General features: G+C 41.1%; 3 protein-coding genes across 4 annotated transcripts in view; all 3 read right to left on the minus strand.

Annotated features, from left to right (window-relative positions):
• Positions 1 to 14,272: 14,272 nt before the first annotated feature.
• On the minus strand, positions 14,273 to 35,988 carry LOC140346677 (scavenger receptor cysteine-rich type 1 protein M130-like). 2 transcript variants are annotated; one of them, XM_072432853.1, is made up of 19 exons: positions 35,972 to 35,988; positions 35,824 to 35,887; positions 35,704 to 35,730; positions 30,975 to 31,280; positions 29,601 to 29,879; positions 28,299 to 28,613; positions 26,658 to 26,957; positions 21,833 to 22,132; positions 20,336 to 20,650; positions 19,516 to 19,830; positions 19,086 to 19,385; positions 18,364 to 18,669; positions 16,977 to 17,282; positions 16,422 to 16,730; positions 16,037 to 16,324; positions 15,148 to 15,486; positions 14,959 to 15,066; positions 14,809 to 14,872; positions 14,273 to 14,419 (listed from the first exon to the last, which is right to left on the minus strand). In XM_072432853.1, the coding sequence occupies exons 2-19, from the start codon at positions 35,879 to 35,881 to the stop codon at positions 14,305 to 14,307; spliced, it is 4,350 nt and encodes a 1,449-aa protein (XP_072288954.1). In that variant the 5' UTR covers positions 35,882 to 35,887; positions 35,972 to 35,988; the 3' UTR covers positions 14,273 to 14,304. The 2 variants fall into 2 exon arrangements, with proteins under 2 accessions (XP_072288954.1, XP_072288953.1); XM_072432852.1 differs by having other exon boundaries at positions 14,959 to 15,069.
• A 25,123-nt stretch (positions 35,989 to 61,111) lies between these two features.
• LOC140347060 (leukocyte surface antigen CD53) lies at positions 61,112 to 66,699 on the minus strand. Its single transcript, XM_072433385.1, has 7 exons — positions 66,615 to 66,699; positions 64,819 to 65,007; positions 63,932 to 64,006; positions 63,745 to 63,855; positions 62,626 to 62,733; positions 61,789 to 61,872; positions 61,112 to 61,273 (listed from the first exon to the last, which is right to left on the minus strand). The coding sequence occupies exons 1-7, from the start codon at positions 66,675 to 66,677 to the stop codon at positions 61,205 to 61,207; spliced, it is 699 nt and encodes a 232-aa protein (XP_072289486.1). The 5' UTR covers positions 66,678 to 66,699; the 3' UTR covers positions 61,112 to 61,204.
• Positions 66,700 to 67,429: 730 nt separating this feature from the next.
• lman2lb (lectin, mannose-binding 2-like b) overlaps positions 67,430 to 72,089 on the minus strand; it is a 16,266-nt gene continuing 11,606 nt past the window's right edge. Inside the window, exon 8 of the mRNA XM_072433657.1 lies at positions 67,430 to 71,090. Within this exon, the coding sequence (XP_072289758.1) occupies positions 70,948 to 71,090 (143 nt within the window). The 3' untranslated portion in view covers positions 67,430 to 70,947. The remainder of the gene's footprint in view (positions 71,091 to 72,089) is intronic.

A 72,089-nucleotide genomic window follows, 5' to 3' on the forward strand; every position in this document is an offset into this window, starting at 1 on the left:
ACGTGTGAGGTGAACGATGGCTCTAAACGCTGCTTGAGAGTTCGACGCCGGGCTACCAGCGTATTAAAACAATAACCTCCCCCAACGACTGTCGCGGAGAGAAAACCACGCGTGAAAAAGGCTGATGTAGCATGTTTTCCTGTGTGGGAGGTTCAGTTCCCTTTTATGATGGTTGTTTTCAAATTACAGAATGTGACAATGTTGCAGGAACCAGAGTGGCTTTTGTTTATGTGGCAATTTCATAAAAAAATAATGGCAAAAACTAAAATAGTGATGACATTAAACATATACTTTTAAAATGAATCCTCTGCCATGGACCGTTCCCAGACACGGGACAACATGCAGACTCCATTCTGACAGGCCTCACATGGTCCTCTTATCGAACCTGAGACCAGCCACATGTCGCTTCTTTGAACCACACCAAATCGGCATGGTAACAACAGTCATTTTTCAAACAGATCTTCATTTAAAAGTACGGTTTGTCGCCTGGTTTGATAAAGATACAGCAAACACACCTGAAACTGGGTTGCCACAAACAAACGATGTAACCTATGTACATTGCTTTTGTAATTGAGAATAAGTCCAAATTATAATTGATACCTGTAAAATCACTATTATTTGTGTAATATTTGTATCCTGCCTTTGAAATTGAAACTGCAGGCAAGTTGACTATGAGCTTCGAGCGCGTTGCGACTTGAGTTGTTGCACTGCACCGCTCTCATTTCGATCATCAGACACACAGAGAGCGGCCCGGACCACAAATGACTGACTCTGAATTTCAATGAGCTCTATGTGCTCCGCTGGCTCCGTTGTTTATGTCCATGCAGGCAAAAATGACACTCTGGACACACATTATTTCTAATCAATGTTCCTCCATCTTTGTTTCTTGGGCCCAAGAGGCTGTAGGGAAATGAGGATTATACCAGAGTCACATTCTATATGCACGCCCCGATTATGGGCCGAGTATGGGCCCCTGGGCACAATTTGGAGCTGGGCCCCAACGTTACACAGAATATGTGCAGAATGTTTGAAGAAAACATGTGAAATTGCCTTTAATTTAGTGGTTTTCAGGCCTGGTTGTAATAAATAGTGAGAGGCTTAACTGCACATGTTTAAGATTATAGGTGAAATATTTTCCTTTCCCACACGCCTCCAACATAGCCTTTAGATCTAAATATATGAAATAAGGTAAATACACTGTACTGCAACTAAAATCTCAGTGACCCTTTTTAAAAACACATCTGATTTAAATTGTTTATTTAATCAAGTTTTGTATAAGAGACTGATCTAAAATGATGCTGAAACCATGTTAAACCATGTTACTTAAGTACAGATTTGACAACAGTATTTGTTGTAACTGGAGTACTGGACTTTTACTCGAGTACAAATATACATTCTACTTTGAAATAGTCTGTGAATGAATGAAAATGAATGAATAATATTAAAATGATTATATTGAGAAAATAATAATGATGGGCCATGCTGCATCATCGTCTCTAAGTGTTTTATGTTAATTCTGTTGACGTTATGCTTCACTCGTTTGGTTTTCGTGGAGCTTCAAATTGCATTAGAAATATTTTAGTGCCACAATAACTGGTCAGGAGGAGAAGTTTTAGCTCAGTTTATATTCTTATAACTTTTGTTTAAACATGAGTCATTTACCTTTGTGTGTACACATTTAACTCACCTTTTTAGAAACATATTCAGTTACAGTCATTTGGACACTGTTTTTGAAAAATGTCATTCAAAAATAATTTTCAATCTGTGGATCTAGTCTGAGAACTGGGATGTTTGTGACATGTTCTCTCCCGTCTCTCCCAAAGTGACCAACTTGTACCTGGAGCAGTTTGAGAAGAAGGCGCTGGTCTCCTCTTCAGGCATTGCCCCAAAGCTTTGGTCCAGCCATGTGGATAACACATGTGGATAACACATAACATCTCAGATAACACATGTGGATAACACATAACATCCCAGATAACACATGTGGATAACACATAACATCCCAGATAACACATAACATCTCAGATAACACATGTGGATAACACATAACATCCCAGATAACACATAACATCTCAGATAACACATGTGGATAACACATAACATCCCAGATAACACATAACATCCCAGATAACACATGTGGATAACACATAACATCCCAGATAACACATAACATCCCAGATAACACATGTGGATAACACATAACATCTCAGATAACACATAACATCTCAGATAACACATGTGGATAACACATAACATCCCAGATAACACATAACATCCCAGATAACACATGTGGATAACACATAACATCTCAGATAACACATGTGGATAACACATAACATCCCAGATAACACATAACATCCCAGATAACACATGTGGATAACACATAACATCCCAGATAACACATAACATCTCAGATAACACATGTGGATAACACATAACATCTCAGATAACACATGTGGATAACACATAACATCCCAGATAACACATGTGGATAACACATAACATCCCAGATAACACATGTGGATAACACATAACATCCCAGATAACACATAACATCCCAGATAACACATGTGGATAACACATAACATCCCAGATAACACATAACATCCCAGATAACACATGTGGATAACACATAACATCCCAGATAACACATAACATCCCAGATAACACATGTGGATAACACATAACATCTCAGATAACACATAACATCCCAGATAACACATGTGGGGATAACACATAACATCTCAGATAACACATAACATCCCAGATAACACATGTGGATAACACATAACATCCCAGATAACACATAACATCCCAGATAACACATGTGGATAACACATAACATCCCAGATAACACATAACATCCCAGATAACACATGTGGATAACACATAACATCTCAGATAACACATAACATCCCAGATAACACATGTGGATAACACATAACATCCCAGATAACACATAACATCCCAGATAACACATAACATCTCAGATAACACGTAACATCCCAGATAACACATGTGGATAACACATAACATCCCAGATAACACATAACATCCCAGATAACACATAACATCCCAGATAACACATAACATCTCAGATAACACATAACATCCCAGATAACACATAACATCCCAGATAACACATAACATCTCAGATAACACATGTGGATAACACATAACATCTCAGATAACACATGTGGATAACACATAACATCTCAGATAACACATGTGGATAACACATAACATCCCAGATAACACATAACAACTGCCCATGGCCAATCATGGACTCAGATCACAACAAGCTCTGCCCACTCAACCATGTTTAGCTCTTCCAGCTCCTGGACATTATGGGGGGTCGGATTGACTGGCGGGGGCGGAAGGGGGCAGGTCTGAGCACGCAGCAGAGACGACTGGCTCAACGACACACGCACCGGAACAACACCCACAACAACACCTGCAAGAGGGTAACATGCACCTGGCACAACTCACACACGCAATCACCTATCTTGAGGCATGTGCAGTGGTACCGGAGGGTACCTATTCTAAAATTAGTCAAGCTAAAGCTAAATTTCCAGAGTACCAATTGAACGTTAACGGGGAAAAATTGATTTTTTGGTGGATTCAGGGGCTACAAATTCAGTGATTAAATGTTCTGCACTAACGAAAAAACCTCGGCTGGGGGGTCGTTACACATTTTCATTATCAGCTTCTGGGGAGACAACGAAGGAGCATTTCACATCTCCTTTAACATGTTTTGATGTCGGTGGTCACTCGTTCAAACATTCATTTCTCTATTCCCCTTTGTGTCCAGTGAACTTGATAGGACGGGATCTGATGTGTCGATTAGGAATTTGCCTTATCTCCACATCAGACGGCCTGCAGGTCACAAATAACAGAGAATTGGTACATGGTTTAAATTTTCTGGCAGAGCGTACAGAGGCTCCTGAATATGACTATTTTTGGAAATTGTCCCCAAATTCCTCAATTAAGTTAATTTCATTAGCCTATGAGAAAGTGACACACAATGAGAATGTTGACTTCAAGGATGTGAGAGAATTGCAGTGCTCGTTTTGTTTGCCCACAGATGCAACAGAAATAGAATGTGATTTTGATGCTTGTTGGAATGAATGCTGTGAGGACTTTTTAAAGACTGAACATTTATTCTGGGGTAGAGACTTTTCTGTTGTCTCTGTGTCACTCCCCGATTCACTTAAAAACTTTAGCCTGTCAAACTCAAATCTGTACGTAGCATTATCAAAACCAAAGAATGTTAATTGGGGGGAGGTACAGGATTTTGTCCATCAATGTTTTATAGCGGAGGACTGGGATAGTGTTCCAAACTCTAACGTGACATTTTCACGGTCTTCGGGCGCATGGCGGGTGTGTTTACAGTCGCCTCTGCATTCCTTTCGCTGTGTTTCCACTGATAAGAGATACGCTGCTCCGGGAGCGGATTGTTTTTTATCTCAGGCTGGGGCAGAGGCGATACCGGAACTAAGAAAGGTGGGGGTTGACCTGTGGGCTAAGAGTCCAACCGATGTCGGCCTGATTCGAGGTTGTCAGCCCGTGGTGATCACCCCGAAATCTGACGCTCGCCCCTGTAGACCACAATATCCTCTGCGCCCAGAGGCGGTTGAAGGTATTACTCTGGTGTTTGAAGCCCTGAGGGAGGCGGGAGTAATAGTTCCTTGTAAATCGGGGGGGGGTACGGAGCCCCATATTTCCGGTTAAAAAACAAAGCGAACCTGGGGTACCAGAGAAATGGAGGTTTACAAACGATTTGAAAGCAGTGAACGAAGCTGTTCAACCTGTCGTTGCTGTGGTGCCAAACCCATACACTATCTTATCTCAGATTCCTCCAGAGGCAAAATATTTCGCAGTTGTGGATCTAGCTAATGCTTTTTTCTCTGTCCCCGTTCACCAGGATTCGCAGTTTTGGTTTGCTTTCGAGTCAGAATCGACTCTGGACTCTGACAAGGCTGTGTCAGGGGTTCGTGCATTCTCCAACATGGTACAATGCAGCGCTGCGAGATTCATTGGCTCCCTTGCGACTGGCACCAGGTAGCTGCCTGCTACAATATGTGGATGACATATTGTTGTGCTCGCAAACCGAGGACCAATGTAAACAAGATACGGTGACCTTACTCAAACATTTGCATGCAGAAAGCCACAAGGCCAGTCTCTCAAAATTGCAATATGTTAAAGAGGAAGTAATATTTCTGGGTCATGTGATATCTAAAAATGGCAAAAGCATTACGACGAAGCGCGTTTCAGCCATTCAGAATATTCCGAAACCAATAACTAAGAAACAATTGATGTCATTTCTAGGAATGTGTTCATATTGTCGACAGTTCATTCCAAATTATTCTGTAATCGAGTCTCCTTTAGGTGCACTAATCCATGGAAAAGGCCTTAGGACTAATGACAAACTGACATGGACAGAGGAAGCAGACAAAGCTTTCTGTGAGTTGAAAATGGCTTTACAGAAGCCTCCAACTCTGGGGTTACCTGACCCAACAAGACCTTTCACACAGACTGTTGACGAACGCAACGGCTGCATGACTTCTGTCCTCTTACAGGCGCACGGGGGCTCCCTGCGACCTGTGGCTTTTTTCTCTGCTAAGCTGGACCCCGTTGCAGCCGGCATGCCACGATGTCTACGCGCGGTGGCGGCTGCTGAAAAAGCAGTCTTGGCCTCGCGTGATCTGGTGGGCTATGCTGAGCTAACACTGCTTGTGCCACATGCTGTCTCTCTGATCCTGCTGGAACAGAAAACTTTGCATCTTTCTGCTTCCCGATGGCTCAGGTACAACACAGTTTTGCTTGAATTACCAAACGTCACAGTAAAACGATGCACACAGCTTAACCCTGCCACCCTCTTGCCCACCCCTGAAGAGGGCGAAGCTCACTGTTGCATTTCTACAATCGAACAGGTGTGCACCCCGAGACCGGATCTGAAAGAGGAACCACTTGTTAACTCTGACTTGGTTTTTTATGTAGATGGATCAGCATCTCGAGACACCAACACGGGACAGAACCGTGTTGGCTTTGCAGTATGCTCTGAGTGGGATGTGGCGGCCTCAGGCCCACTGCCCTCTCATTTCTCTGCACAGACTGCAGAATTGGTGGCTCTGACAGTCGCATGCACATTGGCGAAGGGTCAGTCCGTCACAATTTTCACAGACTCTCGCTATGCGTTTGGTGTATGCCACGACTGGGCGGGGTTGTGGCGACACAGGAACTTTTTGAAATCGGATGGTAAGCCTATTCTGAACTGCACGCAAGTTGGGGAACTCCTGACGGCGATCTTGCTCCCATCTGATATTGCCATATGCAAATGTCAAGCTCATACTAACAGAACTGACCCAATTTCACAGGGAAACAGCAGAGCGGACAAGGCAGCCAAGGCCGCATCTTATCTCTGCAGACAAGAGCAAAATGAATGTTTTGTGTCTAATAACACTTCTCTTCCAGAGTCCTTATCAGCCATGCAGGAATTCTCCACGTCAGAGGAAATCTCTGTGTGGAAGAAGGCGGGGGCTGAGAAGTGTGATGGCATTTGGGTTGGGCCTAACAAAAAAACCTGTTTACCTAAACATTTTTTCAGGCAGATGGCGCTGATCTCACATGGACGGGACCATGCATCAAAAGGGGGGATGGTGACGGCTGTGGGACAGAATTGGTTCACGAAAGGTTTTACCTTTTATGCCCAAAAAATTTGTCAATCTTGTGCTATCTGTTTAAACAATAATCCAGGTAGAGCAAGACAAATTCCACAGGCGGCACACCCACCGCTAGAAAGACCTTTTGGGCATATGCAAATGGATTTCATTGAGCTTAATCCATCAGAAGGCAAGAAATTCTGTTTAGTGTTTGTTGACATCTGGTCACGTTATGTCGAGGCGTTTCCTTGTAAACATGCCTCCAGCAACGCAGTGGTTAAAGCTCTGATTACAGAGATTGTGCCACGCTGGGGCGTTCCTGAAAAAATTTCAAGTGACAATGGCAGCCACTTTGTTGCAAAAGTGATAGAGGAGGTGGGTCAATTTCTGGGCATCGATCTCCGAAAACATACTTCTTATCACCCAGAATCTTGTGGTCTCGCGTAGAGATGTAACGGGACACTCAAAACAAAACTGACCAAAATATGTGAGCAAACTGGACTCTCCTGGGTTAAGGCACTGCCACTGGCGTTGATGTACATGAGAATGCGGGTACAGGCAAGATGTAAAATGAGTCCATTTGAAATCCTGTTTGCTCGTCCACCTAACATAGGCCTCGACCCACCTCCGCCACGAGATCTGCCCGATTCCTCCCTGTGCGACGACTCAATGCTAGCTTACTGTAAAGAATTGGATGACCTGTTGTCCTCAATTTCTGCACAGGTGAAAGCCGCTCTCCCAAAGGCAGCAGAAGCTGTCCTCCACAACTTCAAACCAGGTGACTGGATCTTGATCCGAGAGCCGAGGAGGAAAAGGTGGTGTTCCAAAAGGTGGATTGGCCCGGTCCAGGTCCTCCTCATCACTCACACCGCAGTGAAAGTCGCAGAACGGGGCACCTGGGTTCACGCATCTCACTGCCGAGCCATCTTCAGCACACCTGCGGAGATCAACGACAACGCGGGTGTCGGTCCACTCGTGGGTCGGACACAAGGGGCAACCACTGAGGACGTCGTGGGACCTTTTTGCAACGATCTCAAGTTCGAGAAAGTCGGGGTCCGAGCAGGTCGTAAACCTCGAAAGGCACCAGAGCCCACTGATCGAGTGCTCCGAGCACGGGGCACGTTGCCAAAACCCGGCGCGGTTTAAAGCTCCACGTTCTTCTGCATCGTCTGGTAATATCTACACAAATACTGTCCTCATCGTCTTCATGATTCCTGAGGCTCACCCGGCTCCTCCTGGGGGGGGGGAGTCCCCCGGAGCGTCAGAGCTCTAAATGGTATCTGACCGACAGAAAGGTCGAGCTCAACATCAGGTTGCTGAACTATAGAATAATGATTTATGCACTGGGTCTGTCAATAGTTCTGGCGTTGGGAATAATATGGTTTATCACTCTGCCTAGCTGGATGTGGCCCCACAGAGAACACAGAGTAGACCGTAACACTCGTACACTGCACTATGACGACACATCCAAGATCGAGTCTCTCACAGACACTTATAACCATTCCACCGTCTATACACTAATGGTATCGATATGCTAAATATGTAGCCGAGTCACAAGCGGAGAGATTGTTATGTATGTACACACATGCCCATGGCAACCAACTCTCCACACGTGCTCCCTCTCCCTGTGCCTAATTTATCCAACATGTTACCTGGCACTCTAATTTCTAGAGATAATGTTAAACTTCTGAGTAGGATAGTTTGGTCTGCGTGGAGAGCGGTGATTCCTCTTCTCCCACGCAAGATTAAGTTCCGACCTCAGATTCACATCAGACCTCCTAAAAATGTAAAACTAGACGCGGGTGCACTTTACTAAAAGGGAGCTGCTGTACCTACATATCTGCTAATGATGAGGATGGGGGTGCGATCCAACAGGGACTCGCAAATTTGACCAAACGCCGTTATCTCATGGAATCTGAAACTGTCACTGCCACTCACCCTTTTTCTGTGTTAGGATGGGCTCTTACTTCCTGGCGTGACGTGCTCATAAATTTTGGCATTATTGTAGGGGTAATCTTGATTCTGTTTTCTTGTGTTCTCCCATGTTTGTTCAAAGCGATTGGTAAAATGGTTTCTGCTCAATATGTGTCTGTTCAGGTTCCAGGGCCAGATAGAGACGCGTCTAAGCAAGACACAGGCTACATTAGTGATTTAGATGATGATTCAATCATCAAGGGAATGAGACCTTAAGCCAGTAACGGTATAAAAAAGACTTTAAGTTTTATTAATTTCTTTTAAACTGTTTTTAAAATCACTGATTCAAAGGGAAATTGTAATGACTTAAATTAAGACAAGAGATAGACTGAAATCTTTATTTTGATGAAATTAATCGAGCATTTTTTTTTTCCTTCCAGAAGTCGGCATCAGCCTGTCCGTCCTGAGCCCCATTCACAGGGGAATTCCTCCAGGTTTCTACTTTTATCCCAAAGTGGTTTTGTAGTTTTCTCCTACTCAGGTTTTCTACTTTTATCCCAAAGAGGTTTGGTAGTTTTTTCCTGGCCGGTGGAGGGGGTCTCGGGACGGGGGAGCTGGGGTTAACTTTATTAATATTTTTTATTAATAATTTGATTATTATTTTGATTATTATTTTATTTCTAATTTCAAGGGTTCAATTTTATTAATTAGTGTTTTTAATCATTAAATTGGTCATTTGTATTAATATATTTTTTTTTTGGGATAATTTATCTAATTATTGTTATTATTCATTTTTGTTGTGTTATTAATTATTGATTAATATTTTCTCTGATTGGTAATTGATTGATGATATGATATTAAACAGGGGTTTAAGATAATCAAAAGAGTGGTATTGTAATGGCAGAAAATGGGTCATGTCATGTCATTCTAATGTTGTTTTAGGCCATGACATGTCACGGAATTAATATCTTTGTTGTTCTCCTGTGTGCAGATGAGATAAGAATATGAGGTCCTGATTATACTGAATATCTACTGTCCGGCGCCTCTTAATCATCAATTAATGCGTCAGGACCGGATTCGGTGTGGAAATGGTCTTTGATTAAACCTCTGAAGAGATGGCTGGAACCGTCACAGACGTGATAGTCTGGTCTATCTCTTTTTGAGCTGATTTGGGTTGTGATTATGTTATGTTTGTTACCACCTATAAAAGGTGTACTTTGTAAATTGTAAAGTTAGGTAGGGACAGAACGAACTTGTTTTAGGTAGAGTGAGGGTGTTTATCCACTGTGCACGTGAATAAACTTCCACCTTTTGAGAGAGACCGAGAGACTCTGTTTCTGCTTCAAGTTATTGCCTGGTTACTCTTTACTTGATCATTGTTTACAGGAAACTGCCGTAACAATAACACATAACATCTCAGATAACACATGTGGATAACACATAACATCCCAGATAACACATAACATCCCAGATAACACATGTGGATAACACATAACATCTCAGATAACACATGTGGATAACACATAACATCCCAGATAACACATAACATCCCAGATAACACATGTGGATAACACATAACATCTCAGATAACACATAACATCTCAGATAACACATGTGGATAACACATAACATCCCAGATAACACATGTGGATAACACATAACATCCCAGATAACACATAACATCCCAGATAACACATGTGGATAACACATAACATCTCAGATAACACATAACATCTCAGATAGCACATGTGGATAACACATAACATCCCAGATAACACATGTGGATAACACATCTGTAACAATCAAGAAACAAGAGCTGGAGCCTTCTCTGATCACATCGATGCTGTGGACCCACAAATCAGGTTTACAAGAGAAGACTCTAAGGAGAACCGCTTGGCCTTTCTTGATTGTTCCACAATCAGAGGAGAGGACGGAGAGCTCCAAATAGAAATATACAGGAAATCTACACACACGGATCAGTATCTGCTCTTTGGCTCTAATCACTCACCACAGCACAAGATGGGAGTGATCAGAACTTTACAGCACAGAGTTTAAGAAGTACCCACCAGCTCAGAGGACAAGAGGAAAGAGGAAAAACATGTCTAGAATGCGCTCTCAGCTGGTGGGCTCTTGAAGTTAAAAGAGCCAAAAAACAGGACAAAAGGAAAATAGAACCAACAAGCAATGGAGTCTCTATCCTTTATGTGTCTGGACTACAAAGGACGTTTAGACAGCACACAATCCCTGTTTATTTTAAACCAGGCAACACAAGACAAAAACTGGTTCACCCTAAGGACAAGATGCTGACACAAAAACAGAGCAATGTAGTATTATTTATAAGAAAATTGTAAAGAGTGGTATATAGACAGCCACAAGAGGCTTTATGAGCACCGAAGACACTCGAGTTCAGGACCACAGAGCGCCGTGCATCATCATCTTAAAGCCACAAACCACTCTATCAAAAACAGTGAGGTGAGGATTCTAAGCAGGAGAAGAGATGGTTTGAAAGACTTCAGGAGGTCAGTTTTGTTATAAAAAGAGAATCCCTCTTTAAACAGAAAAGGAAGTTTAAAGTTTAATATATAGCAGTATTTTGAAGCCATGGGGCCAGACCAGCTCAGGCCAGTCAGAGACTAATCAGGTATGAGGGAGTTGCAGTCAGTTAACTATAGGTGTTCCATGGCCCGTTGCAGGGCAATTGTGGTAACAAAGAAGATTTCTTGAGATTCAGGTGAGACTTAAAACAGTGCAAATGAATCGTTTGCACTGTTGGGCAGGGCTTACACAGCTCAGAGAGCCACAGATTGAGAATGACTTTTGAATGAAAGTCGAAACATTAAAAACAGTGTCCAAATGTCTACAACTGAATATTTTTGTACAATGGAACCCTCCTGGACAAATGAGGGATTACACCCACTTGTTAATTCGCCTTTGTTAAATTACCTTTACCCGACGACATTCCTTTGAATAAAATCACACTTTTATTTGACCATTTTAAGATCTTGGGTTTATGAGCTCCCCAAACCCTAGCTGAGCTGGGTCATAACAGTGCACTTTGTAACTTCTCTGGTGGAGGGCCCATCGCTCACTTGTTTAGCCTGGAATGTTCCACAATAAGACTAAAAAATATTGGCATTTATTCAATCATAGGTTTTTTTCTAGCTTAAAAATAAATTCTTATATCAATTCTTATTATGAGCGGGTCGTCTCTCCATTGACTTCTAACTTGACCTGGTGGCATCACTACATGATTATATACATTTAATGCCATACTGTGGTACATTCCAGGCAAAGCAATGGCCTCTTCATACATGATGCACCTTTTACTGGGATGAGTCAGTCAAGTTATTCTTAAAGTAAATGACCAAACTCCACACTCGCTCCCTTTCTTGCTCGTTCTTCTTAAAGCGCAGATATCTGGAGTGGGTGCCGAGACAGCAGTGGTTAGACAATGACTAATGCCTCTTTCACTACAACAGTCCACGTGCACACTCGGCTCAGCGGTAACTCACCGTCTGCCCACAATCTCCAACCACACAAACCCCATGAGCGGACAGCGGCTTTGACACCTCCTGAAAACATGACGACCAGAGCAGAATACTTATCAGGGAAGGAGATTTATGAGTTGTATCCATCTTTTGGTGAATTCATGTTTGAAAAAAAAAAAAATGGCCCGTAGCCTTTACTAGACGGGACAGCTGAGCGTGAGATGGGGATGAGAGAGAAGGGAGGACATGCAATAAATTGTCAGAGTCAGGATTTAAACTCACAACAGTGCGGTCGACTGCACATGGAGCCTGACATGTGTGCTGCCGCCTTAACCACTCCACCACAGGGCAGCACTGTCATGTTGTAATGTTATGTTTGATATTTGATATATATAAGCCTAACACCAAAGTACATCTCAGACATCTCAGTGTGCCATATGAACCATCTCGGACCCTAAGGACCTCAGGGACCGGCCTCCTGCTGGTGCCCAGAGTCAAGACCAGACACGGAGAATCTACGTTCCATGGGGCAAAGGTCTTGAATAGCCTCTCCCCAAAGTGACAGGGGGCCTGTCTCCCCAAAGTGAGACAGGCCCCCACCCCACTGTGTTTAAATCCAAGCTAAAGACTGTTTTGTTCAGCCGCGCCGTAATTTTACCTGTTTTTTAATATTTTAAAATACTACATTATTTCTATTCTTTATTTTACTCTGATGTACATTGTTTTACATTTTTATTAATTGCATTGTTTTTATTTTATTTGTTTAATTGTGTTTCAAACACTGTAAAGCACTTTGAATTGCAGTTTGTATGAATTGTGCTTCATAAATAAATTTGATTTCATATTTCACTCGTCTATTCTTGTTACTATAGACACACATGTAGACCCACAAGGAAAATCCCTCCAAAATAAAACACTTGCTGTGGAGTGAGGACTGTTTCTGTTGCTGGGGCGCCAGGTTGACGTGTACCTGCAAGAGCAAACTGTCATTGTGCACATAGGCTTGACACGTCACCCATGTATGTATGACATGTATGACATTTATCCTACTTGAACTCCCTGGACTCCCCTAGAGATACTGTATCACAATGGGACTTCCTGGTTAAATAAAGGATACAAAGATGTGGGTAGTCGGGACATTAACAACTAAATATCCTCTTGCCATGTGATTGGTTTACCCTGCCCATAGAAGAAAATTACGTAGAACATAGAGCTTTAAGATTTGATGCCGCAAGAATGTAGTTTTTATTTAGTTGAAGTATTCAGTAATCTTCTTACTGAGAGGTGAAAGAGCTAACAACTACGGCAAAGAAAAACATGGAGATTGAAAACAACATTTCAGCCAAAACCCCAAAGGTGAAGAGCAGCAGAAAAAGCTGAGATCTGTCTAAAGCAGCTCCTGACACTTTACACTATCCAATAAAGGTGCATGCCACATATTCCATCCCACAGCTCAGCGTTTTCAGGGTCACAGGAACAAATGGAAATCTCTCCAAACATGGGGGACATTCACTTAATAGCCAAACCTCTCCACAGATGTGTAGCTCATGACGTCATCGAGGCAGGAATTGTGAGCCGCAGTGAACAGAGTTTGAACAGGATATAAACCGACACCAAACAGGCACCGGCGAGCTGAGCGTGTCATCAAGTGCGGCTGAACTAGGTCAGATTTGAAATTCTAAAATGTGCAAACAAATCGCACCAATTTAAGGTGATTTAAACATTTCGGGTGCCCCACTTCCCACAGTGATGTCAGCGAGGACGGTGCCATGTTTATGGGTCAAGTGGCTCAGTGGTTAGAGCATTAACCCCCCACCAACACCATGGATATGACCAGTAAATACTCATACTTTATCTTGTATATTTCTCAAAGCAAATGCAGTGGTAAATGGCTAGAGGAAAATAAAATAATGTTGGACATTTTAGCAAAAAGATAGTCACTATGTCTGCATGCACGCCAGGAAAAGCGCTCTTACTGCTGCACTTATCCTGTCGATAAAATACAGAAAGTGTACAATTCCATGTCTGGTATGAGGACCCAAACACACAAGGGCCAAGTGCGCTGTTTGCGTCTAATCATAAGTACTTTATCTTACCCAGAAGTAATTAAGCAGCGCTACTTATGTCCCGTTTCGCAGTTCCAAGGAAGTGCACGCGTCCCTGAGAATTCAAGCATACAAATATGTGCCAAAGGGTTTGTGAGTACGAGGGACGATAGATGTAAATACATTATATAAGAATTATTTAGAATACACGAGTGGCTCATGATCATGGAAGACTATTCCTGGAGGGTCTTCGATACCATCCATGTCCACGTTAACATTTGTGAAACTGCGCGGCACTGCGGCTCCGGCACTGACAGAGAGAAAGAGATAAAACAAGGTAAGGATATACAGTATGGTATATGGAAGCTATTTACTACTTTTGGCATATCATTCAAATGCTTCAAAGCTGCACATTCTCTGAGGTCCCACTGGGCTCAAATGTTGCTGACAGTGCACTCCAGAACCACGTTACATTTTGAAACTGGCCAGCAATCGAGAGATAAGCTCAGAATATCATGTGCACGTTATCATTATTGCATTTTTGAGGAATTATTGTGGCCTTATTTCCCTTGAGTCGTCTGAGGTGCTTCATACTGATCTGTCTCTAAAACAAAACTATTATTTCGTCCATGTGACTTTTCTAGGTAAATGTCACACAGAAAAAAGTACAAAACTCCACATATATTCGACAACTCGTACCTGCCGTTGCTTCCGATGTTTTGTAATGCTCCTCCAAGTCTGTTAACAAACCTAACCATGTTGTCTGAAATGTCTGAAACAAACCATTACAAAAGTATTCAACAACAACAACAATGACATTTTTCATCTTACTCTGCATCTGTCACTTACCAGTGCTCCATCTTTTCTTCCTCCATACAAAATACCCCACAAGAAGTAGTCCCACCAGCAGCAACAGGGCAATCACCACGCCCACAGCAACAGACGCAGAAGCACTGGCTGCTGGCAAAATCAGATGACCAAATATGATCAAACACTTGGACTTAACGTTGAATAGTACAACTTTCGTAAAGAACTCACCGACCACAGTGACATGAATGCTTTCAGATGGAAAGGATTCAAACATTCGTGAGGACATGTTGACAACAAAAGTGCAGCTGTATTCCCCTTTGTCCAAGTACTGCACGGAGGGGATCTCGAAGACCGCCACGGCTTGGCCAGACTGGTATACTGCAGGTTTTGTTTTTCTGTTTTGTTCCATCTTTGACTTGGTTAGATTAAAGAAACCTCCGGGAAACAACGAATGTATCGAACACGTCAGGTTGAAGCTGTAACCTCGGCTGATGGATATGTTGTTTTGACCATGGATCATCACTGGGTTCAACGATGTCACTGAGATTTTGGGCTTTTCCAGTCTCACTGTGACACAAACGACATTTCAAAAAGGGCTGGGAACCACCTGGAACCTCACAATTCTTGTAGCAATAATATCGATGTCGTAAAGGACAAATATTATGCATTGTTTGAATTGTTATTGGCCTTAAACTTAAACTTGCTCTTGACTATCTTTCCTTTGGTATCCTCCGTTTTAGAACTGAAACATAATTGTGAATAAAAAGCAAAATGACTTCAGGTAAAGATTTCCGGGAATTGATTTGCGCTCCATCTACTGGCTGCAGTAGATGTTCAGAACAAATGTTTTACAGATGAAGAGCTCAGAGCTTGATGTCTTTTTAACGCTCGGGGAAAGAGGACTTATCAAAGTATCGTGAATGAAGCTACTAAATGCAGCTCCAGGTATAACATTATAATGATCAGAAATGACAAAATATACAGCAGTAAAACTAGCAAGTGCACCCCACACTGTTTTGTCAAATATAATATTGTAACTATTGTAACTAACTAACTAAATAAATAAAGAAATAAATTAAATATATATAAATACGTAAATAAATGAACAAAAGATTACCTGTAACTGTGAGTTCAACAGCATCTCCTTTAGGAAAATAGATCGCTTTCGTTGTCATGTTCTTTCTGTATTCACAGTAGTAGAAGCCGCTGTGGCTGAGGTTAACTTTGAGCAAAGTAAATACAGCTGCTTCATTTGTAGTAACTTTTTCCATCTTAAAAGTGTCATTGTTTTTCCTCAATGTGAAAGTCCCACCCGTCTGTTGGCCAGATGCTATACAGGTGACGTCCACTGTGTCTCCCCAGCTCACCCCAGGGCGTATGAAAAGTTTCGGTTTTTGAAGTGTATCTGAAGAATGCAAACACAGTAAAGGGAGTTTGACAGCCAATTAAAACACATACATTTAGCTTTTGAGAAGAGTACAAAAAGGACACTGATACAGTACCCAAACAAGTAACCCCTGCGTCTTCCTCATGGCCACAGTTGTGATTCCCCAAGCCGCTGTGTGGGCACTGGGTGAGTGCAGTTTCTGCGCCGATACACTCCATGTTGTCGAGCCATATCTGCCCCTTGCCTCTGCCGAAGGAAGAGCCAGTAGAGACTGAAACAGGGATGCCGCAGCCCATCTGTTTGCACACCACGTGAGCTTCCTCCATCCCCCAATCATCATCGCAGACAGTTCCCCACTCTCCTTTATGAAAAACTTCCACACGACCTGAGCAGGCATTTGGGCCTCCCATCAGGCGAATATGAGCTGCAGAGCAAAGCAGACGGAATCAATGAATGTAGAAAAGAACCTTTAAGCAGCATTTGTTTAATCAGACATTTTTGTTAGCTGGTTTGGATTCTGATAAATGGCTTTCACATTAGTCAGATTGAAATAGCCTATTTTCCTATGCTTCAGCAGAATGTACTTAAAACATTACCCCCACATTAAAGTGAAAAAAACAACAACAACCAATACTAAGGTGTAGAAAAGCACGAGTAACGTGTGTTTTACCTGCACATGTCACACTGGCGTCATCCTGTGCACATGTAGCTCGGGGCAGTCCGTTGTTGAGACACTGCTTTAGACTCTGGACGTTGCTGAAACATGTTTGAGCAGGATCGGACACCGGGACTGTTGCTTTGCGAGACACTGTGCTGCTGTTGATCGCCTGTCCACAGTCCAGCAGCTCACACAAAGTCTCTGCCTTCTCAGTGCTCCAGTCTGCACCACACATCGTGCCCCAGCCACTACCCATACGAACCTCCACCCTGCCACTGCATTGGTCAGAACCGTCCACCAGCCGAATATTCATGCTGTCTATTCATAGACAGAAAAAACACTTTTATTAAAGAACCACTTCAATTAGACCTGGCAGGGGAAATACATTTTGCTGCTTGTATCAGGGAGATTGTCCTTTTGGCCCTTTTATGAAAGCTCATGAATCTAATGTCTGAGGGAGGACATAACTGCCACCTGTCAATCCAGTGCGGCCACTCCCATTACGCATAAAAGGCGCAGTTCATAGGGCACCGGGGGCTCCGAGGGGCACCAGCCTGTCCAGGCAGTTTGGACTGAATGGACTGAAGAAGACTAATAGCAGCAGCTGCACTGTTCCTTATACAATTCAACGCAGAACATATATAGTAGGCCTACTTTGTCTTTAGTTGTTTATCATTTAAACTAACTCTAGTACTCGAGTAATGTCGCCACTCGAAGTGAGTTTGAGATGCGCACGTGCAGCTCCACTGTACAAGCCCCTCCACTGTACTCAGACAGATCAGGGGGACAGCTGGGAGCAGTTCAAACTCCACATACATATTCTTTGAACCACAAAGAGCAAAATCGTCCTAATTTTCAATTAGAAACTGTGAAAAAGAATGAATGAAACAAGACAAGTGATGCTTCAAGCTGGAGTGGCTCTGCCCAAAGCCAAAATGGTTCAGCTTCTTACAAATGTCAAAATATTTTTTTCATAAATGCAACAGCATCAATATTTTGCAGACTGTAGTGTTTATAGAGCCTCGATCTGTTTTGCAGAAGACCAGGAGAAGGGCTTCAGGGGCGGAGCAGGGGCGGAGCAGGGGCGGAGCAGGGGCGGAGCAGGTACATTTAGGGAATGTGGGGGATGACGTTTAATTTTATTACATCAAAAATGCGCCAGAATAGAGGAAATTATATGATCCCAGACCCCCTTTGGATTTTGATTCAAGCAATATATAAAATGAAATAGCCCACAGAGCATTTTTGCTTAGGGCACCCAAATGGCTTGCAGCGGCCCTGGTGCTGGCGACTTAACTGCTCACAATGAAGCTCTTGATCTGGTATGGATCCACTATTTATTTATTTAATCTGGATGTATTGGTTAAACAGTGTATTATCATGTACCAAGTGCTCATACCTGAACAGATGACCGTAGCTACTGAAGAGGAGTTGCACTCTTTGCCTCCGTGGGTGACGGTGCACTGCTCCAGGAGAGACTCTCTTCCATTGCATTCAATGTGTTCCACAATAAACGTGCCCCTCCCAAGGCCATAGGGGCTTGTGTTGGTGGTGATTTTGAAAGCCTTGCCACAGTTCAGTTGCTGGCAGACCACTTGGGCATCACTCATGTCCCAAGATTGACCACATACATTACCCCACTTCTTTTTAAACATCTCCACTCTTCCAGCACAGCGATTCGGACCATCAACCAATTTCACAATACCTGTTCAAATATATTTGAATGAGGAATCAAGTGGACCACATATTGGATATGGTCATTAACAATGTCTTTCAATACAATTGGCCTTTTCAAAATGTGATTATGTGGTTCTGTTTTGTATTTCAGAGAATCGAATCGTACGACCAAGTATGGTTTGCTGCTTTTCACCAGAAACATGTGAGATTTGGACTGTAGGAACTATAATGTAAAAATGAAATTGGACCAAGAAAGACTTTTACTTTTCCTTTTACTTAAACGCATTGTCAATTATTTGGTCATGTCCATTGTGCTGCATTGTATATATATATATATATATATATATATATATATATATATATATATATATATATATATATATATATATATAACCTTATAATAAAATGTTCCATCCATTATTAGTGGATGATTTAAGATCTTACCTGAACATGTGACAGAGGCATATTTAAGTTTCTCATTGTTGGTCCTCAAGTACGGTCTTACTGAACACTGGGTGAGAGAGCTCTCCCTCCCAGTGCAGCTGACTCTAAAGCCCCTCTGCACCTCCGTTTGAGAGAATGATCCGGAAACACTATTTGCGTCGCCACAGTTCATTTCTCTGCAAACAACGGCCGCCTCATTCATTCCCCAGTTCACGTTCACTGCAGGTAACCACTCTCCGTCATAGTAGAACTCCACACTGCCCGAGCACTGGTCTCGCCCATCGACGATCCTGAGATGAGCTAAAGATGAAAACGTATTAGTGATCCCTTACATTTTCGGATCCAGTTTCAAGTGAATGAATAAGGTATGAAAGAAAATGGCTTTATTAATTGCCAGCTGGCCCCAAAATGATCTAATATTGTGACTTACGTGAGCAGATAACCCCAGCGTCTTCTCCATGTACACAGTTAGTGTCACCCATGGTGGGGTGTTCACATTGTATAAGTGAAGACTCATTCCCCAAACAGTTAAGGTTATCCAGCCAAATCTTTCCAGCACCTTGACCAAAAAATCCTCCTGATACAGCCATCAATGGCGATCCACAGTCTTTAGAGCGGCACACCACCTCGGCGTCGCTGATGTCCCACTCGTCATCGCACACTGTTCCCCACTGAGCGTTATAAAGGATCTCCACTCGGCCAGAACACCGGTCCGTGCCATTCAGAAGTTTTATAGATGAATCACCTGAAATTAGACTTCATAAATAAAGCGGTTTCTGACCTTCTGTCACATTCGATTGCTGTCAGTCAAAGATAACTCACTATCTTATACGCACAATTAATGACCTCTCAAGAATTTCATATAGGCCTGTACTGTATATATTTTCTTTTTACATTTGTAGGCTTTGAATTTTATATCATGTAAATATTAGGTATGTAAAGATACAGTAGTCAGTATATATCGCATACATGGGTAATAATGTGGATTGCATTTTTATACATTTTAGGTCTCAGAAAGAAAGAAAAAACACGTAGGGCCTATGTTTTCTGCAAATGTGATGAATCATAGGTTTTATAGCTAGTTTGGTTTAACAATTTACATCTGTGTTAATTTTGCACCTATAATACAGTCTGCTCTAGAAACCAGAAACCTATCCTCCCTAAATGTCTTGATTCTCCCATAGGCAAAGCAGAACCATAGACATATCTAAAAAGATCAATATGCAGCAGAGTTTTGAATGCCTAATTACCTCCGCAGATAATGCCCGTGTCCTTGCCATGTCCACATGTTGATGCTGTAAAACCGTTGCGTGAGCACTGGTGAATGGACTTCAAACTGGTGAAACAGGCATCACTTGCGTCATACACAGTCCCGGTCCCTGGAGGGAACTGGCCCACAGTCGAAGCGTTCACAACATGTCCACATTCCAGGACGTCACACACCAGTTTAGCCTTATTTTGGTTCCAGGCCGAAGAGCAAACTGTCCCCCACTGGTCTCCGTGTCGGATCTCAACACGTCCTGAACAACGATCTTGACCATTGCCCAACCGTACCACCAAGCCATCTACAAAAAATCATTTGAAAAAATGAGACATAGGTTATTGCTCTGTAGCTCCATCTACCTCTCACGATCACATGGATACTTTGGAAAACGTATCTTTGGTCACTGTTTGTCCCGTTCGCACAGTAATGGCATGGACAAACTATCCCTGGAAGCTAGGACTAGGTTATGGTACACTTTATTGTCCCTGTAAGGACATTTGTCCTCTACAAGATCATTAAAACATTTCATGCGATGTATTAACCTTATTGTTGCTACTGCTCCTTGGTTTTGGTCTCAGATAATCACAAATTTCCCTTTCCTCATCATCTTAACCTGTCTGTTCCACTGCCCTGAGGCCTTTCTGTTTTGGTCTCAAGACAATTTTCCAATCAGAAAGCAGAACGAGCCTCACATGAGGCTCTCATTTGGGTTGCCAGTTCCTAAACCTAAATCTAAGCTAAACTTAGCAAAGACCAGCGCCTGCATAGCTGATCATTATCATTGCTAGTCCAGCCTGTGAGACTTGTATGTGTCCACTATCTACAGGACATCATCAACACAGCAAACAATACATTTCACTGCCATCATTAAACAAAGACAAGAGGCCAACATAATTCATACACCAAAAGCCTTTAAGTTACCATTTTCAGACATGTATTTTAGTATTTTTTATTTCATTTTCCGAGCCTATGTGCAGTTTAGTTGCACTTTCTTTCTGTGTAAGAGATGCCTGTCACTCATCTAGATCTCTATCTTATTTTTGAGATTGCCTCAGCACAGACAGACAGGGACAAGAATATAGCTCATATTGTTTGCTTCCCTTACTAGGCAATTTTTACAACAGTAATGCATCTCCGCCTACATACAACCATTTCAGACCAAATCAACACAATTCAAGGCTTGAGGTGCTGTAGCACAATATTGCAGAGCAAATCTCTTGTGTGCGGAGCAAAATTGCTTTTATTTTAAATGCCAGTTTTGGTTGATAACAACACTGTAGGGTATTATAGTTTGTGCCATTCAAAAAAAAACAGATCAATTCAGGAGTGTTATGAGCAAATGTTGGAGGGGTTCAATTGTCTGGTACTGAATATTGTGGAGTGGAAATAAATAAATGTCTAGTGTATAACTAATGATAAAATCCCCCAACATGTTTTCATATTACACGCATCACAAACATCTAAACTGACGCTGTTTTCATACCTGAACATATGACTCCAGCCACCGTGGTGCTGGCACAGCTCTGGTTTGTAAATTGTAGTGGGCATGATGATAAGGTCAGTTCATGTCTACCGCAGTCGGTTTGATTCACCCAGACACTTGCAGCCGCTCGGCCTGAGGAGGTGATAATTTTGTGCGGGGGGCCACAGTTCAGCTGCTGACAGACCACCTGTGCAGCGTTCAGGTCCCAGGATTCGGTGCACACATCCGCCCACAGGCCTTTGTGATAGACCTCCACTCTTCCAGCACAGCGATTAGGCCCATCCGACAAAAGAGTTTTACCTACAAAAGACATTGAAACATTACAATTCAAATCCTCACTTGACCCTAAACATGTTTTTTGATATTTTATAAAAGTTAGCAACTCCAGAGCTGAACATTATTAACAATAACATTGTTGTTCCCCACTCAAACAGTTTTCCTATAGGACTTATGTCATGGAATCAGACATACACCGATGCTATTCCTTAACACATTGAGAACACAATTCAACTTAGAATATGAAACGACACAGAAAGATCAGACATTTGTGTGGCATGCATGGGAGAAAACGCGGGGACTGTGTCAGCCAAGCCGTTGTAAGGAGCCTGGCTGACCCTCCTGCGTCTCACCCCCGCGTCTCACACCGTTTTTTCCCATGCTGGTTGGTTTTATTAGATATTCTGGAATAGGCGGGTCACATTTCTCATTGGTCAGCCTCACATCATGCATTTCATAACCTTTCAAGTTGATCACTTATTTTCTTCCCTCTATTCCAGGTCTGTGTATGTTTCATTTCCCGGTAAACACAGTTGTGTATGTTGATCGATTGTCCCGATTGTCCCGATTGTCCCGATTGTCCCGATTGTCCGGCGCACAATACAGGTGTTCAGCACCCATATTATCGTCATCACTTGTGATGATGATAACTGTTGATTCCTTTTCCACAGAGTATGGTACTCTGCGCACCGTAGCCTCTGGCTCTCGTTCATCGTAGCAGAGTATAGTACTCTACCGTAGACTCTGGACAAAACTCTTACAAACGAAGTCCTGCGTCTGCGATGTTATGGATCTGCCGCTGTGTTGTCCAGACATTTCTCTCACTTTCCCATGAGAGCACCCATGTTCTCGTCCCTCCAATGGTCGGTGTGAGGACGACACGGTGTGGCTCCGTCCACTTTGCTCGTCCACCTGGCTCCGTCTCTGTAAACACCACATCTCCAACACGTTCTCTGTGGCGGTGATAAACAAAGTCTTTTCGACAATTCAGTCTATTTCAAACAGTTTTCTTGTTTACAATTTTTTTTTTTTTAGTAATTATTGATTCGGAATATTTGTTTACACGTACATCCCCCCTTTTGATAAATGGCCTTGCCCATTTCTCAAACTTCTACATTTAAACAAAATTCAATAATCCAGATAGTTTACAACGTTCACTAATCCAAGATGTAATCAAGGAAGAGATGGAATTGCGTCTGTCACTCCAACTCCGCAATGTCACCTCTTGACCTTTCATAGTTCAGTGGTCACATCCCTGGCTGAGCCCCCCTTCCACGGCGCTGGGCCCCCCCCTGTGTGTCTGTAATCCGTCTATGTGTCTGTTATCCGACACTGCCCTAATCTGTTTTACCACCATTTGTTTCAAACTCCAAATGTTTCAAACTCTAAATGTTTCAAACTCTAAAAGTTTCAAACTCTAAATGTCTCAAACTCTAAATGTCTCAAACTCTAAATGTTTGGTCTCCACGTGTGCGCGCGTATGTATGTGTGTGTGTGTATGTATGTGTGTGTGTGTGTGTGTGTGATTCAAATACATCAAACAATAATAATTATCTCAATAATTCCCCCGTTGAGCTGGCCATAAGGGTCAGTTCACAACTTAGAATTCTTCACATAATTAATAATTTCACATCTCCTCTGTTTGTGTGGCCTGCATAAAGTCACACATCTAATGTAATATGTGCTAATCTTTTATATGTGCTTCAGGTGAGATTCAAACTCAATCTCTCACACCTGCTCATGTGGTGCTTTACAAACATTGTGTATTAGTTTGTTCTAGCAAGTCTATATGTGTATTAACAAATCAAAACGATCCTAAACCTTCCCCTTGGTTATAAGGCACATCATTTTGTATCAACCCTTTTTTCCCCTTGTCTCTCTCTCTGTCTTCCTCTCGCAACGGAGGAAACACCCATTTCCAAATTTCTAAACCTGCTTTTTCTTTCTCTCTTTTCACTTACTCTTACCCTCACTTGTAACCTGCTTTTACTTTCTCTTTGCTGCTGATATAAGTATCAGACGCTGCATCCCCTTGGATTCCAGTTAGTTATCTTTAAAATATCCCTGTCATTCTGCTTCTAAACTCATGCATTGATTACCCATCCCCCTGTTTAGTTTTCACTATCTTCAGGTAATCTGCGGGTCTCATAAAATTTATTCTTCTGCATTACACTCCTCCCCCCGGGTCCGTCCTGACTCCGTCCTGAGTCCTGTAATGTTAAGTTCCTGTTATCACTGGTTTTCATAACTTCTATAGCGTCTAAATTTAGATGATATTGTCTTATTTAAATCTATTCAATTCTTGATTGAATCTCCACAATCTTTCAGGTATTTACTTTAGAATGTCAAATTCTTTCCCTGTTAATTTTAACTTTTCCTATTACCCATCAATCAACCCCCCCTGAGGTGTTGCTGTTGATACGCAAAGATAACAACATCTGCTCCATCCTGAGTCCTCCAGATTATTTGCCAGTCAATAGCCCCTGTTATCTCTGGCTATCTTTATGACTTGGTGTCCTTTTGTCTTTAGTTAATGACCCATTCATGTCTTTCCAAGGAGGACATCGGACATCACTATTTAACTTATTCCCTCACTTACGTCTACATGCAATACTAGGTTTCCTCATGATAATACAAATAAATAAGTTACTGATATAACTTTTACTATCACTTTACTTACTACTCATTCTACTCCTATGTCCAAAAACATCAGTAGTCACTCATTTGCCCACATTATCACTTACAGGCCTGTGCCTGCATTTGATTCTAAATTTAAAAACACTTCTGTCTTTTCGTCCTGTGCTTTCATCTAGTCATGCATTATGGTTACATAATAAGTCCAAAAGATAATTTTGTCAAGTCCAAAAATAAAACAAAACAAAACGTAGCTTTGTTCTGTGCACACAAAAAACACAATACCGTAAAAACACAACTTTTGTCTTCTATGTTGGGGACAGGAAATGTCCTGTCTGTGATCACATTCCCCCAAAATATTGGCCATTTATAAAAATCTGAATTCATCTTCATCTCTTATCAAGTTTAATACAATCTTTATAATTGATTGTTGTCAATCCAAACAAAACCCTTAAATTTGTTCTACAGAGCTCTCAAATACTAAAATTTAAAACCAGCTGGGTTTAATTCCTAATTTCATCAGTTCATAGCGTCCTCTGAACTGCTTTCTTCCCTTTCTCCTGCCTTGTTGACCCCCCTTATCTCCCCCTCTCTGCCACGTCATCTGAGCACACCGGAAGTCTCCCTCCAAAATCCTCTTATGACTTTTCCTTTGTCTTTTTACAGTTTGGGGTGATAATTCTGGCATTATGTGGTCTCGGTCGTCTGAGAGAAATGCTACTTGCTTTACAGACACGTCATATCTCAAGCTTCTAGTAGAATTTCTTATTGATTTTCCACCGGAGATAATGCTAGGTGTTTAAAGATTCACCCGTGACTGCAAATTTTAGATCTCTCAGAATAACGCCTTGTGACCCTTGTATGATTAATTGTGATTCACACTTGTTAGTTAATCACTTATTAATCCTCATTCACACATTCACACTTCTCTCTTACTTACTTCGCTCGTGCACAGCGCTTACATTCACACATATTTCCTCAGTAATATTAAACTGGGTATTTCCTCAGTAATACCTAACTGCCTTGCTTATGTGAGAAACTTATCTCGTCCATAAGCCTACAATATTTCCTCAGTAATATTAAACTGGGTATTTCCTCAGTAATACCTAACTGCCTTGCTTATGTGAGAAACTTATCTCGTCCATAAGCCTACAATATTTTTCCAGTAAATATCAAACTAATGCATAAAACGTTTTATGGCTAACTCTTTTTCACACACAAAATTTTTGTCTGACCTTCTTCGTCGCCTGTGTTCTCCTGCTGCTTCGAAACGACGCGCTCTCCTCGCGGAGACTGAGGTGCGATGGGCGGCCACGGGAAAAGTGGACTTCTTTCAGCTGTGCACAGACTTCACCGATTCACCCGTCAATCTCCGCGAAGGGCAGCTTGTCATCCGGCTCGAAGGACCAGAAAATGTCATGGAATCAGACATACACCGATGCTATTCCTTAACACATTGAGAACACAATTCAACTTAGAATATGAAACGACACAGAAAGATCAGACATTTGTGTGGCATGCATGGGAGAAAACGCGGGGACTGTGTCAGCCAAGCCGTTGTAAGGAGCCTGGCTGACCCTACTGCGTCTCACCCCCGCGTCTCACACCGTTTTTTCCCATGCTGGTTGGTTTTATTAGATATTCTGGAATAGGCGGGTCACATTTCTCATTGGTCAGCCTCACATCAAGGCACTTGGTATTTTTCCGTAGAGATAAAGCCTGCAAGGGGGGATGCAACTCCCCCCCCCCCTCTGGGGCAACATCCTTTGGCCCATCTTTACGACCCCTTCACAAACAAATGCTGTCACACACCCGTTCTTCTCTTAGACTAATGATGCAGATAAAATATCACTATTATGCAGATAAAATACATCACAGAAATATACTCATATATTCACATTTTATCACAACTTACCTGTGCAAACCACAGTTGCATCTTCAGATTTAGCCGAACTGGTCTGATTGTATGCTTTTAGTGTGCACTTTCTGAGAGAACTCTCTGTGCCCTTGCAGCTCACATCATGAATTCTCGAAGGTTCATTTGCAGAATTTGATCCTGAAAATGACAAGACCTCGCCACAATCCATCATTCGGCAAACGACTGAAGCTTCGTTCATTCCCCAGGTGGATCTACGAGCGGACGACCACTGGCCGTCAACAGTGAACTCCACGATGCCTGAGCAGCCAGTTGTGCCGTTGATCAGTCTGATGTCAGCTAGGGAAGAATATAAGATTTTAGCATTGCATTAGCTCAATGGGACAGTTTGTCCATCAACCAGAATATATCCTTTTTCTTTTTCACATAACCAAATACAATTCAGTAATGTTTTAAGGAGAGAGTGCTTGTATCTGCCCCAATTGGTTTGATAAAAGAAAATAATAATGTCCTTGTTTCAGTGAATGATCCATGTGATTTTTAGTTAAACATTGTCCTTTTCCTTTAACAAAAGGTACAAACCACTTGGGATGTGATAATATCAAAAGTTTGTGTGACACTTACTGAAGACACAATTATTACTGATCTTAGTCCCAAAAGTACAGTAGGAGGTAGAGCGTTTAGCTCCCAAGCTCCTGTGTTACGGAATCAGCTCGTGTCCATGTTAAAGAGGCCGACACAGTCTCTTCATTTAAGTCCAGGCTTAAAACGTTCCTCTTTGAAATCGCTTCTGGTCAGAGTAGTTAGGAACAGAAATATAAACCTACAGTTTCAGCTACGCTGCCCTAGGAGCAACTGTGCTGGGGGAAGTATGGCAGCTTGAGTACTATCCTCTGCTTCTTAATACGTATTCTGTCAAACAATATTCAATATTTAATTTCACTTGCAAACTGTTCATTGCCTTTTCTTCTTTTTTTCCCACTTCTCTGTCGGGAGTGGGACAGGCTCATCAATGACCTGTGGACCCAGATGCTCTTCGAGTCCCCGGAGAAACGGTCTCTACTACATATGAATGGTCCTTCATCTGCCGCGAAGAACTGGTTCTCCTCCTGAAGAACTGGTTCTCCTCCTGAGTGGCTCCAGCTCCACTGTCTACCTCACGTCCATCTGTCCGTCTGAGGGAGTCGGATCTCTCCTTCACTGTGGAACTCCTTCAGGTTTCTACTTTTTTCCCCAGGAGGTTTTGTAGTTTTTCCTGGCTGAGAAGGAGGGTCTAAGGACAGGGGACTCTGGGACATTACCAAGCCCCTATGGACATTTTTAAATCTGTTTTTTACTGTCGCCCTCCGAGACAACTGCTGTTGTGATTTTGTGCGTTACAAAAATAAATTGAATTGAATTGAAATGACAATGACCAAACAACAACGAAATCTGTGATTCATTATTGTCTTATTGTTCACTATTTGGATGCTTTATTAAAACAAACAGTCAATAAAGTAAAGTAAATGTGACTTAAACAGCCAGATAAAAAGCACATTTATAATTACTTTTTAGAGTACAGATTGAATAGAAGCTACTTATTTTTGCTTCTATAATAAGTTCTTACAACGCTAAAGGGACGTGTACGATCACGATTATCGATTAAGCAAAGCATCCTGACACACAAAGAGCCTTACTTACGTGAACAGATGACACCAGCATCTTCACCATGGCCGCAGTTGTGATCTCCTATGTTATTGTGTCCACAGTTCACCAGGTCTGATTCGTTCCCGGCACACTCCACGTTGTCCAACCAAATGGCCCCTGTACCTTCGCCGTAAATTGACTGGGGCACTGTCTTCAGAGCCACTCCGCAGTCCAGGGCCCGACACGCCACCTGGGCATCTCTTATGTCCCAGTCGTCATCACAAATTGTCCCCCACTGTCTGTGAAAATACACCTCCACTCGGCCAGAACAACGATCAGTACCATTCACCAGCCTTATCCCTCTGAAACCTGCAAAGAGAAAACGGTTTGTCTCAATTGTCGGGCAAATTAGTGAGTTTGGATGAGTTATTCCTTGTTGGTAGAGGAATCAGAGAAGCGTGTGAACATTTAGGTTGATGCAGTATTCTTCTTCTTCCCTTTAGACAATGCTGGTAAAGATGTTTCTACTTTTGTGGACAACAAGCAGGGGCGTATTCAAACTTTTTTCGCTGGGATGGCCCAAGGGTGGCACTAGATCCAAGCCTTTTAGGGCGATATATTTGAGAATTTAACTCTTGACTCATGACTTAATATGTTTAAATATTTATGTCTGCGTTATTTTTACCACTGTACTCAAGCCCAATTTGATTATGAGTAAAATTAATCAAACAATGGTTATTCACTCTCATTAGCCTGTGTTTTTATGTCTTAGAATTTGATGGTGGGTCGGGATCCATGCAACTCTAGGAAAGATTTACTGCGTTTGAAAGAAATTACCACAAAAAAAAACCACAAACGTTGAACCGTATCATTATTTGATAGTGATTGGTCCACAAACCTGTAGTATTGCTCTTGTATCGCCATTGTTTAAAACTGAGTTGGCGATAGGTCTTAATTATATGGTGGGATTCGCCGTTTAACTGTCAGGTTGCAGATTTTTCGACCAGTTCGACGTCTAAATATACCCACTCTTTTCTGAGGTTATTTTTTACAATAGCCTCGGAAAGTGGTGCCATTATTCAACTCAAAAGATCTAATTGGGTTTGGGGAGACAATAAGAAGAAGGCTAATCTTTTTTGGACGTTTCTTTTAGGACGGTAGTTTGGATATTTCTTTCAAAACCAGTGAATGTCTCACAGAGTTATAGAGGCCCTTGCCCAACATCTGAAATGATGACATCAACCTATTCTGTTTGGTTTTAGCCATGTGTCGCAACCCTCCCACTCCCCATATCCGCTCAATTTACAGAACCGTCACCACCAGTGTCTCACCATTTCCCCCCCAAGATTATCTTACCTTCACAGGAAAGAGCAATTCCATGGCACAAGTCACTGCTTTTCGTAAAGCCGCACGCTGAAACTGACGTTGCATTTCCAGCACAACTGCTCGTGTATCCCATGTATTCCCTCATTGTAGCATCTGTATTTTTGGGTCTTCCACAATCAAGTCCTTCACACACCATTGTTGCTAGATCTGGAGCCAAGTTCTTGTTACAGAGCGCACCCCATTCACCGTTGCTGTACACTTCCAGAGTGCCGGAGCAGCGGTTTGTGCCGTTAGTCAGTCTCAAAGCATCTATAGAAGGAACACCGTCGAGACATCAGAAAGTTTTACACCCAACAGCTCGTTTTGGAGATTTAAAGTCTGGATAACAAAAAGGTATAAAGGTTTTCTATCAGATCATAAAGGAAAACCACATGAAAAGCTTTGATATGTTGAAAGAATCCTTTGGCTTGGAGAGACAGGACTTTTATAGGTATTAACAAATAAGGAGTTATTAGAACCAGGAAATTAAACTAAGCAATGAACATCATAACAAGGTGTTCAATTTGGAACCGTCAAGGGGAATAATATCTATATGATATAACTGCATTCATAATCAGGGCAGTCATTCAACTATATGTGCAAACAATAAATTGGAAAAATAAGAAGTGTAAGATTACAATTACCGATTACCACATTTTTTGGGACTCTCGTGTGGCTCAGAAATATTGGATGTCACGCCATGCACCCTGGGTAATTTACTTTGCTAAAGGGGCTGTACCCAGTGCTTAATGTACAAGAGTAAAATCTCTTTTGCTCCCGTACATATTATAAAAAAACAGCTCTTACGGTCAAAATGAGATCGCTGTTCGCTGTCTGCATTTAATTATAACACATTTATTTTCCAAGAAACAGGACTTGTGATATGTTAATGTTTGCTAGCTATACCGTGACTGCAAACTTGACTTTGGTTTCTGAAAGTCGTGAAAAGCACTTATAAACTTATTGCGGTGAATAATTAGGATGATCAGACGGTTTTTAGTAAAATTAGCGATAGTTTTAGACTGCTTTAAACAGCTTATAATCAACACATACAGCACATATTACAAAAAGAGTTCAGTTTTGTATTTTTGATACAGGAAGAAAAGCCCCATAGAACTCAACAGTCCATGTAGTAACTAATGACCATAAAGTGATTATTTTTGGTCCAAAAACAATCTCTGGAGAAAAACGTTGGTGTATTAGCCACTTTTAATTGGTTGATAGACATATGAATGACGAAGTTGTGCACTTTTTTACCCATATTGTTATTTGAAGGAGTGTTTACCATAATCCCATTGACAAACAGTATATTTATATTTAGATATGAATTAAATTGTGACCAAACTGCTAAGCACATTATCTTACCTGAACAACTAACTTGGATGTCCTCTGAGTGGTCACAGTTGTGGTCCCCGAAGGCACTGTGTTTACATGAGAGGATTGAGGATTCCTCGCCGTTGCACTGCACATCGTCCAACCAGATGGGTCCGCTTGGAGGGAGAGAATCTACTTGTTTGGTGGTAATCGCAGGTCCACATCCCAGCTGCCGGCACAGAACCTGAGAGCTAACCGTGCTCCAGTGATCGTTACACACTGTGCCCCAGCGACCGTCATGGAACACCTCCACTCGGCCTGAGCACTTAGAGGGCGAGAGCCGCACTTCGTCACAGTCTAAAACACAAGAATTAATCAACAAATCAATAAATGTACAGACAGATTTATTTTTTCGATGTTCGAAGTGGCAGCTATGGCCCAGAAATAATTCTCTCGTAGAGTGCAATCGGTCATTTTTGGTGAAATCAACCTCCCAACCTACCACACTTTTCATAAAGGTCAGATTTTCTAGAGATTCTTCTGTATTTTTACATTAACTTATTCTATGAGCAAAGTCCTCAATGCACCTCAAAAATGCCAGCCTATATAAATGCCAGGTATTTATTTGATGTGATTTAATTTGATTTATTTATTTTAAATGTATTATTATTATTATTTATTTTTATTTATTTCATTTATTAGGCCCGAGCGCCACAAGCTGGCGAGAGGCCTATTAATCTCGTAAGGCCGTGCGAAGCACGGCTGCGAAAGTGCGCACGTAGTGCGCACGAAATCGAGCGCGAAGCGCTCGCCCACTTCCAAACACTCACTAACGCACTCCTCCACTCATGCACGCCCCGTGCATACTAATTAGTTGTAGGAAAATGGAACATTACCGTTGTAAACGGGCGAAGCCCGTGCAAAAGTTCGCACTAAACGAGCACTTTACATTGGGATGACGACCGCGAAGCGGTCGTCATCCCCATATAAAGCACTCATTTGCGCTAAGTAGCTCACGAATACGTTCCCCATCTCTTGCATGTTCCGTGCATATAAGCATGTAATGCAAAAATTGAACATTATTACTGTATAGAGGGCCAAAAACACAAAGTGGGCGGAGCCCACTCAAAATTATCGAAAGTACCCGTCAGTGACCAGGGACCCACACCATGAGGTAGGAAAGCGCGAGCGCTTTCCGAAAATGTATAGTTTATGATATTTGAAAAATGGGAAACATTGTTTTCGCATCGGAATATTATTCTTTCTTTCTTTCTTTCTTTCTTCTTCTTCTTCTTCTTCTCGGGACCAACCCCCCTATTTTTCACCCAGTGAACATTGACGAAAAGTCACAAAAATTTGCACACCTCTAAAAATCGTGCCTCTCTACATTCTGGCTATTTCCCTTTTCTAAAATAAAAAAAATTGGCGCGTCAGCGCCACCAAATGTACCAAAAATGCATTGAGAGATGGGAAATGACCCAAAAAAAATCTGATCGTAGAATCATGAAATTTGGCGCAGAGGTAGATGGTGACAAGAGAAGTAAAAAATATTATTACGGCAACGCCGTCCCCCGAACCAAATGTCGGCCATATTGCTTCAAAAATGGCTAAACATGACTTCGGAGTCTTTCCAAACGTCGTACTTTTACGAACTCCTCCCAGGGCGTTGGCCCTAAAAAGCTGAAATTTGGTGAAAATGCTACTGAGGAGTGGGACATCAAAAGTTATCCAAATTACATTGATACCTCTCACGGTCTCTGTGCGGCGAAGCCGCAAACTGTAACTAAAATTTCAGAAATCTCCCATATTTAAAATTTCTGCCGTTTGCGCAGATAAAGTCCGAATTGCGTCAAATTAGAATCAGTTGTTAAACTCTTTGCCCTAAACCTACTTGAAGTGAAATAAATTCATTTGGCGCCACAGCGCCCCCTACAGATTTTATATGGAGGTTAAATGTTTAGTTTTGCGAAATTATATGAAATTTGACACACAACTCAATTTTAGCATCCCCATCAAAAAAGTCAATGAGACCCATGTCATAATTGTTATGGCGTTGCCGTAACGATGACCGAAACCTCCCATGTTATTCCAATGGGGCCAGAACATGTTTACACTTTAGACTTTCACAAACTCCTCCCAGGGCGTCAGCCCTATTAACCTGAAATTTGGTGAGACTCATCTTCAGGACCATCAAAAGTTATCCACATTTTCATTCAAGAATTCAAAATAAAATTGCTTTTTGATGGTAAAACAAAGGGGAGAACATGTGACAGCGTCACAGATTCAGCAGTAGGCGTGATAAAAGGACAATTGGGGCGCGTTAGCGCCCCCTCCTCTTGCGGCGTGGCGGCGGTGTGGCGGCGGCGTGGCGAGGGCCGATCATTGCCGCTTGCGGCTATATTTACTATTATTTTCTTGTTCTTCATCGCTTTGAACTCTAATTTGACCCCCTGAACATGCTCAAAAACTTACCAAACTTTGCCCAAAATTCAGAATCGGCGAAAAATTTTGTTTTTTCTGGGCCATTTTTTTTTTCCTAAAAAAATGGCGCGACAGCGCCACCGACAAAAGTCAAAATACATTGCGCCTATGGGAGACGCCCCGAGGTCAACTTTGTCGTAGAGCTACGAAATTCGGAACACGCATTCCTCTTGTGAGGACAAAAAACAAATATTATTGTGGCCACGCCCCCAGACTTACCCTATGGCCGCCATCTTCCTTTGAAAATGAAAACACGCTGTGTTAGCCATTTTGTTCACGTCAAACTTTGACGAACTCCTCCTAGGGCGTTTTGCCCAACAACTTCAAAATCGGTGTACGTCCTCTGGACAAGTGGGGCATCTAAAGTTATCCAATTTTTTGAGATACCTTTTACGGTCTGTGTGCGGCGCAGCCGCAAAGTTGGACAACTTATTTTGGGATATTGCAGATCTAAAAATTGTTCCCATTTGATCAAAACAAGTCCGATTAGGACCAAATTTGAATCAGTTGTTCAACTTTCTAGTTTGGACCAGTTTATGATGACAAAATTGAAATGGGCGCGATAGCGCCCCCTACAGAGTGACCTTTAAATTAACATTGAAGGTCAAAAATTAGTTTTACTAAAATTTTCTAAACTTTACCCAAAATTCTATTTTGGCGTCCCGATCAAAAAAGCCAATCAGACAAATGCCTTAATTTTTACGGCGTAGTCGTAGCGATGACATAAACCTCCCATGTTATCCCTATGGGAAAACCGCTAAATCTCTCGAATATCCACATTTTTCTGTTTCACACTTTAACGAACTCCTCCTAGTGCGTTTTGCCCACCGACCTCAAAATCGGTGTACGTCCTCTAGACAAGTGGGGCATCTAAAGTTATCCAAATTTTAAGGATAGATTTTACGGTCTCTGTGCGACGGAGCCGCAAACGTTTCCCAGAATTCTGACTATTTGGCCTTCAGAGTGGCCTATAAACAATAGAGTTTTTCCAAATGACATGATATTTTGAACAAAATTCTAATTTGCCATCCAAATCATAAAAGTATGAGAGCCAAAGTCATATTTTGTACGGCGTAACCGTAGCGATGACAGAAACATCCCATGTTATCCTTATGGGAAAATCGTAGAATCGCTCAAATCACCACATTTTTACGCTTCACACTTTAACAAACTCCTCCTAGGGCGATTGTCCGATCAAGTTCATATTTGGAGAAAATCATCTACACAAGCGGGGCATCAAAACTTATCCATATTTTGATTCTAAGTGCTACGGTCTCTGTGTGGCGGACCCGCAAATATATGTCAGAAATGGGAAAACAGCGAAATCTCTAAAATGACCACATTTTTACGCTTCACACTTTAACAAACTCCTCCTAGGGCGATAGCTCGATCAAGTTCATATTTGGGGAAAATCATCTACACAAGCGGGGCATCAAAAGTCAGTCATATTTTGATTTCAAGTGGTACGGTCTCTGTGCTGTGGAGCTGCAAATATACTGTCACAAATGGGAAAACGCCAAATCTTTGAAATGTTCAAATTCATGCTTCACACTTTAACAAACTCCTCCCTGGGCAATAGCCCGATCAAGCTTTACTTTGGGAAATATCATCTACACAAGCGGGGCATCAAAAGTTATCCATATTTATATTCTAAGTGCTACGGTCTCTGTGCGGCGGCGCAGCAAATTTGACTGACACTGTAGGCGTAATAAAAGGACAATTGGGGCGCGTTAGCGCCCCCTCCTCTTGCGGCGTGGCGGCGGCGGCGTGGCGAGGGCCGATCATTGCCGCTTGCGGCTATATTTTATTTTATTTTTAGAGATCAAACATTTTGGTCAGTTTGCTCTCTGGCCTATAAACGTTCACATGGAAACAACAACACTGTCTAATTTGCAGATAAAGAAAGATGTTTGAGTATTTCATTTTATCAACTCCATAACACGTAAACTTCAGGGGCAAATGTTTCTCTCTTAAAGTTGCACCTATTCTCCACACTTAACAATCTTACTAACACGTATTTGACATATTGTACAGAAGGATTTGCCGATTTTCATTAAAGACTCCAAACAGGTGATATTTAAGTTTTCACACCGATTTTCCATAAGATCTTGTTTATTAAAATACTAAAAAGATCCAAAATTCCATCTGTAAATTATTTTCATATTTAATGTGACAACAAAATGGACTAAAACAACATGATTCTTTTAATTTTTTCAGATTTATCTCCCAAATTTGTGTACTTTTGACAATTTTCACTAAAACTTGGATGTAGTGGAATTGTAATGAAATGAGCCTTTACCTGTACACAGCGGCAAACTCAGCAAAACTACAAAAAAACACACAAAAAACACAACAGTTATTCCACATATTTTGGTTATTTAGTCATATTTCAGCCACATCGCTTTGATAAATGACTCACTTATGAACCAGAGCAGTTGTTGTTGTCCAGCTCCAAATAAGTGCATGTTTTTCGCCATTTAAGCCTGTTAGGAAGCAAACATCAGCATTTATATTTGGAATCGACCTCTCAGACACACGGTACTTACAGCTGGAGCGATTTGGCTCACCTCTTTCCTCATTCCAGGGTGTCAGAGAACAGAAGCGGTTGAGAATTGTAGATTTGGTTTTACTTCCTTTTTGCCTGTCACATGTCCCCGGAAAGAAATCCTGAACTGTATCTCCACCTCTTCCTCTGCTGAAAAAGAGGAAGACCCGGGCCCTGAGCTCTGCACGCAACCCACTTTGTGTCCACACGGGCCTGGCTGTTGGGATTCATGGGAACAGAATTTAAATGCATTTAAAACCTGCAAAATTGAGTTTGAAGAGTGATTTTTGCACGTCTGAATAATGTTCAGTCCCTTGCATTCAAAACACCATTGCCCTTGACCTTCCTGGTACAAGCTTGATGCTCTGTACGTACATTTTTTATTATTTTATTCTGGTTTGATGAGTGAATATGACTTTGCAGCCTCAGTGTTGTAAAATCATGGAATGCATCTATCCATCCATAGGGGGCGCAGTTACTGTTACAGGGGAAATCAGAATCCAAAAAAGGTTTATTGCCATAGTCAGGGAACACATTTCACAACACAGGAACTTGTTTCAGCGTTCAACATATGAAGATAAGTCTGTTATCGTAAGTTTGGGAGCAGGACCACGCCCCTTTCACGCCCCTTTCACGCCCCTTCCTGCGGCTACACTATTTAAGCATCCAGAACACATACACCTGTGTTCATGATGTCGTGCCCCTCCCTCCCACCCTCTTTTTAATCATTGTCATTCTTCTTTTGTACCTCGTAAATGGGGGTATCAAGGCCCCACAGGCCTCGTCACCAGAAGCCCCAAAACGACATCCACCTCTGATACATTTGTGTCGTTCATGTCACATGGTAATAGATACTTTGCATCGTCGCTGGGGTCGTGGTCCTCGCTTGTGAAACAACAATGAATATTAATAATTATTGCAAAGTATATCAAATCAAATAAGGCATTCATGAATTAAGAATTTACTTGTACAACCCAAAAAAACTTGGCCTCAGTATGTACACAATATTTACAGATGGCTCTGCAGTTCTCTTCTGGAACACAAGTGGACTTGTTACTGATATTAAGTTGTTTTGGACAAATATAACGAGTTCAAATGTTCCAAAAAATGCAATACCGTGTCATGGATTATAAGCAGATAAAAGCATAATGTGTATCTTTAAACGTAGTCAAACTCCATGTCGAAGAGCCCGGATCTAATGTATTGTGAAATATGTCCCTGGGGTGAAAGTCATTTGGAGAAATTACAACGAGATCAAAACTGAACAGGATCAAACGATGTCTGTTTCAAATAATAACACCACAATGACTGCACACGTAAACAAGTAAATAACTCATGTATTGTCAAGTACAGGGGAGTCAGATTGTACTTTAAAATGCATGATGCAATTGAAACGGGGCGATGTATTTGATGTATTGTGCGGAAACAACAGCCAGTGGTTTGGACATTGCACAAGTGCCGATTCAGCATTTGTGGCATATTCTGCTTATTTAGGAAGTTGCCACGAGCGCTGCCCTTGTTGTGATTTTTCACCCACAGAATGTCTAAGTGCACATGAACTCTGATGAACATTTTACTTTATATAATATTGTAGTTTTTGGTGACACTTCTCCATTTCTTTTTTAACCTCAGCGGGACATAAAAGTGGGCGGGGCGGAATATGGGTGAATATGAATAACTCCTTCATCTTATCTCTGCTTCAAAAAAAATATACAAGAATACAAAATCAACTGTTTCTTTTAAGTTTACAGGTTTAATGAAGATTAAGGAAATATTAAAAGTCTTTTTTGGCATTTATTTTTCTTGGTCAGGACATCCTAAAGTAGCTGAAGAAGTAAAATGCTTCCGGAGGGGGAAACTGGAGTACACACAGAGTACACACAGAGTACACACAGAGTACACACAGAGTACACACAGAGTACACACATAGTAAAGAGAGAGCACACACAGAGTACACACATAGTAAAGAGAGAGCACACACAGAGTACTCACAGATTACAGAGAGAGTACGGACAGAGTACACACAAAGTACACACAGAGTACACAGAGTACATACAGATTACACACAAAGTACACACAGAGTACACACATAGTAAAGAGAGAGCACACACAGAGTACACACAGAGTACACACAGAGTATACACAGAGTACACACAGATTACACACAAAGTACACACATAGTAAAGAGAGAGCACACACAGAGTACACACAGATTACAGAGAGTACACACAGAGTACACACAGAGTACAGAGAGAGTACACACAGAGAACACACAGAGTACAGAGTGAGTACACACAGAGTACACACAAAGTACACACAGATTACAGAGAGAATACACACAGAGTACACACAGAGAACACACAGAGTAAAGAGAGAGCACACACAGAGTACACACAGATTACAGAGAGTACACACAGAGTACACACAGAGTACAGAGAGAGTACACACAGAGAACACACAGAGTAAAGAGAGAGCACACACAGAGTACACACAGATTACAGAGAGAGTACGCACAGAGTACACACAAAGTACACACATAGTAAAGAGAGAGCACACACATAGAACACACAGATTACAGAGAGAGTACGCACAGAGTACACACAAAGTACACACAGAGTACACACAGAGTACACACAGAGTACAGAGAGAGTACACACAGAGTACACACAAAGTACACGCACAAACCACACAGCCAGTAGTCACATGGGACTCTGAAGATTGTGGAGTACATAATGTTTGTGCCAAATGACTGAACTTGTGCCGAGTTAAAGTAATAAACATGAAACGGCTGCATGGATGTCCCAACACAACTGTCTTTGTGGTAAGAAAAGAGCTGATATGCAGAATGTGAGAGAGTCAGATCCTGTCGGGGAAGTTGCTGATTCAAAGCAAAAATGTTACAAATTGCAAAACCGCATATTAAAAATCACACACATTTATGGTGCAATAATCATGGGTACAATGCTGTCTCTGTTATCAAACCTGCCAAATGTATTGTAATACAAGCTTTATTAATACAAAAGCAAGTCAAATGCATGTAGATATATGATAATTCATTACAAATACATATGATTACCCAAATAGTTGTATCAGTTATATGTTGAAATGAGATAAATGGACTTCGTGGCCTTGCAATGTAAGATAAGATGAGGTAACTGTAAGAGTTTCACAACGTTTCTGGGATAAGACGTCATTAAAATACTCTTTAAACCTTCAATGTTGGTGTTCACAGTCGGTCAGTGTCACACCAACTACGGTCCATCGTGAGGAATATTTGTATTTATTTCTTTATTAATTCATTCATTACGTCTCAATGTCTGCCATGGGTTCATAAAAACTGCTTCGGATGTTTGGAAAAATATACTTGTTTCCTTTTACAGACCCACACCTCCCATGGACTTGGGACGTCTTGCAGGAGCCAAAGCAGGTCCCAGATCAGCTTCCAGCCCTGGGACCTCCTGCAGCACGTCGAAGCACACTCTGACCAGACCAGAGAGTGGGAAATGGGACAGTATATGACACAAATAGACTGGACCTGTGCATGTGGGGGAAGGAAACGACGAGCGGTGCTTTACACGTGACAAAATGACCTGTGAAGTGTATTAAAACTAGGTCCATGCAAGGTTAGGCCTCATTCTGAGACTGGCTTTTAGGAATATATGTGTTTCTACCAAAATGTCTATTCCACGGAATGTAAGGGGCCCACATCTGATTAACTACCGAATGAGAGATGTCTCCATTGGCTGCGAGGCCTTGAGATGCCTCGTATACAGCTGTGTTTTCTTATGATCTCATTTCTGTAAGTTCTCCAGTTTAGAGAGGAGGGCTTTTCGGTCCTCATCCTACCCAAATATGGATATTCTTTACATCTGATCTCTTATTGGCTAACCGGCCTTTACATGTGTGATATCAAGCCTTTCAGATATTGTTTATCGGTCTTTGTGCGGTTTCAGTATATAAGGCGAGGTACGCCCAGAGACGGGGTTCGTCTTCCTGATCACCAGCGGACCCAGGGCCCTGTTTTCTGCTGTCCTGTATTTGAAACTGCTTTCTCTGTAAATAAACTAATTTGAAAAGTTGCAGAGCTTTGTCAGCGTGAATCCTTTGTCTACACCCTACGCCCCAAACGAGCATTGATCCAGCCACCACACCTGCCAATTTGAATTTAATTTCCGAAATGTCCTTCTTGGTTTTCAGTCAAAGTCGTTGCTCTAAAGTTCATATTCCATAAAATAATGACACAAATCTGACACACTTATACACCGCTCCCTCCAGAGTGCACTGCCCCCTTCTGGTGAGTGGTTGTATTGCCCTAAGTGAATTCAGTTAGTTTGACACAAAGTCATTAGCACTGGCGCTCATCCACACCAAGAGTGACCACGCCCTTCAAGAGCACACGGGAACCATTTGCCAAGGACTTTCGTTGAAAAGAAGGGGAAGATTTGTTGGATTGATAAATAAATAGATCGATAATTAAATACATACAAACAAAATAAATGTAACAATTAATCACCTAATAAAACATAAACCACATTATTATTAGCCTCCGACAACCACCACTGATCTAATTCTGTCTCTTTTTGGAGGAAAATCAAGATAAGGTTGACTTTTTTGTTTCTTTTGTAACTGTTCATCTAAACACACATTATTCCTGAAGCCATATGTAGATATTTTTCACAACACTAAAAGTAAACTGTGGTTTATTATTAAATCCCTCAACTAGAATACAAAAATAAATCAACATGTATTTATTTCCTCAGGTTGACAAAGCATCATCAGTCACTCTAAAGCGACAGTCACAGGGTCATGGCCCCGCCCAGATAGCAAAAGACGTTGATTCAACGTTGATTTATGGTCAGATTGGTTATTTTTGGTTGACGTTGAAAAGTCAACTGTGATTCAATGTTGAATCACAGTTGAAATACCAATAGTTGAAAGAAGGTTGTTAATTCAACATTGTTTTAACCTTGTATTTTGGGGTTAAAATGCCAACATTGATTCAACATTGATATATAGACCTGATCATTCTGCAGGTGCAAAAAGAGCGGGAAATCTTAGTCTCACGAGCCTCTTGGCAGTGTCACGCTGCCTGTGCCTCAGTCTAACTCGGACACACAAGAGCCACATCTACAGCACTTGTCTCCAGGAGAACAGCAGTGACACAACTTATGGTGAGTCATCATGATATTTGTATTATTGAGAAGTGAATAAAAATCCCACACAATCATTCGGCTAAAACATTTTGTAAACGCAAGTTTTTATTGTTAACCTTGATTGTCTTGTTAGCTAGCGTCTGTTAGCTGCAGCAGCTAACATGTGCAAGCATTTAGCTTAACTGCTAGAAAAATGTAATTGTACAACATCAGATAATCATAATCTGTTCTTGGGATAAAATATGGGTTGAATAGGCACAGAGTGGACCAATTTATGTGTGTTATGTGGACACGGGGAGTAAACTCGGGGTTGTGCGCCCGCCCTCAGGGGCCGACCATGGGGCTGACCTGCCTCACGGGGTGCGGTGTGGTGGCCCTCAGGGGCCGACCATGGGGCTGACCTGCCTCACGGGGTGCGGTGTGGTGGCCCTCAGGGGCCGACCATGGGGCTGACCTGCCTCACGGGGTGCGGTGTGGTGGCCCTCAGGGGCCGACCATGGGGCTGACCTGCCTCACGGGGTGCGGTGTGGTGGCCCTCAGGGGCCGACCATGGGGCTGACCTGCCTCACGGGGTGCGGTGTGGTGGCCCTCAGGGGCCGACCATGAGGCCGACCTGCCTCACGGGGTGCGGTGTGGTGGCCCTCAGGGGCCGACCATGAGGCCGACCTGCTTCACAAGGAGCGATGTGGTGACAGGAGCCTCGAGATACGGCAGAGCTTCTGTCAGTGTCTATGGGTCTGGCGGAGAGAATAGCTCATAGAGCAGGTTACCATTACTGTATTGTTTTCTGAAAGTACAAGTACCCTATGCTGGTAGTAATGACAGGGATAGAACAGTCCTGTGTTTTATTGCATTATGTTCTCTAGTTGATTTGGCATAATGTTTCCTTTTAAAAATGTATAAATTGCCTAAAGTGAAGACCAAATATTGGAAATGTAATGATTAATTTGGCTTTAAAACAAACATTTTATTTTTCTCATCAATATGATTTACTTTTATTCTTTTCTCACTTAAATCCATTCATACAACAGCAAACAAACGACTTGCAAGTTTCTAGGTGAAACTTTTGTGTGGCTTGTTTCTTGAGCTCTGCAGCTGTAAAACCAGTTGTGCTTTGTATTTTTTATTTCCTCATTACTCTGCCATACTTATGATGGTTCTGTTTATTTAGTGGATAATTATGTTTTATTGTTTATAGATGTACATCAATTAAATACATTTTGTTACACCTGGAAATGTTTCAGAATAAGTATTGCATGTACATTACTAATTTAACTTTCTTCCACTTTCAGGCCGTGCTGCATCTGATATGGACAAAGACCATTCACCACACTAAAGACAATCAAAGAATTACAGTACAGTTACCATGACCACCTCAGCTTCCACTTTATCATGTCCTATTGGAGTAAAAGGCAGAAATTGTGATGTGGCCACCCAAAAGTATACACTATTCAAAAGCCCTCAAAGACAACATGCAGCCTAACAAAGCATGGACCTCATGTGAAGACGTCTGGATTTAATTACTTGTGGTAAGCATTTATAGCACTGGAATTCATACTTTTTATTGGAATTATGTAAATCTACATTTTTTGTACAAGTCACATTAATTCATTCTGTATGTTGCCTCTTTGGTACCACAGACCGTCATTCACCAAAGACAAAAACTTTGAGGAAAATATGTAAAAAACTGAAAAAAAGAAGAAAAAAAAGGTAAAATGCAGTTTCATTAGCACAAAAAGTAATATTTGTACTGTTTCTTTATTCCTCCTGTACCTGCATGGCTTTACTCCAGTTACCCTCTGTATAAAATTTATATTCTATACTGCTCAGTTGATAAATACAGTTTTTTGTATTTCAAGGGAAAATCCCCTTTACATTGAATCAGAACCTCAAAGCAAAAGAAAATGTGCAAAGCCTCTTGACATGACCTTTGCCCTCTGACATGACCATTCCAGGTATGTTGTTGTGTCAGTGTTACTGCTGTAATACAGTGTTCCTTTAAATAAATGTATTATTTGTTATTTCAGTGATGCACATATCCACATTCAAATACTGGTAAGTTTTCCCTCAGATACTTACATTTAGTCTCAAATAAAATGCATTCCTCCATTAAAACATGTCATTATTCCCATAGTAACTGGAGAGCTCAGGCTGAACAGCAAAGGCGTGTCACTACAGTGGGAATGGTGAGTCTCTACTTCTTTCTTGGAGAAGGAAATCCTGTGTTTCTTTATTTTCTTTTGTTAAGATTTATCAAAAAGTATTTTTTTTCTTGCCCCATATTTTTTAACATTTAACATTATTTCAAAGTCTTATTATATAGGGTACATTGTGTATTTTAGAGCCACAGCTATTGATTATTTACCTCTAACAAGTAATCGAGTAATTGGATGATTTTGCTTACATTCCGTAAAACATAAAATCATATTAAATCTGTATTTTCATTTTTAATAAAAGTTATAGTTTATAGAGATAAATAACAAAGAAGGAACTTCTATGTAAAAAAACATATTTTATTGTTAATTGCACATACGTCTTCTAAACCGCATCATCTATTTATAGACGCCAATCAAAGTGTCCATGCTGAGTCAATCTGATACATTTCTGACTCTTTGATATCATTTATTAAATTACATTATATCAAAAGATGTTTTCTTAAGGGAATGTTGAGTCCATGGAAAGTAATGCCTCTGTTTTCCATTTAAACCTGTTCACACAAGTGGAGAGGAGCAGCCTGTAATCCTGGTTTAGGTCTGCTTTAGTCCTGGTTTAGGTCTGCTTTAGTCCTGGTTTAGGTCTGCTTTAGTCCTGGTTTAGGTCTGCTTTAGTCCTGGTTTAGGTCTGCTTTAGTCCTGGTTTAGGTCTGCTTTAGTCCTGGTTTAGGTCTGCTTTAGTCCTGGTTTAGGTCTGCTTAAGTCCTGGTTTAGGGCTGCTTTAGTCCTGGTTTAGGTCTGCTTAAGTCCTGGTTTAGGGCTGCTTTAGTCCTGGTTTAGGTCTGCTTAAGTCCTGGTTTAGGTCTGCTTTAGTCCTGGTTTAGGTCTGCTTTAGTCCTGGTTTAGGTCTGCTTTAGTCCTGGTTTAGGTCTGCTTTAGTCCTGGTTTAGGTCTGCTTTAGTCCTGGTTTAGGTCTGCTTAAGTCCTGGTTTAGGGCTGCTTTAGTCCTGGTTAAGGTCTGCTTTAGTCCTGGTTTAGGTCTGCTTGAGTCCTGGTTTAGGTTTGCTTTAGTCCTGGTTTAGGTCTGCTTTAGTCCTGGTTTAGGTCTGCTTTAGTCCTGGTTTAGGTCTGCTTTAGTCCTGGTTTAGGTCTGCTTTAGTCCTGGTTTAGGTCTGCTTTAGTCCTGGTTTAGGTCTGCTTAAGTCCTGGTTTAGGGCTGCTTTAGTCCTGGTTTAGGTCTGCTTAAGTCCTGGTTTAGGTCTGCTTTAGTCCTGGTTTAGGTCTGCTTTAGTCCTGGTTTAGGTCTGCTTTAGTCCTGGTTTAGGTCTGCTTTAGTCCTGGTTTAGGTCTGCTTTAGTCCTGGTTTAGGTCTGCTTAAGTCCTGGTTTAGGGCTGCTTTAGTCCTGGTTTAGGTCTGCTTTAGTCCTGGTTTAGGTCTGCTTGAGTCCTGGTTTAGGTTTGCTTTAGTCCTGGTTTAGGTCTGCTTTAGTCCTGGTTTAGGTCTGCTTTAGTCCTGGTTTAGGGCTGCTTTAGTCCTGGTTTAGGGCTGCTTTAGTCCTGGTTTAGGGCTGCTTTAGTCCTGGTTTAGGTCTGCTTTAGTCCTGGTTTAGGTCTAATCTAATGCAGGAGGAGAGGGCTGGACAGGCACAGATTCACAGAGGTGCAGATCTGATCAGTTTTTTTGCTTTGCAGTTTTATCTGCATTTAGCAGTACAAATAATGTTTTTTAGGTGACTTAAAATGCCTTTGATATCCGCAATATATTTTCAAATCATTGTCAAGTGAAATTCTAAAGGCTAGTTAAATGTGATTTACAACTTACACAAGATCTAAGTAAATGAAACATGAACTCAGATAATGAAATCCTCATGCAACAGGCCAAAACTCACTGCTTTAAGCATTCATTTTGTGCTTCATAATATGTATTTTGTCATGGTAAAGCTCCAAAGAGGTTCACCAGAACCACCAGAACCAGTATTTTGATTTGTTCTGTTTTTCCCTCCTCAGCGGCTGCACGTCAGCCTGAACACGTCAGCCTGAACACGTCAGCCTGAACACGTCAGTCTGAACACGTCAGTCTGAACACGTCAGTCTGAACACGTCAGTCTGAACACGTCAGTCTGAACACGTCAGTCTGAACACGTCAGTCTGAACACGTCAGTCTGAACACGTCAGTCTGAACACGTCAGCCTGAACACGTCAGTCTGAACACGTCAGTCTGAACACGTCAGTCTGAACACGTCAGTCTGAACACGTCAGTCTGAACGCACGTCGCCGGATCTTGTGTTCAGTAAAGTAGTGATGAAGTGACTGCGCTATGACCACAAGGATGGTTTGAAAAGAAAAAACTTTAAAAAGGACTAGAGCTGGAAAACAGGTATTTAACCAAAAAAACAATTGTGAGTTTATTAAGGAATAGGTTTATGTTTCAATGCTAACATATATGTATTTTTTTCTTTTACAGTTTTGTATTATTGTTGCATTGATATTGTACCTTGCCTAAAAATTGATAAATGCAATAAAATTCCTCAAAAGGTAAAATAATTGTCATTCATTTGTTTTAATGGACTACTAACAATAATGTAAGATGTTTATTTTTTGTTCAAGTTTTTTTATAGGCATTTTAAATTTAAACAACTTTTTGAAACAACTTTTAATTGAAATTTCAACGCTGTTTCAACGTTGAAATCTGACATTGAATCAACAACATGTTGCTCGCGTTGATCAGCATTAAAATAGCGTTGATATTAACGCCTATGTGTACATTGAAACAACATCAGATCAACAATCATTTTCAACATTGATTCAACGTTGAATTAACGTTGAATCAATGTTGATGTGAGGTTGATACAGATTTGAAATTTCAACCTCCCATACCAGCCATAAACATGTTTTATAAAAGAGAAGGAGGTAACCACAGCACAAGAATTTCATTACAGGCGACACCTTCATCACACATACTCCCAGGAGGTTTATTATTTTTGATCTAGTTCTAAATAAAAAAAAGATATTGGTCGGTGCAAAAAACAAATTAAATACATATTATATTCAGTCAGTAGCATTGCATTTTATTTGGTGTGAAGTGAAATTTAAACTAGTTCCACACCATAAACTTGGCATCTAAACGCTCCCAGCTGCTGCTTTCAAAGGACCTAAGGAAGAAACTCTTTTTACATAGTTTATTCAATAGTTTGCAATAATATAGAACAGTGATCGATACACACATACTCATTAGGATTAGTGACGAGGTGAGATCATCTACAACGTCTTTTCCCTTTCACGATGCGCTCAGTCTGTCGGAGCTCGTGATTGTCCTCACCGTGTCCTTAAGTCTGATTGAGTGCTGAGGCCTCCGTCTCCAACACGCTCAGACACATGACGATAACGCGATCTGAGCGCGTCACGCAAATGCAACACTCCCACGGCCACGATCGCAGACACACGCAGAAAGCAGCCCACAAAAAGGGCCGCGCCCTTTAATTGCGTTTTGGATGAATTATAAGTAGATGTCACTTTGAAAAATGAAAGCTCAGAGGAACTGCGAGGGTCTGTCGAGATGGTATCCTGCGTTGCGCCACTTGGGTTGAAGATGGCAGTTAAAAGTCGAAATATTAAAACGAAAGGCCTGGTTCCAACTTGCCTGTGCATGATAAATGTGTGTGTTTTAAATATACTGTAAATAATCAAACTGAGACGCTCATTAGGTTCAGTGAAGGCCTGTAACTCACTCTCAAGGTGCGTTCAGCCGCCCCGAACAGCAGAAATTGATGGGCTATAAACGATGAGTCATATAAAAGGGAGGAGCAGGCCAGGATAACAAATAGAAAAAATAATTAATTCAAAGTGCTGTACCTGAGTTTTACTGTCTTGAAAATGCCCTGAAAGAACTACTTCATTTTAAACCGTTTCCAGTGGTCCAAATGCAGTGGTCAAAATGTGAGTGAATGCAATAAAAAACAATATATAAATCATTACTTTAAAAAAAGCAACAACTAAAAACAGCATTGATAAATAAATGTAGATGTACAGCCTTTGATTGTGTATTTTATCTACCAGAGTTTAACCAGCGCTCTCATTGTAAACTCCATCCCGTCCAAAAGAAGGCCTACTACACAATCTGAATACACTCCATGTTTTCAAAGCACTGGAGTGATACAGTGCTCTCCTTTTTACAGCGCTGCCCCAAGCATGTCCCCAGGCGCTTCCCCATTCATCTTGTGACGACGGCAGCCATAATGTTTCCGTATCGGAGAGTGCGTGTGCTCCCACCCGCTTATCTGCACTTTAAAGCGTCTTTTATGTTCGAGCTCATTAGGATTCTGACCTTGCTCAAGGAGATGTTGTCCAATCCAATCTCCATAAGTCCCAGGCTGGAAGTCATCATTGGTGCAGCTAAATATGAGTAAACCCCCCCCAGACATCTCTGCACGTGATGAGGACAGCTGCACACTGTGTTTGTTTTACTATAGTGGTTTATTGGTGCATTTATTCTAGTTGTAGTGCTGTGTTTACATGTTTGAACCTCCGTGGAGGCTTGATTCCCGCTCGGACAAAGTTCTGTCGTTGTATCCTGTCACTTCAGCCACACCAGGAAGTGGTAAGTGTGTGAAATGGTTGGTGGTCGTCGAGCCGATGGTACAGATCGGGCAGCTGTGGCTACAATAGCAGCTTACCACTTGAGTGTGGAGTGAATGAATAATGACAAGAGTAGCGCTTTGAGAGGCCACCACGGACCATGCATTGACGTGTCTTGCCTAAGGTTTTTACTAGAGACTTGTTAATTAAATACTGAACAAGAGACCTATAACCTTTAAAGTGTAACACATTTGCCCTTTGGACTCTTTGTTCATGGGTTTTATTGTGAAATTGAAATATACAACATCTCAGCTACACATAAACGATGCAGGAAAACTATTGCTAGCAGCCTGAAACATATCTCAGCTTTAATTATTAACTGTTAGTTATTTTAGATTAGAATCATGATGGGTAGAAGGTCAAGTTTGTTCTGCTTTTTACTCATTTCAAGATTACAACGTGCATCTACTTGTACATAATTTACATAATTTGGATTAAAGAGGCACATGAGAGTTCATCGGTAACAGCAGTGAGTGTACAGGCCAAAGCTCCGGTGCAGCGACTGTAACCAGAGCGGGCTCATACACGGCATGCTGATGGAGCTGTTGTTGGAGGTAGTGACGGAGGTGGTGATGGAGGTAGTGACGGAGGTGGTGATGGAGGTAGTGACGGAGGTGGTGATGGAGGTGCTGTTTGAGCTGCTGATGGAGGTGCTGATGGAGGTGCTGATGGAGGTGGTGACGCAAGTGCTGACAGAGGTGCAGCTGTGGTCCAGATTCTTTGCCGGATGCCGGAACTTTTTCCCTACATGAATGATTTGTTGCATGGGAATTTTCTCCAGATAGTTACAGTATGTAACTGGAATCCAGGCTTAAATGGCTAGGTTTTTGTTTTATTTGAATCCAGGGCTGTCCATACTTTTTTCACAGAGGGCCGCATTTTCAAACTTATACGGAGCAGAGGGCCACAAACAACCCGACAATGTTGAATTTGTCGAATGACTAAGTAAATCATTCGAAAATTTGCATTTCACACTTTTTATGAGTCTCCACACTTTGAATAAGACTTGGAACATTAATATTAGGTTGGTATAACATCAAAAGAGGGCCAGCAAAATTGGGCCGTAGTTTGGACATGCCTTAATGGCTCATCCCTTCTACAAGCAGAAGGCGCACAGCTGGTGCAGAATAATGTGTGTTTTCTGAGCATAGGCATAACTCTCAATTCTTAACCAAAGCAAAAAGGAATGTTTAAAGGCTAAGAGTAATGCAGATACTTCATAACATGTGCCCTTTCAGTATTTTCTGTGGGGAACTGGAGAAAGTTGTTTTGCATCAACACAATCCACTGATTCAAATCCACCTGCTGTCAGTGAGAAATAAGTCTGAGGGCCATCTGTGCCGTGGTGGTATGGACACTACTGCTGCATTGATGGAGTGACTAACGGAAATCAAGTGAAATCAACATTTAACATTATAATAAATATGAAATCAATAACACAAACTGTCCCAATGTTCCAGCAAGGACAGTCGACCATAAACCTGCTGACAAAACACACAGAGAGACAATTCTTACATGGTGATTTATAGAGGTCACTTCATATTGTCGTGTCTTGTAAAGTTGGACACTGCAGAACTGCAAATGTTGAACTGCCAGAGATAAAACCCAATGCACTTTGGAAAGGATAATTTTAGGCGACTGTCTATGTGAGAATATGTGTGATAAGTGTTAGATAATTGCATGCATGTTGTTGTTGAAGTAGCATGGCCCGGAGCCAGTCGGAGGATGTCTGGGGGCCGTTGGAGGAGCAGGGTGAATGTGAACAAGAAGCACGTGCGAGAGCGCCCGGCACATTTGGCACAGGGCGGGTAATCTCATTGTTTCAGAGCTGTAATTGGATAAGCTGCTGGCACGCCTGCAAGTCACCGAGCCATCAATGTCATTGCTGATACCAGTCCGTGTGTAGGGAGCTACAAGGGGAGCTACAGGGGGAGCTACAAGGGGAGCTACAAGGGGGAGCTACAGGGGGAGCTACAAGGGGAGCTACAGGGGGAGCTACAAGGGGAGCTACAAGGGGGAGCTACAGGGGGAGCTACAAGGGGAGCTACAAGGGGGAGTTACAGGGGGAGCTACAAGGGGAGCTACAGGGGGAGCTACAAGGGGGAGCTACAAGGGGAGCTACAGGGGGAGCTACAAGGAGAGCTACAGGGGGAGCTACAGGGGGAGCTACAAGGGGAGGGACAAGGGGAGCTACAGGGGGAGCTACAGGGGGAGGGACAAGGGGACCTACAGGGGGAGCTACAGGGGGAGCTACAGGGGGCAGGGACAAGGGGGAGCTACACACCAGAGTGAGATGATTGGACACGAGAGAACGCAAAAAAGCAGATATTAACAGAAAATAATCATTTCTCACCAAATGCTCACTTCATCTTGTGATGCACCGCCGTAGTTCCAGTGACGGTAACTTATACATTGAGCTGATATACTACAAAACTAGCGTACATTAGCATTAGCTCTTTCCTGTTTACCGACACACGGCACTCTTGCCTCGAGATAAACAATATTATATATGTGGCATTACGAGCGGTCGGGCCGTCTTCGTACCCACAGTATCTGCTTCACATGTACAACAACGCCACCCTGTTTTTAAGGGACAGGGAACCCTCTAATTAATTAGTAGTACATTTATTAAGATGCATAATAATTTAGATAAGTTAGTTTGATAAATTAAAACACATTTTATCACATGTTACATTTCAAATTACAGTTTGACATTTTAATCGCATCCAGCGTTGTCACCACTTCTGTAACGTGACGTAATAGTCCCAGACAATATAATCACATAGTCTTAGATGGAAGGGAGATGAAGAAGAATAGAAGAAGAGGAGGACCGCATGATGTCGTTAGCCTATGCCCGAAGCGCGTTTGGAGACGCCACCAAGGCCGGCTTCCCGGAAGGACCCCAAACTGCACAAACAACGCGTTATAAGCTGTAGTTTAGAATACATGACTGACAGCTGTATAAGGTCGCTTACCGCTGATGAAAGGCATGTTAGGCTCCTGAGTTAAGGACCAGAGCGACGCAACAAGCCGACACCCGAGCCTAAAACACGGACGGTTTAGCACGCACTACACAAGAAAGTACGTATAGATTCAACTCACCAGGTGTGAGCTAAACTACCTTGAGGCCATGACGCTTTACGCTGAAAGTAGCACTAGTTTGCCACTATCCTTCGGCTGGCCAGTCTGCGGCTCTGCGAGCTGCCATCTTTGTTTGACGTCAGAGGTGAGAGGTCGGGCAACGTAACAGACCCTCCTTTTATAGGACGCCCTCACCTCCGTCATTACCTGCAGGTGGACAATAGACCGTCCTGCTACATATATTTAGAGTAAAGTACAATTCAGTCATTATTTTATTTATTACGAAAACATCTGTTATGTTTGGATGGCATCAGCTGCTCATGAAGACCTCTACCCTACGATGCAGAGCCAGGCCTTTACCATGAAAACGTCATTAACAGAACGGCCTGTGCTCCTGTACGTGAACCAGTCCAGCAGACGAGGGCCAGAACACAAAATAATTTCTTACGTTTGACTTAATTGAAAAGTCCAGAATTGACCTTCCTTCAGAAAACCTTGGCTGCTTGAGCACAGGGCAACGGCACGCCCCAGTAATGATTTTAAGAGGAAGTTTATTCATCCAAGGCCCTATAAAATCCTCCCCAGATTGAATTAACTTGACTGTTAAACCGTAAATTTCACAGGAGTGGAACATAGTGCAAGCAGAATTTTGAGGAGATAATTAGCTTATTGGTCCCCTTGACTTGATATTTTTTGACATGTTCTGAATTTAAATGGGAATTTGTGACATTTTGTACTTAGATGTCATCAAAAATGCCAAACACGACTCTCTCCATTCAAATATAAGATTTTAGCATCTCTGTGGAGCTTCAGTGAAAACGGCGACAGTTCTGCAATCGTCTGTCCACTCTCTCAATCACATGCTCTACCCTTCAAAAATATAATTAAAAAAGATCTTTTGAAAATTACAATAAAGCATGTTGTATTTCTTGACCCATTTCTTGAGGAACTGACTCACAGATAAACCAGCATAGCAATAAACATGAGGTATTTATTAATTTTATCTTGTCGTGTATCCAATTGATTGCATTTTTATTGTGTATTCATACGTTTTGCAGGGAACATCTGCTTCAAGAGTGACAAGTTCCAGCAAAAGGCATAAAACAGCTTTGATTTAGCCAGAGCTCAGTTCCAGCGCAGTCCCACTCCACCTCATCTTGACCCAAATACAGCCAACAGAGAGAGGATTCAATCAGAATCAAACTAGATTGTTAAAAAAAACAGGATCAGAAGTGGACTGAAGCTGGACTCACATGGAGACAGACTCAGACCAAAACAAGGATCTGGACAGGAACAAAACAAAAGGGAGAGACAAAGACTAAAAACATAAAATCTACTGTAAAGAGCTCGTCAATTGCAACAGACGGTCTTGTGTTTTAAATTTACGAGCACATTTTTATATTATTCATTATTTAATTATTGAGTAGAGCCTTTCATGGCCCCCAAAGTGCTTCATTCACTTCACACATGGAGATAAGCTACTATTGTAGCCACAGCTGACCTGGGGCAGACTGACAGATGAGAGGCTGCTAAACTGTGCCATCGGCCTCTTCCACCACCACCAATAATCAACGCCATATTCATGTGGACCATGAGAACCATGTGGACCATGAGAACCATGTGGAGCATGTGGACCATGAGAACCATGTGGACCATGTGGAGCATGTAGACCATGTGAACCAAGCGCACCATGTGAACCATGTGGACCATGTGAACCAAGTGGACCATGTGAATGATGGCCACCCTGCATTGCACAGATTAAAACACATGGTTGCATCTTGGTGCTTGTCCTTCCTGGAGTAGAACATAAAAGCCTGGGCTGAACTCTCTTTCTAAATTCTAAATGGCTTGTAATGACTTTTGAATGTGTTGTAGTTTACGACCGGACTATTGCATCTTTGCTTCTGTTTCTCCCAGAACTGCTGGACTGATGAGAAAACAGACAAGAGGAGGGCAGATTTATTGCTGCCTGGTATTGCTCTGTTCACGGGAGCTGGAGAGGCTTTATTTACTGCAGGACAAATACTCCAGGTGTATCTTTCATTTTAATGGTTGGGTCAGAAGGCTCTTTGTGGAAAACCTGATTGTGCTTCAATGTGTGCTAAAACATGCTTTTGACTGCACTTCGATCTACTACGACTATTCCTTTGCTTTTGTCGTAAATTAAACATTTGCTTCACTGATTTGTAAGTACAATTACTCTCTCAAATATTTGTATTGTGATTTTAATGCCTCTTTTCCTGTTCAGTAAAGCACTTTAAATGACTTTACTTTGTGCATCGAGTGTATCTTTGTGCTCGACAAATAAACTCGCCTTGCCTACTGCTAGAACAACGGTCTCCCACCATTAACTCATCATTAATTAATCGTCCTGAATTCATCATTTGTACTTTTCACTTCCAAATACATCCACTTGTCTGTACTTACATGTTTTTGCAGAGCAGTTTTGACCAGAAAAAGCAAAAAATGTCTTCTTTACTTTGCCTCAGTGGGAAAGTAATTTCACAGTATGGCGTTTTAATCATAAATCCAGACAGAAACAGATTCAAAAGGAGTAATCTGGACAGTGTTTTTCATATCAAGACGTTGTTTCGACTTTGATGAAAGCCTTAATTTTAAAAAACATTGTCCAGATGGATCACGAATGAGGGATTTATTCATTAGAGGTGGATGTGCTGCTCAAAAATGCACGACTCGGACCTAAGTTGGCCTGTGGTGTCGCCTGCTCGTTTCCATGGTGATAGATTTGTTTAATGCCATATCGCCGTCATCCGTTGTACTCGTCCTTCCGGTGGTATTATTATTTTACACTGGGCTGCTGTAATAAGTTCTACACTGACACCTTAAGTGAACGGAATTCCCACTCAACGGCAAGGCCCGATCTGCAGCAGAATACACACAGTTAAAGTGACCTATGACAGGGTTTTAGCATTTTCTAATCTGGACATTATTTGGTGTATTTATACCTGTTACACATATACATTATAGTTGTACACCAATCGAGTCGGTGTTTGTGGCAAAAACATTGAAAAATCTATAGAAAACGAAGGAAAGGAAGTGACATCACACCAGGGAAAGTTCATGCATAATTTATGCAAAGAAACAACTTTTTTGACCTTCTTAACATTGATTCAACAAAATAAAGTCGATCTCACATATTTTAATTCGTCAAGTTAAAATCATTGTGACATTAGATGAGTTTGTGCACAGTAGTTGCTGAGTCATTTCCTAATGTGATGTCATCGATTTCAAACAGGAAGTTGAATTATAAACCTAAAAAATGTGCTATTCTGGGATAACATTTTTATAATTTTTGGCAAAATTCAAAGTATATGTATCTTAACTGCATTTTAGTTCAATGAGTCGCCCGACATGTACTTTAATGATTTTGTGCCATTCTCAATGCAAATTTCCACATATTGTCATTCAATCAACCAAACTTTGCTGCTAAGTAGGATTCAGTCCCACGTGATGGATCGGCCACGTTTTATGCTCCAAATGTCTTGCGTCACCTCTTTAACTAATCGCTAGGGAAACTGTTGCTCTGCCAATGTTTCCTCCTCACAGATGATGTATATCTATGGCACGTCTCCAATAAACCGCTCCACCTGCTAAGAAGCTGAAACGAGTTCATAAAACTACACAACCACCACACAATAGCAGTATAAACTTTAATATCAATTGATCGAATGTGATGTTTAGCAGTCAGGATGGATACTCGTGTCGTAGGTTTAGTGGCCATGAGGAATTGTTTAATTCTCCTCCCAGATCACCGTTTAACCAGAACGTTTACTAAAGCTGCTTAAATTAAATCAGATTTTTACAGTATTAAAAACATACTGTTTGCGGCCTAAAGTTTTTCCTCATGTATTCCTAGTTATTCACCACAATGAGTGTACACGTGCTTTTCACAACATTCAGAAACCAGTCCAGAGTTTAATAATAATCATTTTGTCTTCTTTTTAAATTAAATTATACTTTTCCTCTCATAAGACTGTGTTGCCTGGGAATAATATAATATAATATAATATAATGTAATGTAATGTAATGTCTCCTCCTTGAACCGACACCTTAACGTGGTGGAGGGGTTTGAGTGCCCGAATGATCCCGGGAGCTATGTTGTCGGGGGCTTCATGCCCCTGGTAGGGTCTCCCAAGGCAAACAGGTCCTAGGTGACGGGTCAGACAAAGATCGGTTCAGAAGCCTCTTATGACGAACTTTTTAATTAAGGGATATATCAGAACTCTCCAGGGGAATCATTTCAAAATAAATGATATATATACTGTGTGATTGGAGGAAACTGGTGAAGAATGACACACCCAAAAGGAGAAGACAAATGCTCATGTTTGGGTGACTTCAGCTGGACAAATGTATCGTGATATATATTTATTCGAACAATGCAGTTGTACAGAGTTTGTGATCGTTTTAAACTCCTGTTCCTGGCTTTTCTGCACTTTCTACAGTCAAAAAGACATTAAACCGTGATAACACCATGATAAAGTGCACATTAATCACAGGGAAATCCAACTGAGCGCATCACTAGCATGTGTTTTGAGACAATGTTCGTAAATATTTGACTGAGATTGAGTGGGATTTAAAACGCCAACAATGGAAATGACGGATGGATACCTATGGAATGTCCTTTTGGCTACAGAAAAAGCAATGGCAAGGAAATGGACGACGGGGCCTGCCAAAGACTGGACTGAAAATGGAAAAATGGACATCGTGAGACCTGGCCGATATCGTCTTTCTCACTTTCTCGGTTCTCGACAGTTCTCTCCAGCTGCGTGACTTATCAGCATCCATCCAGGTCCGGGCAGATTTGGGCTCCGTCTGAATTCAGCGCCGCTCCGATTGGCCCGTCGTGTGCGTCACAGTTCCCGTCACGCGTCTAAAAAGAGACTCTCGCATGTGCTGACCCGAACCAGACCGGTCTGATCACGCGCCAACGGGTGCTCTGGGTAAAGACGGCGGGAGCTTATTTTACATTTTTAGAAAGCAAATGAGATGTAGCGCCAGGTTTTTTATAGATTTTGACTCTCAGGCGGTTTTGATGATGTGACGCTGTTGCTGTTTAACCCCAAAAGTAGAATATATAAGTCTAGACTCTGTAGGCTCAAGTTGTCTTTTGCACATTGTATTCAAACATACAAAACACATCGGAGGTTCAGCACATCATTCACATATGTTTGCTTTCATATTTTGTACAAGTTTGAACAAAAATTATATTATTTTTCCCAAATAAGAGTTTTCGGCAGTATTTGATATTAACATGAATTCCCATTAAATATAAAAGTGTACAAACACAAACACAGTGGCCCCACAAAAAAGGGGGTTAATTGAACCCAAACAAAAGTCCCATTCAGTCCACCGTCTTTCAAATGTGTGTATTTTCAAATCAAGTCTGATTTTCTTTTTCCATGTTATAATGTCCAATAAGATGTCGGCCCAGTCCTTTATTGTTGATGCGGATAGTGTCATTTTTGGTGAGGGCCTTTTTCGCTGCCCATAGCAGGGTTTTCATGAATTAGCCCTCATAAAGAGGCTGACGAAGCTGGCAAATCACAATTGTTGATTCTAAATGTACAAACACATATATTAGAAATGTAATCACGTGTAATCACATGTGTGGCAAGCTCCTATTGTGATAAAAGTTAAATTAAGAAGAACCAACGCCACTGGAGATTAATCCAAAAAAATGATAATTCAACTAAAAAGGACACACAGGTACGTTCATTGTACGAGGCAGTGCTGAATGAAGAAGTTGCATCATTTATTTTCGGTTAGCAGGTTTAACTGGTGGATCTACAGTCTGTGATCATCTCTAGTCCCATTACGTAAAGTACACATGGTATCAATATACATGTTCCAAATGTAAAAGAAAAAGAAAACAGAAAATAGTAAACAGAAAACGGAAAACGGTGATTAACAGGCCGATTAAAAGACGAGTAAAAGGGCCATTGCCGTTGGATCTTCACAGTCACGTTAGGCCCCCAACGACGAGCCATTACATTCCTGTCCGACCCGCCCGGGACCAGCTACACTGAGGACTCCAGCTGGGGACAGGACCACCTCGCTGCCGGCTACACGGAGGACCCCGGAACCGCCAGCCGGACCACACTTGAAACGGGGCGCAATGGAGGGTGGCGACATGCGGCGTCCAGCATCCAACGGCACTAAAGTACACAATCGCCCATCTTAAAAGTACTGAAATACATAGATTTTGCGGGACATTGAGAAAGATGTTTACCTGGCCCTCACGAGACAACCCTCGCACCGACCCGGAAGGTAAAAGTGGCAGACGAGGAACGCAAGAACTATCTGCCGGCGTGATGGGCACACTGCTACACATGCATACAACTACACAGAATATAGGTTTACCGAGGGAGATACAAAGTGCACCGTAAGCACCAGCGTTAGCAACAGCATCAGAGGCAGTTATTTAGTCCCCTCAGATTTAAAGTGAGCTGCTTTCCCACATGCTGTTTCAGTTCAGCGTGTACTGCTGCTCTGTCTGATGCGGGTGCACACTCTGTGTCACACTGTTCACTGCCCCCCTCGTTTGGCCCAACAGTTACAGTCAGAATGAACCAGTCAAAGTCCAGACCTAAATCCAGTCGAGAATCTGTGGCAGGATCTTCAAACTCCTGCTCACAAATGCGCTCCATCAATTGCTGTTTTGCAAAGAAGAATGGGCAAAATGTCAGTGTGAGGGTGGGCGGAGCTACAGAGAGAGACACAAAGCACAAAACACTTTCAGCTGTAACTGCAGAGAAAAGTACTGACTCAGGGGCATGAATACTTCTGCACGTTGCACTTTTCAGTTTTGTATTTCTTTATTTTTTAATCTGGAAATCATGTACAATTTTCCTTCCACTTCCCAATTATGTGCCACTTTGTGTTGCTCTTTCACAAAAAATGCCAATATCATGTTTCTGAGTTTATGGTCATAACGTGTCATAAGTTCCAGGGGTTTGAATACTTTTGCAAACCACAGTAAAATATTTTAAGTTGTATGCACGGACACAGAACTGCTTTGAGCCTAGATTGATCTTATAATTAGTTTTACTTCAAATTATAATCAGATGTTCACGCAGCTATTCAATTAAATGTATTTTTGTAACGCCCAAAATCCCAGCAGCAGTCACCTCTTACTGTTTTTACAAATACTTTCTTACTCTTAAATGATACAATATGCTTTTTCAGGCAGTTACGATTGAACTATAACATAAGATCATCATTTTGATTTTTTTTTTCATTGTAAACCACAATATTGATCTAAAATGGCTTGGAAATAGAAACAATTGACTTCCCGTTCACAACAGCGCCAGTGAAAAGCCTTTTTACAGCGGCATTTCCTCGTAACAAGCTGCAGATTGTCATTTACATATTTTTAATCTAAAAAGTGTCTAATTGACATTTTGAAACCTACACGTATAACTCTGAGACAAAAATTTCCAAATAATCGCAATTAAGTATCGGGATGTGTATGTGTATGAGAAAACAGCACAGCATTACTCAAACATACATGAATCCATCACAATACAACTCACAAACAAAGCGAATGATGAGGCAACACCTTTATATGTTATATCCTAAACAGCAGGCTTGTTTTGTACATGTGAAATATGATGTATATATTTGTCATAACTCTTACTTACATGGCGTGGCGTGCGGTGCAGCTCACGTGCAGACCGAGAGGAGGCGTAGGGCCAATCAGGCTCGACTCCGTGAGGACTTGAACAGGTCACTGAGCAACACCGAGGCAGTCAAAAGAAACGTGCGCACTCTCCACATGTCAGCGTCAGCGTCGTTAGCATGTGCCCACCTCCCACTGCCCTGACCTACTTTCTATCTGCACACGACACCTTGTGATTTATGGAGAAAACTATTAGTTACTAGACGCAAGCTAGTGGAAGGGATAAACACAGCATTTGTTGAATTTGTTGAGTTTATTGCTAATACATACCATAAAAATAGATAAAACAGTCGCATGACATACCTTTTACTCTAGGATTTGTTTTAATTGCCTGACATTGCTCTGTATATTCCTCTCACTGAAGCAGAACTCAATAGGTGAGTATTTCTGAACTCAATGTCATTTACATCGGAAACGCAGTTGTTCTACATATTGCAATACATGGTCATAATGTTCTGGCCGGTTGATGTTTGTCTAAATACTGACCATTGATCCACTGCTGCAATAAAATCCCTTGTGTATTTCTCACACGGATAATCACAAGCTTCTGTTTCCATGACAGTGGTTAGAATTCTACAGATCAATGGAATAATAACACTAAATCCAGTCTAAATGTGTTTTAATTCCGCAGAAATGGTCCAGGTTTGTGGTGTATCGATAGTGTTTTACAGGTCTAAAGTCTTGCATAGAGCGCTTCACCAGCTTCTGTCCTCATCGTCTGCATGAGAGCACCAACTTTATCAAAAAGGAATGTCGCACAGAATATTAGCAGCAATCATATTTTGTTATTGTTTAAATCAGTTGAAAATGTGACTCTATATATTTGGCCTTGTGTCACACTATTTGTTTTTTAGCTGGTTTTAGTATTTTTGTCTAATTAAGAAAACAAATCTGTTAATGAATTGACATTTTCACTAAAATACTTATTCTGTCTGCTGTAGTCGTGAGGTGAGTGTCGGGAGGATTTCAAGATATCATTTACAAAATATGATATGATTTTTTTTTTTTTTATTAAAAACGAAATAATTTTGTGAAATGTTATCCAATAGCAGAATAAGAGTGTTATTTTTACCAAGAGTATAAGAGGTTTTTTATAAGGGTTTTTTATAAGAGTTTTTTTATAAGAGTTTTTTTTTATTGTGGGACAAATAAAGGTTATCTTATCTTATCTTAATAAACAATTCATACCACGTTCAATTATTACAAGACGCATGCCAAACCCTGCATGTGTCACTGTTTGAGAAAATACAATTGCAAAAAGAAGTATGTAAAGGGCAGTGGGTCGTGTATCGGTGCAGAACCTGGGGAACGCTGATGGTTAAAAGCTCCTGAAAGCCAATGTGGCATAATATGTCTGCTTTACAGCTTTACAACATCACTTTCCTGTCCTGACGACACCTGCTTGTCTCCAGGGAAATGTAATTACAGGTGTTTTTATTGCTTGTTTTTCTGAAGCTAATCAGGGCTGAGCTTGGTAGTGCTTGGATTGGAGACCGCAGGGAAACCCAGGAGCCACTAGGGGGCAGCTGTGGCTCTATTACTGTCGTCGTACGCAAGACATTCAACCACTTTGCCTACTATGGAAAGAATAATTTGTAAAGAAAGTAAACAAAACTACCTAATAGCCTTTCACCGGTAGTAAAAACAATAAGGAACAAAATATTCACCACTCTGCGAATATGAGGACAATCTTCAAAAAATAAAAACTGGGAGTAAGCTTGGACAGACAAATGTAAACGTCCCGCAAAAAATTCCATAAAAAACGGAGAATTATATTTGTTTGCCTCTGTTTGAAAGATTTTATTTCTACCAATTTGTAACGTGACTTTGAGCATCCTGAAAAGTGTTATATATATAAGATAGTATATATAAGACTTCATTATACCTTGATAAACATGCATTCTAACGTTGAGGTCACCACTCCAAAGATAACTTGGCAAATCCTCAAAATATACACAATGCTGCTTTAAATGGTATGTAAATAATAGAAAACACATGTTGAAACCAGATATACAGTGAAACAAATTCACATTCTAGCATACCAACTTGTCAATTATTATTATTATTATTTTTTACCCAGATGTTATCCATAAAACAGCTAACATTAAGCTTGATATCTTCCATAAATACTTTTAAACTGTCCCTTCAGAAGTATTCAGTCGATACAAACAAATGTCTTTACTCTTGGTGGATAGAATCTGTTATTCTAAAATGCAGTTCATCCACTGACATGTTCAGGCTGACAGCGCCATCTAGTGGCACTTTAAAATGACCACGTGACACGAGCAGGTGCAATGTTCAAATCATAACGAGAAAAATAATCATTTATACCATATATTATATTCAAGATCAGTGCATCCAGTATTCCGTGTATTCGTTCATTCATACAGTCATTACTGCATTCATGTAGCAGTCCTTTTACATCTGATTAAATCCACATGCTTATCTACAACAAGTGCTATTACAAAAGGGTTTTAAATACATCCTAATTACAGTAGTGGTCGATGGGAGCAGGTTGTTAGGAGGTTTTGTTTTTACTGGTAACCAAGGCCCTCTCGACTGAAGTGGCAGAAAAGAGGGACACTTATGCACAGACAAATGAACTGCAAAAAAAGAAGCAAAAACAACATTGGGAGAACAGGTACAGGACAATAGTAGTGCATATATTAGTATTATACATAGGCATATTAGTATTATACATAGGCATATTAGTATTATACATAGGCATATTAGTATTATACATAGGCATATTAGTATTATACATAGGCATATTAGTATTATACATAGGCATATTAGTATTATACATAGGCATATTAGTATTATACATAGGCATATTAGTATTATACATAGGCATATACTCGGCTGGTGTTTTAAATTCAAATATATTCAAGCACGGCCCATTAAGGTTTAGAATTCTGGCATTATTCTAAATGTTTTATTCGTACCACATACACGGGTACTTGTCGTTATAGCAGTAACAGTAGCAGTAATGGTAGCAGTAAATTGCTAACGTGCATAGACTGTGCCATGTTTGTCAAGTATATAATCCTCAACTTCTTTAATATTTTATGGGAACGAGGACATTACAGTTGTATGAATAATCTTGTGTGACTCGTACCTGGATGATGAACATTGTGACCACTCCAGACCCGGTGCTGCGATAGTTGTGAGCAAACCAGTCCCTGAGTTTCAGCACGCAGCCCTGAAGAGGAGCAACACTTTCAAATGGAAATAAGAGCATGTGTTGCCGTGTAAACAGGGCCTAATCAGAATGCACATGTACATAAGGTCATCGATCTGCATACTTACTGCAAATAGTGACGAATGTGAGATGTAAATGTTTTGCACTGTCTACAAACAGCCAAATGTGTGTTTTTATGTTTGTGCTTCATTAAAACAAATGGGATAGAGTGTTAACACAGGTACCAGGCTGTTCTAAACACGCCTGGGGGTCTCTAAAAAGTATTGTTCTAATTTGTAATATTTTTTTGCTGCTGCTCCTCTGAGAGACATAGGAAATCCTCCTGCTGTCGCCTTCCAACGGTTGAATCTGGGCTTCATCTTTGTCACGTCAATATTCAGCTCACATGCAAAAATTTACATGATTATGTCAATCTGAAATATGTTGTGAGGGGATTTTTTTTTTTTAATAAATTAAGATCAATGTAAATGATGGTTTAGTTGAGCAAAAGCTATTGGATTTTATTCCATGGTGAACCTGTTATTTAATTCAGTTTATTTTTTACAAATCCATTCTTATTTTTTGATTCTGATTACATTTTCTAAAACACCACACCCATTTTGAGTTCCCACAATTCACAGCGACGCTTCTCATCTGGTTTAACTACAAAATATCAACAACCACAACCGAAATCTGAATAAACAATTCATTAAAAACATATTCAAACTTATCCAAATACAGTGGTCTTTTTCCTTGACAGATCAGACCACGTACCTCGTCCCAGATGGTGTAGTTGGCAGCGAGACAGGGGTCTTTGGTGCAGCAGGAGATGGGAACGTTATTCCCCCAGTCTGAGGGTCTGTTCACGCCACAGCACTCGAACTGAACAGACAAAGAATACACACTTATGGCATTATTGTTCTCCATAACCATATCTGGCCTTAGCTTTAAGAAAACAACAAAGCCGGTATCTACACTGCAAAAACACCTATATATTTTGAGTTTATTTATTTTTTCCGAGCTTAAAATGTGTTGTTACACTTATTCATATGACATTTTATGAGATTGGACACATATTATGCAAAATGTATATTTTTTTTAGCTTTAAACCATTTTACTACATTGTTCCCTCATCAAAAAATACCTGGATTTGTATTTAGATCATTCACTTTCGTTTGATATCATCTTTTTAGTGAGTCTTTTCCCCAAAAACACTCATCACTTTCCAAATATTCCAGTTTTTTATGTCATATGGAGCGTCAAACTCTTCAGTGCTTTATTTAAGACCATGAATCGTTCTGAGCATTTCTGATGTCAAATTGCGTTCATACCAACTGAGCGCCTGCACTAGCATGACGGGGGAAATCTAAGTGTTTTTATTTCCCTCTGCGGCCAGTAGATGGAGCTCTAACGCAATTCATGCCGTGGGAAATGCCTCAGAAAATGTCATGTATGGTTTTGGAAATCACATGATTTTAAGTTCTATAACAAGAGAGGCCGAAGTAAATGTATTCAAGATCATGTTTAAATATTTGTCCTTTAAGTCATGATGTCTTACTTAAGGTATGTAATAATATGTAGTTCAAACTTTATATTACGGCACAAAAACTAGTGGTAGACTGTGGTAGCATAAATCATTTTCATATAAATAATTAAATCTAATATGTCAGTGCTCTTTTTGCCCAATATAAGTCATTTGAACTGTTTATGACGGGTCGACCAAGTGTGATTTTGTGGCACCAGTGTTGTTTTTTGACTACAGGGGGCACCATTCTCTCCCTTTTTAACGGGAAACACTGCCATATTAAAGATAATCTATATTTTACAATGGAGAGATGACAGTATTGCACCAGAAAAGTACAAGAACATAACCAACAGTTTTCCATAGTTTACCAGGTGCTGCACAGCGTCAAAATCGTCTCTGAGTTTCTTGCTGGCCTTGGGCGTGTTGTCCCTGTAGCTCACCAGGCTTTTCATCAGGTCGTCTTCAAAGTAAGTGTTAATCTGAACAGAAACATGTATTTAGTGTTAGAGCGTTGCTTTTGGCAGTGGTTTGGTGGTGTAAAGTGTGTGCAGGCACCTCTCGGCTGTAGACCAGAAACACACACGCCATCGCCAACTCCACCAGCATCAGGACGAAGAGCAGCACAAAGAACTGCAGGAGCAACACTCACGTCAAGAGCATTCAAGACACAAACAGAACCAACACAGCTCCTCCTGGTTTCATTACTATGGATCTTTTAATTTTATAATATATTGCAATTATTATCTTTTCACAGAAGCGAGAGTGACGAGGGAAACAGTACAATACTAATGCTGTTTTTAAGAGTCAGTATTCAAATATGAGCAATTAATAGGAATAATACAAAATGTAAAAATAATAATGTAAATTGTGTGTTATTTAAAATTGTATTTTTATGTTTGTCTTCTTCTTTTGTTACTTTTAATGGCGGTTTGCAGCCAACTGAAAAGTTGCATTTACCGCCACCTACTGTTGTTGTACGTCTTCAAAGTATGAGTTTTACGCTGTACTGTAAAAATAAAAGGAGAGAGGAAGCCATGTATTTTTTAACTGTATGTAATGTTTTTATTATGTGGATCTCAAAGCAATGGCTAATGGGGCCCCAAAATAAACAAACAATGCTATTGCTAACGCTAACGCTAACGCTAACGCTAACGCTAACGCTAACGCTAATGTTAATGTTAATGTTAATGTTAATGTTAATGTTAATGTTAATGTTAATTTACACTTGGTTTAGTACTGTTCCTGTCTCCTGGGTTAGACATCGTTTATCGATATACTTTTGATATTCAGAATCACTTTTATTTATCCCCAAGGGAATAATCTTTGGTGTGAGTGTGATTATGGCTATGATTACAATTATGACTATGGTTATGACTATGATTCTGACCATGACCATGACTATGACTATGATTCTGACCATGACCATGATGATGACCACTCACGGTGATGACCATGCAGCGGTTCTCCTTGAAGCCCCCCAGGATGCCCAGGTAGCACACGCAGGTCACGATGGTGCCGGTCACCAGCAGAGTGTTGGCCGGGAAGATGGGCCAAAACGACGTGACCAGAGACGCAAACAGTGAATTCATCACCTGGAACTCTCCGAAGGCCACGACGAACGCGCCGCACAGCTGAAAACACATTTTCATCATGTCAGTCCAGACTTTTATGAGTACATTTTTGTTTTTTCATTAGCATTTTGTTGGCAGCAAAAGGTTGAGGGTTAAGCATTCAGTATTGCACATGCTCCATTTCCACCAAGGCAAGTTTATTTGTAAAGCACAATTCATACACAAGGCAAAGTGCTTCACACAACAGGAAAAATGCATCAAATCACAGACAGTTTAAGACATAAAAGAGAAGAGAGCAAATAAAATCCTTTCAGTGACATGCACAGCTAAACAAGACTGTTTGTAGCTTTTTAGCACCAAGTTGGTTCGAGTTCAGTGCCAGTTTTAGAACCGGCTTCTGGTTCCAAAACTGATTCTGACTCGGCACAAGTGCAGAACCAGCACCAGTCCAGAACCAGCACCAGTCCAAAACCAGCACCAGTCCAAAACCAGCACCAGCCCAGAACCAGCACCAGTCCAAAACCAGCACCAGTCCAAAACCAGCACCAGCCCAGAACCAGCACCAGTCCAAAATCAGCACCAGTCCAAAACCAGCACCAGCCCAGAACCAGCACCAGCCCAGAACCAGCACCAGTCCAGAACCAGCACCAGTCCAAAATCAGCACCAGTCCAAAACCAGCACCAGTCCAAAACCAGCACCAGTCCAGAACCAGTACCAGTCCAGAACCAGCACCAGTCCAGAACCAGCACCAGTCCAGAACCAGCACCAGTCCAAAACCAGCACCAGTCCAAAACCAGCACCAGCCCAGAACCAGCACCAGTCCAAAACCAGCACCAGTCCAAAACCAGCACCAGCCCAGAACCAGCACCAGTCCAAAATCAGCACCAGTCCAAAACCAGCACCAGCCCAGAACCAGCACCAGCCCAGAACCAGCACCAGTCCAGAACCAGCACCAGTCCAAAATCAGCACCAGTCCAAAACCAGCACCAGTCCAAAACCAGCACCAGTCCAGAACCAGCACCAGTCCAGAACCAGCACCAGTCCAGAACCAGCACCCGTCTTAATTGGACCTTTATACGACTAATTACCGGCCGCTTGAGCTTTGATTTATACAAAGCAGTTTGGACAGTACAGAAAATATGACAATATAAACTCAATCGCTCTCAATTGCCACACTTTTTCCAGTTCCAGTGAGGCATCGAGGCCGCTAACTGCAGCTGACAGCGAGGAGATGACTGAAGAATGGCTTTGTAAACGTAAATACCAATAATGTTTCCTACGAATTGAGTCTAGTTTGTGTGGAGTGGATGAGGGAGCTGCGTATATAAAGCATCGCCATGATCGATGACGGAAAGAAAATTGGTATCTGGATCCGTACTTCTCTAATCCTTGGGCAAGACATCTACCCTTTTTCACGTGCGGCACTAAAGGGTTATCATTGGGCCCGGAATGTTCCGCAGTTCGGCGTTAATACGGTTCTTGACAAAAATAATGGGATCGGTTCGCTCATTTCAACACAAAGCATGCAGTATAGTTACTTCGCACTGAATATTATTAAAGTATAGGAGTAAAGGTCTGAAAACTACTGGAATATGACTACTGCCCACCTCTGCAAAATATCGTGCCCGCTGCAGCCGTGTAAAACCTTTAGATCACTAACACTTACCCAGCACAGGAAGTTAAGGAGCAGAAGGAAGGACTTGAGGCAGTTGACACACGAGCGATCCATTTTTGATCGTATCCTTGGTAGGACTTGATAAAGATGAGCTGGAATTAGACCCGCTCTTACTCTCAAAGCGACGCGTCTCGCCCGGTCCCTCTGTTTATACCGTTTATGTTGTTTATACTGTCGAGAGCCGTGTTTGATGTGGCAACAAGGGACGGTCCACTCCACAACAGCCTCTCCTGACCTGTTCATACGGATATTTCACATTTGGAAACTCAAATACTGTGTTTAAGATGGTTATTGTAGTATTTATTTTATTTATTTTGACTCCTTTCAGCTGGTTTTCTCCACAGATCTGACTGGTCTGGTGGTGCCGCCATAAAGCCTTCTTGTTTACATGGAGATAAGACCAGTTTATTGCTTTTCTGTGGGACATTTTTATTTTTTGCTATATATTTTTTAAATTTGAAAATAGATCAACAAAAACAAAACAACAGAAAGGAAATAATATTAAAAATACAAATAAAATAAAGTATATAAAGTATGGTGGCCCAGAAATGCAATTTTTACAAAAGCAGATTTTTTTAACAAAAAGCTGCATTTTTTATTTTACAAATGAAGAAAACAAGTGAAGGGAAAAAAAACATATGTAATTAATTAATACATTTCTAGACTAATTCATTTTTTCATCTAAATTGAACAAATACTTTTCTGTAATGGTGGAACAGCAAAACTAAACAAACACTTCCAAGCAAACTGTCTGGAAATATAATACATAGACTTTCAAGCACACCAAAAAAACAGGATCCAAAAGATAATGTAAGAAACATTTATCTAGGAAAGATTGTTCACAATTCTCATTTTAATTAAATAATTTCCTAGAGGTGAAGTTGTTGGTTAAAAAGCTTCCGGAGACATTCAGCAGTACAAACGACACAGACATTTGCAAAAAAGAAATACACAACAAAGAGACAATGACGATCAAATGTGTTAGAAATAGTGGTTCATGAAACGTTTAATTATGTTAAAGTTAATAAAACACTAACTCCTCAGTGGATCAATTTGTCATAAAATGTAAGCAAAAATATCATTAGCTGTTGTAGACATTTATAATAATGCAATTTGTTCATGACTGAGAAACACATACAGAAATATAAATAGAAAACAGTAATCGAACAGGAGCTACAGCATGGGATTTGTTCACAAAAAGTCAAATATTGAATTCCAAAATACACTGACAATAAAACGTGTGAATTTCGAGAAACTGGAACTGAATTTTTTTTTAAATAAATGTGCATTGATAGAAAGATTGATGATATTATTTGATTTGACAACATTTCATATACAGTCGCATGATATTATTTAATTTTTTACAACATAATAGTTTGTTAATTAAGATTTCAGCTGGTTTTCTCCACAGATCTGACTGGTCTGGTGGTGCCGCCATAAAGCCTTCTTGTTTACATGGAGATAAGACCAACATAATAGTTTGTTAATTAAGATTTATGTTAATTATCAACAAACAAAAAGTTAAAACACTTTTTCAGATTTTGCTAGAATTAGAAATAAAGGGCCGTGGTTGCAATGATTGAAGATTTAGTGGCAAGAATGTCTTTTGTTCTACTGCATGTAGCTCAAATAACTGCAAATTTAATTAATACATCTAACCAAGATTTATTCACTTAAATCTAGACAAAAAAAATGAAAAAATAAACACTAAATAAGTAAGACTATTAAGCGTTCAAGACATGTTTACTTAGAAACAAAGTGTATTTTTTGAGTTTTAACAAGGTCATTTGCAGTGTATTTGAAGAGTCTGACCCATGACCTCATCACCCTGCCACAGTCACAGAGGGCGGGGCACGCTCAGACCGCTCAGAGACATCTAGTGGACAACAGCAGTAAAGGCACTGGCTGAACAAAAAAAACTAAACCAAAACACACTTCAACAAAGAGCAGGGAAGGAACAAGATGAAACGAGAGACAAGATTTTGACCTATAATATGTAATCTATTAGTTCAATTCATAGTTATAGCCTCACAAATCTTTTTTAAATCAATTTTATTTTAATTTTTTTCGTTGTAAAACTGCCTTTTATAACAGAGCTACAGCTTCTTATTCAACGTAACCATTGCACATGACGGTTTTTTCAATTATTACTTCATGTGGTTAATATGATCAGTTTTTTGACGAGAACTAAATAAAAGCTGAAAATGACAGGAAGCAGTGGAATGCGTCTGCCTATGTCATCACTAAGGGACGATTTACACACAACTGACATCATTTCGACAGCAATAATTTGACAAAATAAAATCACTGTGCAATTTATATGAATTTTGGCCCTTGTTTACAATATAGTTCCAATGTCCAACCAGGAAGTGGCATTATAATAAAATCTATGGCGAAACTTGGGAAAAACAGGGACTTTTCTTTAAATAAAACCAGAAAAATAATAAATCACCAGCTCATTCTACCCGTGGCACAACCTTGTTCCATCCCAAAAAAATACACTTTTATTTTCTTTCCAACAACGACAACAACAACAACAGCAATAATTTTGTTCATATTTTCCAGTTCATTCCTTCCGACACACGACCACTTTAAATTCACAGTGTAAGAGGTGAAACCCAAAGCTACACGAGAGGTCAGAGTTCACAAAAAAGCTGGTGAAATGAAGAAAAGTTTGAACAGTGATCGGACACAGATTGTATTTCAGTTCGATTGAAACTACAGTTTAGAAAAGTCGGTTTGAATCTGGCACAGCGCTTACAATGTAAAACTAGACACACATTTACTTTTCAGTGCAGAGAAACCAGTCAGAAAATGGCTCAAGTTATTTCATTATTTATACATAGATTTGATTGAATTTGTCATGTATTTGTGTGGATGTTGTATGCTAATATTTGGTTTGCTTTTTTGTAAATGGTAACAACACCACATACGTAATCATCTAACGTTTGAACCTTGAGTTAAATATGTACGCTAAGTAAGAATGAATTTATTTTAGAATTCCAACTCGTCCGTAATCTACAAAAGAGTTTATGCTAAATTAGATTTTTAAAAATGCCACTCAACATTCTCCAAGTGGTAGAATGATTTGTCTAATGTTTGTCCTTTTGCTTTTGTCTTTCTCATATTATTTATTTTCTCCATTTCTCTATTCACCCTCATAAAGTCATACTCTTTAGTTCTCCAGACGGCAGGGGGTGATAAAGGACACTTTCCCCCGGCCAACAAGAGAGAAAGGTGAGGATCCATAACATGCCACGAGCTGAGAAAAGTAGTTTTATGACTGAAATTGAGTCGGAAATCTATGCAAATGATGAAATTCTGTGTATTTGTCCATAAACGTGCTCCATCAGATCCTCAAACAGCTTCACGTCAGCTTCATTACGTCAAATTTAGTCCAAATCTTTTCATCGCGTGACTTTTTAATCAGCAAAATGATCGTTAGCTGCAGCTCAGTTTAAAAAGGCGATAAATGTGAGCGTAGCCTCCAAAGTCACAGTTGTGTATCCTATTGATTTATTGTTTATTTCATGTCAGAGGCGTCAGCTAAATATTAAACAACGTTGCAGACTTTAATTAATGATCAGACTCAGATTTCATTACACTATTGACACAGTTTGGCCACTTTCTGTCACAATTCCAAACGTTTACCTCTTAATACTCAGATTTTAGTAAGTACAGTTCTGAAACACCCGCATTTCTAACAAAATTAACCATTTTCCAGCACATATTTTCCTTATTAACGTTTCGGATTGTGATCAAACTAGTCAAAGAATGCGCCAGTTGCACTTATTCAATTTTACCCTGTTTTCCAGTTTAGTTTTTCAGTTTGTTGTGCTTTTCTGGTTTATTCTACGCTTCTGTTCTCGTCGTCTGAGCCCATTTGTAATTGTGTCTTATGAATCAAGTTATTTTACTAGTCACACGATGGCTTCAATTTAAACAAAGTGGCTTCACAAAACACAAAAAACATCAAATAAGTTGCGTTCCACTTAAGTCGTACCATTATATTGAGCTGCTGATGGTTCAAAATGGCGATGCATTGTGAAGAATTTTTTTTTTTAAATTAAAGATTGAACATGTAGATGTCTTAAGTCTTTTGGCAAATATGTCTGAAGTGGTGGCCCATATCATAACTCACAAAGGACTCAACATTTGTGGGTTTTCTGCACTTTTGTTTCCTACCCCTCCATCCGAAAATGCCACTTCGTCCAATTGAAAAAGGTGACCGTGACCGATTTTGCTGACAATGACCTGGAGACTCATCACTTTTGACTGCGATTTTGTCGGCGTTGCGTAAAATACCGCGGCGATCCGGCGAGCGTCAATAGAATCTCTTGCGCTTGTTTTCCTTCCAGCGTCCGTACACGACGATCCCGACCACGGCGAGCACCCCGAGGCCCATGACGGAGAAGAGCAGGGTGATGAAGATCTGGACGCCGCTCATGCCCTCCTCCTGGACGTCCACTGCAAACACACACGGAACTATTCAGGGCTGAACTGCATAATGACCATAGAGGACAGGTCGGGCGTTCCTTCATCGGGTTTGGGGTTAGCTCGTCATCTACTGGCAGCACAGGGAATTACCATGGGGACGGAAAAAAAAAGCCGCCTTACCCTTGAAGCACGCAGTTGTAATGAGACCAGACAACGAGCATGTTTTTGATAATTCTATAAAGTGCTTTTTTGCGCCATCTACCTCCAACCCAGACCAATCATTCACACACCAGATGTATACTAGGCAATGTGGGTGAAGCGTCTTGCACTCTGCTGCCCCCCGGTGGCACCTGGTGTTCATAGCGGTCTACTTTAAAGCTCCCATAACATGCAAAATCGACTTTTCAGAGCTTTTAACCTTCTTACATTGCTATTTGTGCTTCATATATGTACCCAGAGTGTTTTTTGGATTGATTCCCGCAGTGTTTAGCTATATTACAGACTATCTCCTTTCCTCGAATCTCCAAACTGACGGGGGGTGGAGGCAAGACCGCGTCATAAGGGCAAGCACGCGTCACCATCCCCCCTGAACAAACAACAAAGTCTGAAGAATAAAGTCTGGCGGTAATGCAACACTTGGATGCCAACTGCCATAAAACAATAACAACAACAACAACAACAACAACAACAACCATCCCCCCTCCCCCTATAGATCTATAGATATATCTGTTCTGCGCACGCTGTAGAATAAACACCAGATTTATTTAGTCTCAAAGTAGTGTTGATCTGAAGTTCTATCGTTTCTCACTCACTCGCGCGGAGCGGCGCAGCGCGGAGCAGACAGCTGTGGGGGACACACTACGTCACGGGTGGGCGGGGCACACACGCGCTCTGAGACTACGTCACGGGTTGGGAGGGGGAGCCAGATCGCTCTTTGCAAAGGTGGGGGCGAATATCAAACCAAGCCGTTTGCATTTCCGGGTTGGTGAGGGGGTCCAAGGTCTGGGTGATATTTCTTAACTATTATGT

This window comes from Eucyclogobius newberryi, unplaced genomic scaffold (genome assembly GCF_026437365.1).
Source record: "Eucyclogobius newberryi isolate DKJ021-1_F unplaced genomic scaffold, fEucNew1.0.hap1 SCAF_6, whole genome shotgun sequence".
Lineage (NCBI taxonomy): Eukaryota > Metazoa > Chordata > Actinopteri > Gobiiformes > Gobiidae > Eucyclogobius > Eucyclogobius newberryi.

Bases quoted from the DNA above. Each gene is read 5' to 3' on its own strand.
- LOC140346677 (XM_072432852.1), bottom strand. From the start codon at position 35,881: ATGGCGAAAAACATGCACTTATTTGGAGCTGGACAACAACAACTGCTC. The intron at 18,670-19,085 runs GTAAGATCTTAA...ATATTTGAACAG, and splicing joins TGCCTCTGTCACATGTTCAG to GTATTGTGAAATTGGTTGAT. The intron at 15,487-16,036 runs GTAATCTTTTGT...TTTGTGTCACAG, and splicing joins TGTTGAACTCACAGTTACAG to TGAGACTGGAAAAGCCCAAA.
- LOC140347060 (XM_072433385.1), bottom strand. From the start codon at position 66,677: ATGGATCGCTCGTGTGTCAACTGCCTCAAGTCCTTCCTTCTGCTCCTT. The intron at 63,856-63,931 runs GTGCCTGCACAC...GTTTCTGTTCAG, and splicing joins TTCTGGTCTACAGCCGAGAG to ATTAACACTTACTTTGAAGA. The intron at 61,873-62,625 runs GTACGTGGTCTG...GCTCCTCTTCAG, and splicing joins ACTACACCATCTGGGACGAG to GGCTGCGTGCTGAAACTCAG.